The 71612-nt window shown below is 44.8% G+C and overlaps 1 protein-coding gene, 2 long non-coding RNA genes, 1 other non-coding gene and 1 pseudogene across 8 annotated transcripts; 2 read left to right on the forward strand and 3 right to left on the reverse strand.

The window, feature by feature from the left end:
• The first annotated feature begins 453 nt into the window (after positions 1–453).
• LOC119878530 lies at positions 454–9609 on the forward strand. 2 transcript variants are annotated; one of them, XR_005386973.1, is made up of 6 exons: positions 454–856; positions 945–1046; positions 1204–1369; positions 1811–2058; positions 6170–6373; positions 8704–9609. It is a non-coding gene; the product is annotated as an uncharacterized LOC119878530 (long non-coding RNA). The 2 variants fall into 2 exon arrangements; XR_005386972.1 differs by having other exon boundaries at positions 455–856; positions 8718–9609.
• Positions 9610–18230: 8621 nt separating this feature from the next.
• On the reverse strand, positions 18231–26735 carry MAGED2 (MAGE family member D2). 4 transcript variants are annotated; one of them, XM_038589147.1, is made up of 13 exons: positions 26606–26735; positions 25053–25126; positions 24176–24664; positions 23264–23572; positions 23082–23145; positions 22744–22823; positions 22071–22165; positions 21307–21386; positions 21175–21217; positions 20787–20849; positions 19560–19674; positions 18554–18972; positions 18231–18364 (listed from the first exon to the last, which is right to left on the reverse strand). In XM_038589147.1, exons 2-12 carry the CDS (start codon positions 25095–25097, stop codon positions 18562–18564), a joined length of 1794 nt encoding a protein of 597 aa, XP_038445075.1. In that variant the 5' UTR covers positions 25098–25126; positions 26606–26735; the 3' UTR covers positions 18231–18364; positions 18554–18561. The 4 variants fall into 4 exon arrangements, with proteins under 4 accessions (XP_038445075.1, XP_038445078.1, XP_038445077.1 ...); XM_038589150.1 differs by lacking the exon at positions 26606–26735 and adding an exon at positions 26446–26493; XM_038589149.1 differs by lacking the exon at positions 26606–26735 and adding an exon at positions 26000–26092.
• On the reverse strand, positions 19850–19981 carry LOC119868670. The gene has a single exon (XR_005386975.1). It is a non-coding gene; the product is annotated as a small nucleolar RNA SNORA11 (small nucleolar RNA).
• On the forward strand, positions 25321–60548 carry LOC119878531 (annotated as a pseudogene).
• On the reverse strand, positions 49316–50314 carry LOC119868450. The gene is made up of 2 exons (XR_005386974.1): positions 50006–50314; positions 49316–49564 (listed from the first exon to the last, which is right to left on the reverse strand). It is a non-coding gene; the product is annotated as an uncharacterized LOC119868450 (long non-coding RNA).
• Positions 60549–71612: the final 11064 nt, after the last annotated feature.

Raw genomic sequence — 71612 nt, forward strand, 5'->3', positions numbered from 1 at the left:
GACCTCCACAAGTGCTCCTCAGCTTTTTCCTGACTCTAGATGAGATAGGAAGGCTAGACAGTTTGAAATTGGGTATTTTCTTTCCCCTACACTTAAGACTACAAAAAGACAGCTCTCGATATTTCCCTTCCCCCAGTTTGGTTACACTCTGGTAAAATACAAGTTAGTAGCCTTAGGTCCTGTGGGCTCTATGGTTCAAAATTTCAAGGCACATAGACCATACTGCTCCAGGTCACTTGAACATTATAATTCTAGAATCCCAGAGTACTGTAGTTCAAAATACTGCTTCCAGAACTTTATAGATTCAGGCTCTAAGCTCAAAATCTCTTTGGCCTATGGCTCCAGTTTTCCGTTTTAAGGGCACTCTGGTAGAAGGGCTACAATATTTAAATCTAGATGGACCCAGGACTCTGTAGTCTCTAAGCACTACAATGCCAGTGCACTGTATTTTTCTGGCTGTGAAGTAAAATAAACAACAGAAGACAAAACCAACCTGTGGCCTGTGGAAGGTTCAGAGTCTAAATTGACTGTGGTTTTATTTTTATTTGTTGACTCAGGCTTTATGACACCAGAGTTCTCCAGCTTGAAGGTTCTATGACTCTGGGCCCCTTGGAGATCTGAAGTTTTGTGGCTAAGGCCCTTGATGTTTATTTACAGTCCCGTTGTCCCATGTTCAACGTTTCTAGTACTCTGTGATTTCAGGTCTTCATGGCTCCTGATGTGCAAGGTTCCAGGACCTTTGGGTAGGCCTTGGCCTATAAGATCCAAGAGTGATGGGAGGTAGAGTCTCTGGTCCCAGAGGACCACTGTTCCAGCACTCTCTGCTTTCTGAGCCTTCTAAAACAAGCTACAAAAGGTCTGCAGAGTCCTTGTTATCTGCTTCATCATAGTACCAAACATGGAGCCGCTCACGTCAATAACGAATACCATGTTTCTCTTGACAGGTGGGAGGCCTCTGGGGGCAAAGTAATGAATAAAATAGTCCTCGCAAATCTTGACAAAAAGAAGTGAAACCAACAGGAACCATGAGAGACGGTCTAAATCAGGTTATCAGGTTCCCTCTTATTCTCCTATGGAACACCCTGCCTTTTTTTTTTTTTCTCCTTCGTAGGCTTTAACTCTGTTTCTAGTTAAATAGGCATCTGTGTGATTGTTTGTGTCAGTGTCCATCTGCTCTGACAGAACTGTGTCTCTGCTGTTCAGGCTGTCAGCCCAGGGCCTGCCCCAGAGCTGTGGAGTGAATGAGACTGGCTTGTGGCCCAAGGCTCCAAGGATCAGGATCTCTGTAATATGTGAGTTCCTGTCCATGAGAGCTGACTTGCACAGTCTTGAGAGCCCCTGGGGACATTTTGCCTGGGCTCCAGGAACTGTAAGTATTGTTTTAACCTCCCTCTATAGAGTGAGCCAGGGGCCCAGCTCCATTGCTGCCAGGGGCTGGGAGTTTGCAGGGCCTCCCTCTCCTCCTTAAACCTCTTTCCTGCTGTTGCTGGGCAGAGTAGGCAGGGAAGGAGGGAGCAGAGGCTGAGCAAGCTGTTTGTTCAGAGGGGATTGGTTAGACCAGGTGCAGATGCCTTGGGCTGCCAAGGATGTGATTGGCTGCTGGCCCCCTCCCCCTACTCCATCTTCCCTCTGCAGAGCCTGGAGGCTGGAACAGCTGAGGGACGTGGAGGGGGGAGCTGGGAGGGCCCCCAGGACCAGTGTCAGCTCAGCCTAGGGAAGTATGGGGCTTGCTGAGGGTCTGTGCTGCTCAGTAGCCAGAAGGAAGCGCTGCCTTGGGACAACCAGCTTTGTTCTCCTCTCTGCCATTCAGGTACTCTCTGATCACAAGGCTGGACATACTACCTCCTCCTCTCTCAGGGGGGAAGAAGGCTAAGGAAGGATATCTTACTCTTTCCCTCCACTCCAGCCTTTGAGTTAATTCACAAGTGCATGTGCAGGCTCTGTCTCCACTTTCTCCTGGCACTCTACAGCAGGTCTCCAAAGCCTGAGTCGTCCACCCTGCAACTGCCCAAGCCCACGGCAGAGCCCAGCTGCCCTGCTATTCCTCCCATAACCTGGGTAGGTGAGAGTTTCCGGAAATATCACATTCCTATCTCTTCATGGTCCCAGGCTCCCTGGTGGCCTCACACCTCACATCCTATAAGCCAGAGGCATGACCCAGGTCACCAACCTCTCACGCTCCCCTCAGCTGCCATGCCACCTCACTTTCAGGAAATATTTCCTTTCCTTCCTAATGAAGAAAATTAAGGGCACCAGGCCATGCCCCTTGGACCGCCCACCACACTCTTGCACAGGGTTCACACACCCATACACCACTTCCTCTATTAAGGACAGAACAGTCCTGTCCTGGACCCCATCCATGCACTCCCAGCCTCCAGCACCTCCTCCACTGGTCAGACCCTTCTCTCTGACCTGCCCCACACATGCTACTTGGGTCTTCTTTTAGAGTATGAAAAGTTGTGTGTCTTTTCCATCCATTAGGACAATCCCCATTGGCCCCAATCCCATCAGAACTTCAAACCATCTTCTCTAATCCCTACAGCATGCCAAGGTAATTAAATCATCACCTACAGTGGTCTCCTCACCTCCAGCTTATTGCTTTCCACACCACAGACTGGCTTCAGCCCTCACCACACACTGACTCTTTTCTCACTAAAGGCAACAATAACAAGTTGGTTTCCAAACTTAGTGGGTGTATTTTGATTCTTATTGGACTGCATCTCCCTGATGTATTTTGCAATTGCTGATCGATCACTTTTGGTCCCAAGAAGAATCCTTTGTCCTGGGAATCTGAGGTGGTGAACTCTCCTTATCCTCCTACCAGCTCTCTGGCCCATTTGCTTCAGTCTCTTTCTTGAGCTCCATTTTCTCCCTCTGTCCCTTAAGCAGTGCTTCCTGATACTTTTTCAGCCATGGCATGCAAAGAAAATGATTATGCTGGTGTAGCACAATGGAGGGAAGTGGTGGGGATATAGAGCTCTGAGCAGACTGCTGGCAGCTGGTGGGGCTGCACACCCTGAGAGCTGAGGAGATCAATAGCTGCTGGACTGGGAAGCTGTGCTAACTTAGCAGTTGCCATCCTGGATCTGCTCTTCTGGCTCAATACATTCTCCCTGGGTCACTTCCCTAACTCCCGTACTTTCAGTCTCTGAATCTCCACAATGACCTAAGACCTCTTTCTCCAGTCCAATGCTCTCCACTCTTCCCCCTCCACAATTGCATAGCTGCTCACTGTTGGACCCATCCCCATGGATGTCTGAAGATGCCTCCAATGTATTCTGCCCAAACAATGAGTTCATATATTTCCGCCATCCTGCCCTTGTGTGCCTTTGTCATTTACAGACCCTATCATCCACATGGCCACTCCAGATACAAACCTGAGGGTCATCCCTAAATCTTCCTGTGCCCCTCACTCCCAGGGGCACATCCAACCAGCCACCAATTCCTGCTGGTTTAATCTGCTGGATATATCTCGGGTCCGCCCTTCCTCTCCATCCCAAACTCACAAAACCCAAATTCGGGACTTCTTTCTCTTTGGTTCCGCTGCTTCTATTGTGGCCCCTCCCATCTATACATCTTTGGAGCAGCTGCTCAGTCTGGTCTTTCTAAACTCAAACCCCATTATGTCATTCCTTCTCATGGCTCCCTTGTCACCTTCAAGACACATTCCATGTTCCATATCATGCCCCTGCTGTAGCCTTCAGTCTCACCTCTTAACCATTTCTTGTGCCTCAAATCCATGCTCCAGGAACTCCAACCTACTTGAGGCTCCCCAAACACCCCCTGGATATTTCTGGCCTTCATCCCCTGAATCATGCAGCCCCCAGTTGTCTAGAATGTCTTTCCCTTTTCACAGCCCCCCTCCCAGTTTGGTACACTTCTTTTTTTCTTTTTGTACTCTTTAACCCACGTCAGTCTTTACTTCTGCCACGGAGCCCTCCCTGACCACCTTCTTCCCCCATGATGGCATCTGTCTTACCTTGTGTTGTCATTGAAAGAACACTTCTCATCTTTTGTGTCTCTTTGTTGACGACGGATAGGATCTGTGTGTGATTCACTTCAGGGTTCCCCACATCAGCCAGCAGTAGGCATGAAGCATATCAGGTACCTAGGGAGTCCCAACTGAATGAATGAAGGGGTGAACATGCTGGGCTTTGAAAGACAGGCATACTCAAGCAGGAATGGGAGGTCAATTGAAGGGTTCTCGTTAGAGGATGCAGGAGGCAGGGCACACAGTAAACGGCAGTATCTGTCTAACTATTTAGTGCCTAATTCCATCTGTTCTAATTGTATTTCTACTCCAGGCAATGGTCAAGAAGGTAAAGAAGGGAGAAGCAGACAAATACCTCAATTAACACACCCACATGCTAGAACACCACCAGGTCGAGGCCCCTGCTGCCACCTACTGGCAGGGTACCCTCAGCTCCTATTTTGAGAGGGTGAAGTATTTTATTCCCCCTCCACAAAGGGCTGTACCATACCTCTGTGCCTCTGCACATACTGCACCCCCCACTCTCTCTGCGTGCTATTCCCTTCACCCCATCGACCCAGAGGTGGAGTCTATTCATATTTTCCCAGGCTAATTTAAAGGCCAGCTCCTTTAGGAAGGCTTTCCTGAAACACTCCTCAGTGGTATCCACACATAACCATTACAGTTTATACACAGCACTCAGAACCTTTTATGACTGCCATAGCTCTATGTATCTGGCTGCTTCAGGACTGGAACATTCCAAAGGAAGAGGAGGGGTTGTGTCCACCTCATTTCTGACTTCCTAGAGTCAATGAGGACAGGACTGAGCTAGGGTAGCTCTGCTTGGTGGCAATGTATCTACGTATGAACGAATGAGTAAATATGTGCATGGAGAGAGGTGTTACCAAAGCACTATATTAGCCTAGAGCAGAGGGAGGAATTGTCAGTGGGCTGGGGTCATCAGAGAGGTGGCATTTGAGCAAGGTTTTCAGGGACGAAGACCCACCCTGACCAGCGGAGAAAGGAGGGAGAAGACATTCCCAGGACAGCAGATAGTATGAACAAATGCTCAGACAGAAATGAGTGGCAAATTTGGGTATTGTGAAGAAAGGCGTGTGGTGTGGTGTGGTATGGTGTGGTGTGGTGTGGTGTGGTGTGTGGTGTGGTGTGGTGTGGAGTAGCTAGAGGGTGGTTTATGCACTGCAGGCGGTGAGAGGTATGGCAGGAAAGGCAGGCTGGGATCAGACATCTCAGGTTTCTATGCAGTTGTTGCTGTCAGGCCAAGGGTTTTGGTTCCATGCTCTACCCCTCTGGCAGAGCATGGGATCTCTGCATATTCCTCATGAATGTGTGAGCTCTGAATTAAGGGCTCCCCGTTTAGGCAGATGGCTCAGGTGAGGCAAAAAGAATTTTTAAAACTTAGAGACGGCAAGAAAGCCTGAGGGAACATGAGAGCATCAGAGCTGCAGAAAGTGTAATAAGAGTCCCATGAGTGTGAGAATCCAATTACACTGGCCAATGGTTCACTTTGCAAAAGGACTTGTTAAGAGTGGTCTATAACTTGATTCGATTAGGAATGGATTCATTTCGGGGCGCCTGGGTGGTTCAGTTGGTTAAGCATCTGCCTTCGGCTCAGGTCATAACCCTGTGTTGTGCCCCCACACACCCCCCCTCAGCAGGGAGTCTGCTTCTCCTTCTGCCCTTTCCTCTCCCCCTGCTCCTGCTCTTGTGTGCCCAGGCTCGCTCTCACTCTCTCTCTGTTTCTCTCAAACAAACAAATAAATAAAATCTTTTTAAAAAGGAATGGATTCGGATGTGAGGGCGATCTGGCTGCGACATCTGTCACCCCATTGATTGCCAGGGTTGATTAGGCTGATCTGGCTGGCTAGGCAGGTGTCCCCTTCCTCCCTCACCACTCCATGTGCGTCCCTCCCGAAGCTGTGAGCTCAGTGGAAGAGGACAACCATCCCCCATAGAGGAGGACCGTTCTTCGGTCAAGGGTATACGAGTAGCTGCGCTCCCCTGCTAGAACCTCCAAACAAGCTCTAAAAAGGAATGGATTCATTTGGAGTTTTATTCCATCTATAGAGTTTCAGGTCTCCAACACTTAGAGGAAGCACATGTGTCTCCCATGCTGTGAAGTCTTGTGTCCCCATACATCATTCTGTCCATGTTCACTTGTCCCCACTGATCTCTAAGGAAAAACAGATGAACAACTTGCAGAAGCTGGATTACCGGCCAGTCCTGTCTGACTCCAGAGCCCATGTTCCTTCCATTCCTCCCAGCTCCCTCACCTGCACATCTCCAATGACATCCTCCATGACTACATCGTACTGGACCACAAAGTGAGCCATGATACCTGAGCTGGAGAAGGCAGACTGGTCTTGCAGTGTTGGGCAGAAGGTGATTCAGACACAAGTCTCTCTCTCCCCTCTCTCAATCCAGGTGGATGGGGGGAGTCAGCCTCCCCTGTATGAGTGGGGAGGGTTGAGGTGGGTGGCATGGAGGGCTCTCCAGGCAGAATTCCAGGAAAGGGGACATCAAAAGGGGCAATATCTGAGCATGGGGAAAAGCAAACCCTGAACCACCCACTGCTGCTCCTTCTGCCTAAAATACCCTTCCACTGGCCCTGGTGTTATCATCCTCTCCAAATCCCACAACCAGTTCCTCCTGCTCTGCCTCTTCCAGCAGGCCCAGACTGACAGACCCAGCCCTCCCCTGCCCCACCCCCCACTCCAGGCTCTGGAAGTCTGACCCTCGCCCACAACATTGCCCTGGTTCACTTGCCATCCATCCCTAGGCCCAGTGTCTGGAAGAGTGTCATGTCCCCAGGTAGACCAGGGGCCTGGGGCTCTTCCCACAGGGGCTGTGTGGTGTGTGCTGTGGAGAGAGACAAACACAGAAACAGGGCCTAAGTCCCCTCCCATGCCCCTTACTGCTGTGGGAAGTTGCAGTCTAGCAAGGTTCTCCTCTGGGATAGAATTTCATGTGTTTTCTTCCCCCTCTGCCTCTGACTCTCAGAATCACGTGTGTAAATGGGCTTTTAGTGCCCATCACTAAATCATCATAGATGAAAAATCATCATAGATGATTTTCTGGCCCCGGATGTTTGTGGAGCAGGCCACAAGATCAACTCTCCTGGAATTTCAACCCGAGACAAATGTCCATTTAGACACGTCTCTGTGCCTCCTTTTTTCTAGAAAATGGACCTTGGGAATTCTGCTTCCCCCCTCCTTCCTGCTACAGCTGTCAGGAAGCTTAGGGGCAAACTGAGCCTCCATACTCTCTGAGGCGCCTGCTTGCATACATTCCCTTGGCTTCCTTCCTTTCGGAGGTCTTTGTTCTGTTTTATCCCCACAGGATTGGCTCTACCCTCTGTTTTAACCTTTAAGGAGAAGGGGGAGGGAGCTGCCATTTATAGCTTAGGGCTTAAGAGTGCAGGCTGCAAGGACTCAGATGCTGTCTGTGGACTCCTGGACAAGTTCCTTCACACTCTCTAAACCTCAGTCTCCTCATCCATAGCACGGGAGTGATAATAGCTCCTATTTCACAGACAGTGTTTGTGTGGGGATTACATGAGACCGTTTATGTAACGCATTTAGAACTGCACTTGGTTCTTAGTAAGTACTCAATAACGCTAACAATGGCAGTTATCGTCACATCTTCATTACTCTGTACCAGTGATTTGTAGGAAAGAATGTTTCTCAAATTCTCACAATGGTCCTGGGCTAGAGATGGCATCTCCCCAATTGTATTGGTGGGAAAACTGAAGCAGAGCAATTGAGTGATTTGCCTGTGGTCCCATCTTACAACAATATCAAAGCTGGGATTTGATCCCAGATCTGTGTCTGTCTCTCTCCTTCATATATACTACCCTGCCTCTCTGGGTCAGCAGCGTCAGGTGAGGCAAGGCCTCTAACCTAAACAGCTTGGTAAAGGTGGCCAGATGGCATGAGTGATATTTCTGTGCCTGTCCCTTCATCTTTCAGAGGATTTCAGTAGGCCAGCTCAGTGGTTCTCCAGTCTGGCTGGATATCCAATTCACCTGAAATGGGTTAAAAACACAGATTCTCAGGCCCTTCTCCAACCTACCAAGCAGACTCTAGAATGGTGGGTTCAGGAATCTTTATTTCTAGTAGCTCATATAGTGATTCTGATTCTGGCCTTCAAACATCTATAGACGAAATTTGAAGCAAGCCTTGCAGCCAAGAGAGCTCTCTGGCTGAGATGGTATCCTCAGGTGCTGCCTGCACTTCACACTGTCTTCCCATTGTCCTTGCATTCTCAGAGGTCATTTGAAGAAAGCAAGTGTGACTTCCACCACTCTTAGTGGAGTAAATATGGAAGTTTATAGGTCTACCTATTCTGTCATTCCCTCATTCACACTTGATTCATTCATGCATTTATCCACATCACATTCACCCTTTACTCATACATCCATACAGTCCATTTTTTTCACATTCTCTTCGTGTCAATCAGAATGCTGTCAAGAAATAGATGGCACACTCAATTGGTAACCAAAGATAAATTAATGAAGATATAATTTTCAGAGGTGGGCAGGGTTAAGGGAACTCACAAGGGATGGTCAGACACACAAGGACTGATTAACTGAAAGCCATTTCCACTACCAAAATTGAAAGATCAAGGGAATATGTTAGAAGAAAGTGGTGGGATTTTTTTTTTAATTCAGATGTTTTTTAATTCAAGCAACAATTTTTCCTTAAACTCCACAGTCTTAATTTTTCAGGGAAAGAGAGGATTTGCAATAATGCCATCAACTCCACACCACCTGGTTACTCCCCGACTGCCCGACTGGGACCCTTCCCGGGCGTTCTGCCCCACCAGCCAGTGAGGACAAGAATTCTTCTGCTGTCCAGCTCTGGAACACCTGGACCTGCCCTGGCAAGGGACTTGCTCACAGAGCCTGACCAAGCACGAAGCATTGACCAGGAGCCCTGGGACCCCCGGGCCTTGCAAGGGCTTCATAGTGCCCACCAGGCCTGCACTGGCGCATCCAGTCCCCTACCCAAGCATGAGTGCATCTTCCCAGACATTTTGCCACCCACTTGCCCCACCACACTCCTCAGCCTCTACTGCGGTGACCCCGTAAATGTCAAAAGATACACCTGCATGAGGTATGGCCAAAGTGGTGCTAGGGCAGCCTTTGAGAACATGATTTTTACTAGTATTGACAAAAGAAAAGCAAGGGGGTAGGGTTCCCCAGAAACAATGAAACAACACCCCCCCCCATCTGCTCCTCACATCTCCTCAGTGTTCTCACGTGAGAAGACACTAAGAAAGCTAAAACTTCCTGCCCCTTCTTGGCAAGTGAAGAGGATCTTCCAGAACTTCATGAGTGTAGCTGCAAAACTAGCAGGACTCCAGGAGTAGGACCTTTCAACCCTGTTTTCCCTCTAGAGTGGAGAAGACTCTGTGTACTTTATTTTGTAAGATAAAATATAGGTGCAAATGATGAAGGGCACCTCTTGCCATAGCCCCCTTCTCAGCCCTGTGCAGGTGTCTTGTCCAGAGCCCCGGGCCTCAGTTTCTGGCACCCTTTTGCCCCAAGCAGCCAGTGCTACACCAGCCTTGGGGACAATGGGGACAAGATTCTGCCCACAGGAGTTTACGGTCATGGTTAGGGAACTCAAACATGGCTAAAAGACAACCCAGGAGGTAGGGATACATGGAAATAAATACCCTAAACTCTCTGATCATCCTCCATCTCATGCCAATGTGTCTTATTTGCAGAACAAGAGGATGCAATCAAGAAAAGTCATTATCTTGGGGCATAGTATGGGATAGACGTGGCTCAAGAGGAGCAAATGGGGGAAAACGAAGAGAGCTCAGTGCCATCATCTCTTGAGCTACCTTGTTCCTGCTTGGGGAGGCCCAGTCATCTGTCCTACATCAAGATCTTCAATATGGGCATATATTATCTGGTGAACCCAGTGCAGGACCACATCCAGAGCCACATAGTCTACTATTTTATGAACATCCCACTCCATCTACTTATGTCAGCATGGTGAGAGTGAACTCAACTTTAGAGGCCACATCAGAGGTGACTCTGGCCTCTAAGCTCAGGGAAAGCAGGTAGAAAGGGCCCCATGCACCCTCAGGCATTGAATTAACTGGCCCAGGTGGGCTATGGGTGAGTGGTACAATCACTGCCTGGGTCCTGATGATGGGAGGACTCGGTGACAGGGTAAAAGCAGATTTGGTGCACTCGCTCTTCCACCCAATCAGCCACTCAGTCTTGACCCATCCTTGAATGGCTCCCATGCACTAACAGCATCTGCAGCTTGGTCTTGGCACTTCATGCCTGCCCAGATCTGGCTGCTCCTCCAGCTCCATTACAGTGAGCACCCTTCACCCCTGCCTGACTGGTCCCCACGTCTCTCTCACAACTCTATGCCTTTGCTTGTGCAGTTTTTTCCACCTAGGCTGCCTTCCTCTGTCAGCTAGTGAGCATCACATCCTTGAATCTATTCTACCCTTTACTGAGGGCTGATTCCACAGTCCCCTACCCCCACTTCAGGTCATCCCATTATCAACACTTGTCCCTCACCAGTACTGCTCTTTTTCTTCCCTCTCTCCCCTACCCCTTCCAAGGCCCACCTCCATGCTTTGGTCCAGGAAGCCCTCCCCTGTTCTTTCCTGCCCTCCCAGTCAGGTCATCATGCCCTGGGCTCCTTCTCTCTCAGTTCTGGCCCATCTCTGACTGTGGCATTATTCTCTTCTCTCCAGCCAAATATAGTAACCTGCACATTATAGGTATGAAATAAAGGCACACATTTTCCTTAATGTTTGGCCCTGTGCCTGGGCTTATTAATACAGGTATTGTTCTTGCTGGGAGGATGGCCTGGGCAGAACAAATGGGAAATGGGGTGCAGGAGGGAGAGAGTACTCCCTTTTATTGGGCACCTGTGCATAGTCACAGAACCATCTGCTTCCACATGTGTGGCCTCATTCAGTCTTCACAACAGTTCTGTGGGATGGGCATTACCATTGGTGGTTTATGAATCCAGAAGAAGCTGAGGCCCAGGGATGAGAAAAATCAGCCCCAGGTCATGCAGCCAGTAAAAAAGAGAGCCAGAATTGAAAACCAGGCTTTCCTGCCTGCCCCTCAAGATCCTCCTCTGCAAAGGTGGTAGTGTCTCTAGGCAAGGCATTGGGCTGGAAGACCTGGTCCTCATGGCTTCTTTTCTGTTACCTTCAGACTGGCTCCCCTTAAAGTGGACCAGAACTTTGACTCCCACCCATCTTACTCCTTAGAGCAGAGTAGAGAGTACTGGTGACATCAGTTCTGCCCCATGGCACACCTGCAGCCAGGAGTCTCTTGATTGGGGCCAGCTATGGCCCTGCCCACACAGCTCAATGCCTAATTTGGACACATGGCCACCTCCACAAGGCATACTACCCTCACACACAAACGTGTGCATGTACATGCAAATGCCTGACACCAATCTTCATTCTTATGGGCACAGTGCACCATGCAGTTTACAAAGCACTTTTCCATTGACTGTCACCCATAATCATTCACAGAGGCTGTCACCTACTGTGTGTCAGGGAGCACTCTGGATGCTTCTCACCCACTATCAAATGTGATGCTCACAGGACTAGGCTGTTTGCATCTTACAGGCAGGAGATACAAGGCTAGAGAGAAGTGGGAATGTATCCCAGGTCTCATAGGGACCATGTAAGCAAGCTAGAGCAGTTTAACCCCTGTTGCCTACCTCCCAGTCAAGGGCTCCTTCCACCAGAGCACACTGCTGACTCACAATCCATAATTTGAATGTGTGTACACAATGCCTATATTTAGACATATACATATGTGTTTGTGTCTATGCATTTGTGCTGATGTTCATCACACACCATCTGTGACTAACATGGCTTTTGCAAAAGAAAAGTGAGTCACTTGCTCATTGGGCTCTCCCAGTACTTCATGGTTCCTCTTGGTGCTGTCATCATTTCCCTCACTGTACTGGTTGTGTTTTGAAAACAGGACATTCTGGGACCCATGAATATTGTAGTCTCTAATACACATTTGTTGACTAAACAAGTAAATGTCTGAGTGAGTTAAGGTAGTGTCTGTGACAGATTGGGATGCTGTATGGAGCCTCTGACAAGCCTCAACTGGAGAATCAAAGCAGAAGCCTCTCAAAGAGTTTTGAAGCAAAAGTCATGCACTTTGTCAAATAACTACTCTTTGAGAAACAGCTCCTTGCACCTGATGATTAACTTATCAAAGTTCAATTACTGGCCCTGGTAGAGCCTGAATACCCAACCATTGTGTCCCAAATACCATGCAAACTGAGCTGCCCACCCTAGGCTTGATCCACCAAGCCAAAAACTTGGGCAAGCAATAACAATACTCCATCAGCAAAGGACAGTGGTATAAATAAAACCAGTCTGGAGAAGGTCCTGAAAGAACAAGTGAGTTGCAGGAGGTTCACACTCCCATAGCACCTATTCTTGCCACAGTTTGCCCTCTGTCAGCTCACACCTAGATCCTTGTGGGTAGTTCCCAATAACCAGCTTACTAAAGAAGAAGAAAAAAAAACTTAGGAGCATGTTTTGCAGGTGCTGCTGCTTGATAAGGAGGAACTAGGTGGAAGTTGACAGCTGTAGTGTTAACAGCCCCACTCAGGGGAAGTAGTGATCAAAATCCTCTTAGAAGGCAAAACTTGGAACCATGCATTTGGTTGATCTCTTCATCCAGAAAGTGACTTGACTAGGCACACAATCAATACCAACTAACACTCTGGCCAGATGGCCTGAGATTGGGAAGGAACAAGACTGGAAAACTGATAGCAATAATAATAATGCAACAAAATACTTGAATGCTTATTATGTGTAAAACCCAATCTAATTGCTTGCCTGAATATATATGAGGAGTAAGTGAACAGGTTTCTCAAGATGGACTAAGCATGAGAATATTTGTGTTACCAAAAAGAGCACGATGACCCAGCCTATGGAAATCTGTCAACCTCTTTTCCAAACATTCCAGTAATTTGTTTGATGAGCCAATGAGCAAAACTGGATGTTATCCAGGGGTTCAACATGGATTTACCTTCACTTAGGTTGATTTGGCTACTTAGGTCAAGGATGAGTAGCCCCTATCTTAAGAGCAAAAATCCCAATGTTACCATTCTCTGGGAAGACCAACAAGTTATTGGGCAACAGATGGATTATGCTGGACCACTTCCAGCATGGAAATCATGGAGTAGTCATAAATATATCTTTACTAAAATAACCACATATTCTGGAATGGATTTGCCTTCCCTGCCCACAGTGCTTTTACTGACACCATCATCCTTAGGTTTTCTAATTACTTTGTATACTTTATACACCATTGAAATATCCATACAATATTTTTTTCTGGCCAAGGAACACATTTCACAGTGAAAGAGGTAAGACAATGGTTTAATGACTATGGGCTTCCCTATTCTTATCACATACACAATCACCCACAAACAACTGCCCTTACAAAGGGTGGGATGGCCTATGGAAGATTTAGTTGTAGCAACAGTTAGGAAACAACACTTTATGAGATCTGAGGGCCATCATACAGAATTCAGTGTATTCTTTGAATCAACAACCAATATATCATTCTCTTTCTCCCATAAAAAGAATATATATAGGTCTAGGAACCAAAGGGTGGAAATCGAAGTGACACCTCTCATCACTTCACTTAGTGAAGCTCTTGCAAAAATTTAATTCACAGGAGTCAATTGGAGTTCCCCATGACATTGAACCAATAGGCATAAAAAGTGTGTTTACTACGTGGCTGGGATGAGTGATCATAATCAAGGGTTAATAAGGATTCTACTACACAATGGGGTGGAGAAGAGCAAATTGGGAATCCAGGAGATTCACTAGCACTGCCATGTCCATAGCAAAAGTTCAGGGAAGATTAAAGCAACCTAATAAAGATAAGACCTCCAAGAGTGCAGATTCCATGCAGTCATTGTGGAGGCAACCTCTAGGGTCCTTTAGGAGCATAATGAACAACTTGCTCCTACAAAGAATGTTCAGGATTGCTGGACCCAGTGGAGTAAGGCTTTATCTAATATACATATATATTATATGGAAATATAATATATATATGGAAATATATATATGGAAATCCCCTATGTGCTTTCATCCACCTCATGTACAGTAATAAGGTTAGCCAAAGAATACACTAGCCATATACATGTAGAACCACCAAGAGCCTCATGCTACCAAGCAAATAACCATGAGCAGCTAAGGTGCTTGTTATAGGCAAGGGGCATACATGGATTCAAAAGAGAGAAATGGAAGTCAGAAAAAATGAGCTGTGGCTGCTAGGCTAGTTTCAGTAACAAAGACTATAACCATTGTCCTTATTTCCTTCCTTGCTCTCTCTCTGTGTGTATGTGTGTATTTCCATCCTCTCTATCTTTGCCCCATTGTAAAATACACTGTGTTCATAGTGGCTCAATGTACAATTTACTTAATAGCTCATAGCATATCTAGAAAGGATTGCAAGGTAACTAGAATAGGAAGGGATATCACCCAAAATTACTGGACTTGGAGCTGGAGAGTGAGTGATAAGATTTGTGGTAATCTTTTGGAGAAAGGGTAAATGGTGGTTACACATGGATAGTAGCATTATGTTGAACCAAGGCATTTTTGAAAGTGTAAGTTTGGGGAAAAGCTTACTATCCATTTTGTTTTTACAAATGTTTGGTCTCGTAGATATTTCTTATCCTGCCTCTCTCTCTCCTCTCTCTCTCTCACTCTCCCCACCCCCTACTTCCCCCTTTCTTGGGTATCCAGCATTCATTCTACCTTCTTTTATTCAGTCCAAAGGAAATATTACTCTAGGGATTGCATTTTCAACTTTTCAATGTGGGGTTGGAGATGGATGGGGTGGTGGGTAATCACTCCAAAAGGGTGAAAATTGGTTCTTGGGGAGGCAAAAATAATCAGCTATTTTTGTTGATTGGCCCTTTAAGGCTCAAGCCTACCTTATAAAATCTTATTCCTCAGTTTGTAATTTCTCTTACTGGATTTTCTCGGCTATCACATGAGCAGCAATGATGCTGAGGTCACAGAAGATACACAAAATGTATGAAAGCTAAATCTTACAAAACCTCAGAGAAAATAGATGGCTGTGATTGGAGGACTTTCAATCCATTGCTCCATTGCAATCATATAGTGAGAACTGAGTGGTCTGTTTGTACCTGTTGGTTGCCATTGACTGCCTTTGATCCTGAGTGCCTTTGCGTTATTTGGGCTTTGAGAATTAAATTAATAGTTTCTTTTTTTAAGGTTTTATTTATTTATTCATGAGAGACACAGAGAGGCAGAGACATACGCAGAGGGAGAAGCAGGCTCCATGCAGGGAGCCCAATGCAGGACTCAATCCTGGACCTGGGGATCCTGCCCTGAGCCAAAGGCAGATGCCCAACCACTGAGCCACCCAGGCGTCCCAAAATAGTTTCTATTTAATTCTACAAAAGTTATTCACTCCATCATTATGTCAAGTACTGAAAAGAAAAACTGCTGACAATACCTGAATGAATATCTAGCAGCTACTAATTTTCTTGTATCAAGCAACACTTAAAAATTAACTTCACTAAAAGTAGTTTTAAATTAAAGTTCCAATTGTTTCTTTTGCTAGAAAAATAAGTTGTGAATTGCTTTTAAAAAATTTACTACACTATCATAACTGTTATAAAAATGGCTAATTTCCGGGGGCACCTGGCTGACTCAGGTGGTAGAACATGTGACTCTTGACCTCAGGGTCAGGAGTTCAAACCTCACATTGGGTGTGGAGCCTACTTAAAAAATGGCTAATTTTCATATGTAATTTGATATATTAAAATGTACATTACATTATAATGTAAATAAATTCATTTAAAGTTGTTCAAGTAGTTATAAAATTAAATTTTGTATATTTTTATTGGAGTTCGATTTGCCAACATTATCACCCAGTGTTCATCCTGTCAAGTGCCCCTCTCAGTGCCTGTCACCCAGTCACTCCATCCCCCACCCACCTCCCCCTCCACTACCCCTTATTCATTTTCCAGAGTTAGGAGTCTCTCCTGTTCTGTCACCCTCTCCAATTTCTCCCACTCACTTTCTCTCCTTTCCCCTATAATCCCTTTCACTATTTTTTATATTCCCCCTATTTTTTTATATTCCCCATATGTCTGTCCTTCGATTGACTTACTTCACTCAGCATAATACTCTCCAGTTCCATCCAAGTGGAAGCAAATGGTGGGTATTCATCGTTTCTAATGGCTAATATTCCATTGTATACATAGACCACATCTTCTTTATCCATTCATCTTTCGATGGACATCAAGGCTCCTTCCACAGTTTGGCTATTGTGGACATTGCTGCTATAAACATTGGGGTGCAGGTGCCTCGGTTTTTCACTGCATCTGTATCTTTGGGGTAAATCCCAAGTAGTGCAATTGCTGGGTCGTAGGGTAGCTCTATTTTTAACTCTATAAAGTTAAATGTTAATAGCTTTTCTGATTTTTAAAGTAACCTTTAACTTAAACATTTTAGTCAGCTAGTGCTGTATTTAATAACAATATTTTATGTATAAAGCAGAAATATAATTATTAGATATATATACAGTATATCTGTGGTTTTGAAATTTCATGGGAGGAGCGATAGCAATTAGGACAAAAATGTCTAAAAAGGCTTCTTAAGGAGTGATAATGAAAGATAGCAGAGAAACTGCTCTACAAGGACTCTCTCCTCTTCCATAGGAGGCCAAGGGGAAGACATACAACATAATCTAGAATTATTTTTAATTTAATAGATACTGAGAGAATGAAAATTGTGGGAGTTCATTCATTGCAGTAATGTCCTCCAAGCCAACAACTGGCAAAAACATGAACTGGAGTCTGCCCCCATTTCTTCTTCCCAGCTCTGGCCATCCCCACTTGGTGTGGGCTTCCTGGAGAAAAGTGCAGGGAAATTCTCCCTAAAATAGGGTGAAGGTGGATCTCTGATTACCTGAGGGCCCTATGCCTTAGTGGGCAATGTAGCTGAGAAGACACATTTAATCACACAAGTGTACTTTGGCACGTGGTTCCAATGTTCCTCTCTTCCCCAACTCCTGCCACCATCCCCAGTAATTTAACCGTCCACATGGATAGCCCAACCAATACCCTGGTGCTCCATGTTACTGACCCCACATCTCCAAGAAATGCCATCTTCTCTCCACTAAGCACCCAATCCTTGGACTTTACATCACCGAGTTCTCTCTGCTCAGTCTTCTTAAATACAATCATCCCACTGTCTGACCATATGACCAGTCCCTTAGATCACCTTTCCAGCTCTCCCAACACCCCTTCCCAAACACCTCTAACACTGCCAGACATAGAGCAGGCACTTGGTACATTTATTTAACATTCTGCCCTATTCAGACTTCACTGAAACTCCTGCCCACAGACTCCTATGTGGTCTCCCAGGTCATCACACAATTTCCTTACCTGCCTCTCCAAGCCTGCCTGGGTCTCATGATCCATCTCTTCCACCATTCTGCATATCTACTTTGTCAGGCACGGTGTACAAAGTAATGAAGATACAGACCCACATACTCACTGCCCTTGATCGTGTGTCCTTATTCCAGAACTAAAAACTTGGGATAAATTAACTCATCCTGATTCCAAGATTGCTGAGCACCTTGCCATGGGAGAAGGGTCTCCTAAAAATGATGGGCTCCATCCTCAATTGCAGCCTCCCCTCTGCCTGACATCTTTCCACAGTCCCCTCTCCAGGTCTTTCTGGACAGTCCCTTTTCCCAGACCTTACCCTTCTGCCTTCTCAGGGCTACATGGGTCAGTCTTTAACATCTCCCTATTGGCTCCTGCCTGCTCAAGCCTCTCTCTCCTTTCCCAAGAAAATCCTGTACTTGTTCCTTTAGCTACCTCTCTCTTCCCTCTCTCATCCAAATTCCTTAAAAAAGAGAACCTATGTTTGATGTCCAGTCTCCTCTACCTCTGCTTTCTGCTTGACTTGCCTATCTTAGGGCTCTTCTTCAAAGTGTGTCCTCAATCTTCAAAGTGTGTGCTTACGATCTTCATGACCCCCCACCCCACTGCAATCCTGTCTACACTGCAAGACTAGAGATGCAGACCAAACTATCTGAGAGATCATAATCTTGCTCCCCTGAATCCAGTAAACAAAGATTGAGGTGGAAACTCTCCCCATTTATTTTTAAATGCAATACCAAAATATGACAGCCCACCAAAAAAAAAAAGCAATAAACTCAGAAATGGCAAATAGATTTAATGTAGAGTGTCAACTTCAATTGATTGATAGTGGCTGCCTAGAGTGCTATTTGAGTAGGTTTCTGAGGATGCACCCTGGCTCGAAGAGAAAGACTGCTGGGATTAGGAGTATCTGAAAATACAAGTAAAAGAAATTCAAAAAGTCACCCAAGAACCACCAAAAGGGAAGGAACAAAATGCCAATAATGGAATTTTCCCACATGCTCCATATGGTCCTGCAACCTTGGCCTTTCTATAACCAGCCAGCTCTTCATCCCAACCCATGAAGCCCCAGCTATTCCAACCCAGTCTAAGTAGATACCTGAAATCTCACTTATAGGAGAAACCACAGGCACCAGAGCTGCCACTGGTGCTAGCACCAGCTCCACTGAGACCTGCGAAGAGCCCAAATGTGAGAGTGGCAGTCAGGCTAGCACTGGCACCAAAGCCACCATTGGCACTAGCACTGGCGCTAGCACTGGAGCTAGCACCACTGCTCTCTTGGGCTTTGGCTTTAGCTTCAGCTCCAGTTTGGATCCGGGCTTTGGCCCAGGGTCCAATATCAGCTTCGTCCCAGTTGCAGGGCCCAGCAGCATTCTCAGAGCCAAGCCCAATGCCCATTCGAGCTCTAATCTCTGCTCTCGCCTTGGCTTCAGCTGCAGCTTCAGCAGCGGCCTTCATATCTGCTTCCATTGCCTCTCGGTACTGAGCTGCCCATTCCTTGGGATCCTTCTTTTGTACCTGAAACAGAAACAACGACCGTCAGAAGAATCACATTCCAAGAACTGGGCACCTGGGTAGATCAGTGGTTGAGTGTCTCCTTTGGCTCGGGTTGTGATCCCTGGGTCCTGGGATCAAATCCCACATCGGGCTCCTCACGGGGAGCCTGCTTCTCCCTCCGCCTCTGTCTCTGCCTCTCCCTGTCTCTCATGAATAAATAAATAAAATCTTCTTAAAAATCCAAGAACTGAACCCCTAACTGTATGCTAGGCACCGTGCTGCATGCTCTACACAACAACAACAATATAATAAGACAACCTAACTACTAGTATTTATGTACTTAACATTCCATCCCTGCTCTGACACTTATTAGCTCTGAGACCTTAGACATGTCACCTAATCACCTCTCCGAGCCTGATTTTTCTAATCTGGCAGAGGGTAATGACATGTTAGTTGTACAAATTAAACAATTCAGATAAATGTTTGGCACATTAACAGAAGCTTCAGAATGTTCACATCTGAGTGGCGGGCTGCTCTTTACACAGCGTAACCTAGCCAGCAGCACCCCATGCTCTTAATATGCCAAGCTTGGGCAGCTATCCAATTACCTTGCAGGCAAACTTGAGGACTTTCATTTTGCTGGTCTCATAGTAGGAACGCAGGCCCCAGAAGAACTCATACTCAGGGGGATTGCTATTAGGGACTCTGGCATAGTCCAAGTACCTTGAAAAGAGAGGTTGAAAGCCTTTATGTCTAAGACAACCACGGCCCACCCATGTATGGACTGGAAAAATTCTAAATGGCAATCAACCCTACTAAGTACTTTAGCTTTTCTTCCATTATTGAGCCTTGTCCCGTTGGTCCTGTTCAGAAGCCATGTGGAGGTGCAAGGTGAGACACAAGTAGGCGCTATCTGTTCATAAGAAGGCCACAAGTTTTGTGCTCTTGTCACAATTAACCCAGATTCTTGTTGGCTCTGTTATGTTTAGAGGAGCCATTTCCTCAGGCCCCTCTGCCCTGAGCACACCCCACCAGTGGTCATGTCCATGACCTGGTGAGCCCTGAGACAGTCTACCATAGAAAATGACTAAATGGAAGAAACAGTCTACCAAGAGTAGTGTGCTTGTGCATATTCCCAACTGTGTGTGTGTGTGTGTGTGTGTATGTGTGTATGCTCATGAAGGTACATATTAACGTGCCTATGTGAGTACACATGTGTTCTCTAAGGATAATGGGTATGGTGGGCCCTGGCCAGAAAGTCAGGAGGGCCCCATGACCAAATGGTCCCCTTACCAGCCAGGGCCACAATCAGACTTCCACTCTCTGAGACCCAGGTCCCTCAATTGAAAATGGGGATGGGATGGCAGCACTTATTCTGCAGGGTAGTTACAAAAATGAAATGAGATGTACAAGTCAAGTCACCAGCACAGTACCTGGCTGCCTAAAGCTATCATTCTATAGCATTTCTTTATGGACGTTAATTTTTATAAAGCCCTGGTTAGCGCAGTAAAAAGAACCAAGGCATTGTGGCCAGGATCTAAATATGACTCTTCCATTTGCTACCTGTGTAACCCCCCTGAGCAAATTACTTCACTTCTCTGAACCTCAGTTTACTTACATCTACAATGCTGGTGATAATAATCCCTACCTTGAAAAATTGCTCTAAAGCATATGTGAAAGTACATGTAGGTCAGGGAATATGTCCTCCTGTTCCCTCTCACTAACTTAGGAAAAAGTGACCTACCACCTGCATGCACACTCACGAACCATAGGTTAATTACTCAGTTCTGAAACAAGCAAAACATATGGAACACACCATCATCAGACACACTTACTTCTGCTTCACAAACTCATCAGTAATAAGCTTCTTCACGTCCCCAAAAAGCGAGTGATGTATCCTGATAGCAGAGAAAGAAAAATCCATCAGTAAATCAATTAATCAATCAATCAATCAGATATGGTACTCCCCAGATGTATGCAGAGGCATTTTCAACAGGAAAAGAGGTTATGAGCATAAGAAGAAAACTCCATAGTAGCCCAAGAGATAGTGAAACAGAGGACAGAGAGTTTGGGACCATTTCCCACCCACTCAGGTCAAACCCTGGACCCTCTACCGGTACCCCCACCCATTCCACCAGACCACCAGACTGATGCAATCCTGGGACCATCCTCTCTTGCCAAATGACAATACGGACAGCAAGCACTGAGAGAGCCCAATCATACCCAGGGCGCAGCCCCAGCTTGCGCAGCACCTCCCAGATGACAGCTGCAAAGGGAGGCAAGAGGAGACAGGGACAGAAAATGAACATGTGGAATTCCAACTGTGGCCACCCATTCAGCTACATGCCCACTCACCCTCACTGGACCGATTTCCATTCATAAAGATGATGCTAAGAAGCACCATGAGGAGACCTAGCTTTGGCGAATCCTTAGTCCTAGGGAAATAACAGGGTAGAGAGAAGATTTATGTCCAGCAGCCATCTGCAAAAAACATATCAGCCAGCTCACTAGGCTACCCTCTCCCAGATTCCTCACACATGACAGAATTCTTCCCAGTTTATGCTTCAAGCTCTATGTGACGCTGAGCAAGGCACTTAGACTCTTGAGTCTCAGTCTCCTGTTAAGTAGAATGGCAAAATCCAATGCTCCTCTGTCCCAGGTTGTCAAAAGGATAGAAGAATGCCTGTCAACCTGGAACAACCCAGGCACCCAGCCAATGTGAGTCCTTTCTCTCCCAAACCGATCCCCCTGCTCCAAGAGAATTCTAGCACAGCCCCAGTGATGCTCCTGTCCTTCAAGGATCATGATTCACCCATACCAGGAAGAACCACTCTACCAAAGCCAGTAGGAAGAGACAGGCAACAACTGGTCTGCTTTTCTGGGAAGCTTCTGGAAAAACAGAAAACCTGACAGGAGGAATATACCATTCTAGGCTTCTATACTCTTCAGTCACCATTACCATGTGCAGGGCTCCAACTATGTGTGGGAATTGGAACGGGGGCTTTTTAGGTTCTGTCTTTCTGCCTCTCCAAGGGGTTGTGGGGAGAGACGACAGGGATGGAGTAGTGCCATAGACAGAAGCAGAGCCTCCCTCCCACCCCAGCCCTTTCCCAGCTTACGTTCCCAGTATGCCCGCATCAGTGGGCTCTAAGGTGCTGAGAAGAATGTACAAGTGGTCATTCTTATCAATTTCCTTCAACTGAATCCCAAATACCTATGGATGGGGAGAACAGCTTGTAAGATCACAAGTTCAGATTCCTGGGCATCCCAAAGTTCCCATGTACCTAGGTATGTGGGGGTATGTGGGGGTATGTGGGGGTATGTGGGTGTAGGTGTGAATGCGCATTCGTGTGGTGTGGGGGGAGGGGCCAGTGAGATAATGTACATAAGCCTAGGTGGATGGCACACAGCAAACAGCAAAGAAATGTACTATTGTTCTCAGCATCATCTCTGATTCTCAGGAATCTAGGGAGATAGAGAACGGGGAATGGAAGGAAGATGTAAGCATGTAAAATATATTACAGGACATCTCCAGCAGCAGACAGAAGCCAGGACTAAGTTGGGTGGCTTGGGTCCTAGCTGTGCTTTTATGAGACTTGCTATGTGACCCTGGGCTAGTTTATGCCCCTCCTTAGACCACCCCAGATATGGGAAGGCCCCTTCCTATCTATCCATCCACACAGTGATAGGGTTGAATTAGTGAGTCTGTGGTCCCTCCCCCAGAACAGACATGTATATTTGTTCAATTCAATCCTTCCCCATTGCATCCATCCCCCATGGCTGCCCCTTCACCTTCTCCAAGGAATAGCCTGCTCGTTCAATGATTTCAGGGTACACATCAGTGTATTCTTTGATGATGTCCTTCAGCATGTCTGCAAGGGGAGAGTGTTGCGAGCACCTGAGCTGAAATGAAGTCAGGTGGCCCCCAATCCAAGCTAAAGACTGTTTGCCAACTCTGTTGTGGGTGGCACAAACAGGTTCTGAAGTAATGAAAAGAGATGCTAGCACTGCCCAGTTAGAACTTTGGGAGTACAAAGGTAGGAGTGTAAGGACAAGAAATGTCCTCAGCACATGGGAAAAAGGGCCATGGAGGGCACAGCTTAGGGGATGGAGGGCTAGCAGAACTCTACCTGAGCGTTTGATGGGAATCTTCGTCTGGTCTTTAACCAAGAGGTACTTCACCAAATCGTTTGCCTGGGAAAGGGAAAAAAAGGTAGAAAGATCAAAATACGTTTGCACAAGATTTGAGAGGAAGGCAGAAAAGGTAGGCAAGGCAGTAGATAAGGCAGAGTGGAGAGGACAGGGTTCTTACCCTCCCCTGCAAAAGGGCCACATCTCGAGGTATTGGTGTTTCAGGCTCTTGGGATGACTGGAGCTTCGCAGCTCGACGGCGAGCCTTGCCCCTACGGGCCTTAGGTGACCTCAGGGAGAGCAAAGCTCTCCGGGCCCAAGCAGCCAAACGAGTCCTTGATGCCCTGCGGGCCCAAAAGGCTATGGGGCCCCTTGAAGCCCTGCGCGCCATTGAGGCCATTAGGGCCTTGGAGACCCTTCGGCCAGCTGTGGTTCCAGAAGCCTGACTCTGATCACTATTGCCATCCTCTTCGCTATTCAGATGCTTCACCTGCAGCAACAGAGAGGAAGCACAATATTGTCAAACAAAGTAGATGTTCCTTTTCCCTCATCCTCTCTCTTCTGGAAGGCCCCTCTAATCCCACCCCTGGAGTAACAGCCTGATTAGACATTGGCCATGTTGAGTCTTGGGACTGTTTTTCACTGACTTCAATGCAGAAGTTTCATCTCTCTACCAGGCTAGGAACAACCTGAGATGGGGCCTGAGAATTCTCCTCTTCCTATGTCCACCACTGGCCCTTCTTGTACCACCCTGCACAAGTCACCCCACCTTTCTAGGACTCAGCTTCCTTCTCTATAAAACTGGATTACTTTCAGGATTTAATGAAATAACCTGTATGCATGTGCCTAGCTCAAGGTCTAACACATGGTAGGTCCTATGTAAATACAAACTACATTAACATTGCAGCTAAGTATGTGTACTATCTCAGTTCTCCATGACTCTGTGAACTCTCTGCAGAGAGAAATGATATCACATTCCTCTTATTGTCCCCCTTAATCTTGATGAGCACAGGGAACTTTCTAAATGTTTGCAGAACAAATGGACTAATGAAGAGAAGTGGAAAGGGAAGACTGGTGTTTATAGACGTCTTACCTTTCTGGCTTTCTTGGCCTTGACCTTGGGCCGAGTATCCTGATTCTCCTGAGCCTGGGCAGCCGCACCATCAGGCTTAGGTTCATCTGCCAAAGCCTGAGAGGCAGGAGCCTCAGTCTCCAGGGCCTTTGTACCAGCCTTTATATCAGCCACACAGCTGACCTTTTTGGTTTCAGTGGCAGGCATTGTCACAGGCTGAGGGTCAGCACTCTGCATCTTGGTGTCAGCTGCTGGACTCTTCTTTTCAACTGTCAGAACCTGGGTATCAGTCAGCTTAGTGGTAGGGGAGGCCTGAGTGGCAGCCACCTCCTGAGCCTCTGGGGCCTTTGAGACCTCTGTGGCCTTTGAGACTCCTGCAGCATTTGAGACCTTCATGGCTTCTGAGGTCTCTAGTGCCTTTGAGGTCTTCGGTATCTCTGAGACCTCCAAATTATGGGTCACTGTCAATAGGGTCTGTATCTTCAAGCCACTGTCCTCTGAAGCTTCAGCCTGCAAGAGGAAGCAGGAAAGCTCACAGACCTTCTCCCCATTCCCAACTAGGAAAATGGCTCCAAAATTCCAGGACCTCACTTCTCTGACCTATACTAACTCCTACTTACAGTGAGCTCTGCCCACCTAGACCCAACAAGGCCTCTCCTTCCTCTGAGCAGGAAGTGATGGCAGAAGAAGGCAGGCCTGCCCTCCCTCCCTACTTCCTTCCTCCATCCTTCATTCTTCCTTCTTTCCTCCCTCCCTCACTCCCTCTACTGGTGAGGGGGGGCACCCAGGAAGGAAAGTGGGTAAAGGACAAGGATGGGAGGGGTGGTACCAAGGGAACTGAGGCAGCAACGCGCTGGAGAAGAAAAGTAGTAAGGGAGAGGACAAAATGAGGCCTTACCTGGAAGCGGGTTGGACCCGTACCTTTCTCGCTTGTGTCAGACATGTCTCAAGTTGGCCTGGCAAGAGCTGAGCCTGAGGAGAGAAGGCCTGTGTCAAAGGGCCTGAACGTCCTCTCTCCTGTTCTGCCTGGAAGCTGATCCTCACTTTCCCTAGGGCCCCAAACCCAAACCCCGCCCCCGCCCCCAATGACTCCGTTCTCGGATTCAGTAATCCAAAGCTTCTAGATCTCAATTCTCTGCAGCCGCACCCTCCCCTTCTCCAGGAAGATGTGCCAGCGCGGCAGCTCTGAGGACCCCGCCCCTTTTCCCAGTGCACCCCCCCTCCAGCCGCAGACCAACAATGCGCATGCGCGTTCGCTGCGGAGGCCCACCTCAGCCCCGCCCGCTTTCCCAGCACAAGCTCTTTCTTTGAAGTCCACCATGCACATGCGCATTCGGCAGCAGCCCGTCTCCAGGCTGGCTTTCCTCTACACGCCCCTTCCTAGCAATCCAGAGTGTGCATGCGCAATGGTCCGGACTCCGTCCACCGCCCTTTCTCAACACAAGCCCTTCTCCAGGTCCGCAGTACCATTTGGTCCCGCCCCCTCCCCAACAAGCTTTCTTCTAAAATTGTCGCAGTTTGGTGGTCCCGGCCCCTCCCCTACTCACACCCACCCCAAGTCCACACTATGGCCCTGTCCCGCCCTTTTTCACAACACGCCCCCTCCAACCAGGGGCAAAGCGCATCTTGGTTCCGCCCCTTCCTTAGTACACCCCCTCCTCAAATCTAGAATGGAGCCAGTGATTCCATTTTAGGCCCAGCCAAACCGGGTCCAGTCCCCTCCCTTCCCATCCGGATGGATCCGGTACGATCCGGTCCCTACAGCAGGTTTTCTCCAGATATGAGAGGGTGGGGCCGATCCTTATTGGGCTGTGATCCAGAGCCGGGCTGGGCCCCACAGCTCACCTCCTTCTCCTTAAGTTCCAGAGTGCGTCCACGCTCCAAGCCCCTCTAAAACTCCTAGACTGCCCTCCCTGCTCCAGGCCGGAAGTGGTCCCGCCCCTTTCCGCCTCCCTAGGGGGGCCTCTGTCGCAGCCAGTCTGCCCTTCCCCCCCGCCCCCCGCTGATCCTCATTCCTTATCACCCCCGTATTCCCTCTGCCTTGCTCCCTGCTCCCTATCACCCCTCGCATTTCCTATTTTACCCCACAGAATTCCTTATTCCTATTCCTTACATCCTATCCTGTGTTACCTTTGCACCCCCTTCCCTAGTACTCCTTAACCCTTCTCTGCATTCCCTATTTTCTTCTCTGGATTTCCACTTTCCCTCAGTATTCCCCTCTTCCTCCCAGTCGGTCACTCAACAAACCCGGTTCCCCTCCTCCCCACTAGTCTCAGATCGCCAATCCTTACCGCCTACTACCCTCAGGAGTCCTGATTGCCTACATCCTGCTCCAGGTCATCTCTCCCTCAGCTGCAGTGGTGCAGTATGGATTGCCCACCTGCCTGGCTATAGGTTCGAGGGAACTGAAATCACTGGCTGCCAGGAAACCCAAATCTCAACGCCCCTCACCTTGTCCTCCAGCAAGTCCGGGATGAGTCTGCCCTCTCTCAGTCCCTCTCGAAGTCTCAGCCTCCTGGACTAGAGCTGCAGCCAGCCCAGCCCAGCCCCTTTCCGCAGCCCCCTGCCACCCCCCTCCTTCCTTGGGGGTGGGGCAAGGGGCCCAGCTCTGGGCTGTCTGACGCCAAAGCCCATGTTTATGCCACTGTACCAGGCTCAGTCTGCAGACCTTCGAACTAAAACCACCGCCTCAAAGCGATTCATTCACTGAATGTATTTATTTTCGTATCTTTATTTTTTCTTATTACAAAGATAATCATGTGAAAATTCAAATAATGCAGAAATGTGTAACATACCAATGAAAGGCCACCCTTATCTCATTTCCCAGAAATAACCACTATTAACATTTTTATATACAGTCCTCCAGATTTTTTTCCTATTCATTACTAATTATTTGGGGTTTCTCCCCACAAATGGTATCCTACACCTACTGTTCCATGACCTGTTTTTTTTCCAGTTATATATTCTAAACAGCTTTCTATAGTGCACATTTTTCTTAACAACTTCATATTATTATCTTGTATAGATGGCCCATAATTTATTTAACCAGTCCAGGATACATGGCTATGGACATTCAGATTGTTTCTCTCTCTCTCTCTCTCTCTCTCTCTCTCTCTCCTATTACAAGCAATGCTACAAGGAATATTCTGCATCTGTATATCTGTATTGAGCTTTTTTTATTTGCAGTACTTTTTGCTGACTAAAATGCTACAAAAAGTCTTCCATTTGATAAGAAATTTGTCAACTTACTCTCAAAAGGTACATGGGAATAATGTTCCCACCAACAATGTCTCTCATATGCTTGTGTTACAAATATAACAAATATTTTTCATGTTATTCATGATAACCTTTGCTATACAAAAGGATTTAATTGTTATATGATGAAATGTATCAGGTGTTCCTTTATCACGACTGGATTCTGCTTCATGCTTAAAGATGCTTTCCACACTCCTATAACAATCCCTGTTTTTTCCCAAGCACTTTTATGGCTTTGATATTTACATTTAAGTATTTGATTATTCCAAAATCTGTTTTGTAAAAGGACTCAGCTTAATTATTTTCCAAAATCACTGTCTCTTATCCTTACACCATTTGCAAATTAATCCATCTTTTTTCCCATTGATTTGACATGACACTTTTATCACATAATAAATTTACATAAGTAATTGGGTCTATTCAAGAGAACAAAATAAGATGTATAAATAATGGAAAGTAGACAGAATTATCATTAGTTACTGAGTATATGAATGCAGACCTGGAGAACCCCAAAGCATCAACTAAAAAGTTATTAGAAACCATAATAAAATTCAGCGTAGTGGTCAGTTACAGAAATAATATTCAATACCTTTCTTACACTCAAAAGTAATTCAAATGGTCATAAGTCTAGTGCTTTATGAGGTCACCTTTTCCTTTACTATAATAAAATATCAATCCCTACATTCTATGGATAATTCTCTCTCTCTCTCTTTTACACACACACACACACACACACACACACACACACTTCCCACACAAGATGGGCCTCTGTTCTCCTGATTCCTCTCTTTCTCTCAATTGTTGCTTCCTCCAAGTTTTTATCAGTTTCCTAATTTCTTGTCTCCTAGATTCTCTCCCCCATCCACAAAGGCTTTATTTCACACTAGACACCGCTCCTCCTTGCCTTCCAGTTCTAGTACCCAAATTCCCATTGCTTCCAAATCATAGCTAGCCTTGAAGGCCAAGGTAAGGACTTTGGTCTTGATCTTGAGAGCACTGAGAGGTTTTTGAAGGGGTTTAGGCTTTGATACAATACAGATTTGAGTTTTAGATAGAACACCCTAGCTGCCTAATCAATAAGAAGTATAGATTAGATGTCTACCTGGAAAGAGATAACTTAGTTATCTAAGTAAGCAATGATTGTGTTTGGCCTAGAGTGGTAGCAATGGAGGTAGTGAGAAATGATTGACTTCAGAATATATTAAAGAAGTAAAAAGGGGCAAGACTTTATGAATAATTGGGTGCGAGGAAAGAGGTAAGGAAGAGGGAAGTATCAAAGGGAACTATTGGGGATCTGATTTGAGAGATCAAATGTGTCAGTGGTAACTTATTTCACTGAGATAGGGAACACTAATAGAGGGGAACTGGACAGTGATATTGAGATACCTGTGGGACATCCAAGAAGAAATATTCCATAGGTAGTTGAATATACACATCTGAAGCTCACGAAAAATGTCTGGACTGAGATAACAGATCTAGAAGTCATCAATATATAAATGGTTCTTTAATCTATGGAAAGGAAAATAGCACCTGAGAAGAATGTGCAGCCTTAGAAGAGATGAAGCCTAGGATAGAGCCCTGGAGACAAACAGTGACCATGGCATAGGTGGAGGACAAGGACCCCATGTCTCATGGATGGATATGTAGTGACCAAAGAAATAGGAAGAAAAGCAGGAGAAAGTAGTGTCATAAAACCAGGGGGAAAGAATGTTTCAAAAGGAAGAAGGGGTCAATAGTGTTGAATGCTATCAAGAGGTCAAGAAAAGTCGTGAAAAAATGTCTAGAGATTATAACAATCAGGTGGTGGTCTGGTCTCTTGGAGGGGTTAATTTCACTACACACATTTGTGGCATAGATTGGTAATTGCTTACCCCAATATCCATTCTTATCTTCTTCCTTAGTAATAAAACATCTTGAATTTTAGCTGGACACAGCCTCCTGGAATAAAGGCCATGAAGACAAGGGTGAAATCCTAAGGATAGTGGAGCAGTAAACTAAAAAGAACCTGAATCTCTTAACAATCTCACGGTACCACCATACCAGCTTTGGACTGCCTACCCTCTAGATTTCTTTTGGGTGAGATAGATACATGTATGTCTTATTTAAACCATTGTTACTTGGAAGTCTATGTCATGCAGTAGTTTCATGATTGTAGTGAGTTGAGATGTGAATGGTAGGTGAGGTATACATGACAATGAGTATAGACTACTCTCTCTTTTTTTTTAAAGATTTTATTTATTTGCTTGACAGAGAGAGAGAGAGGGAGCACAACAGGCAGAGAAAAAGAGAGAAGCAGACTCCCCGCTGAGCAGGGAGCCTGATGCAGGGCTCTATCCCAGGACCCTGAGATCAGGACCTGAGCAGAAGGCAGACTAAGCCACCCAGGCGTCTTTCTTTCTTTCTTTCTTTCTTTCTTTCTTTCTTTCTTTCTTTCTTTCTTTCTTTCTTTCTTTCTTTCTTTCTTTCTTTCTTTCTTTCTTTCTTTCTTTCTTTCTTTCTTTCTTTCTTTCTTTCTTTCTTCTTCTTTCTTTCTTTCTTTCTTTCTTTCTTTCTTTCTTTCTTTCTTTCTTTCAGATTTTTATTTATTTATTCATGAGAGACACAGAGAGAGGCAGAGACAAAGGCAGAGGGCCAAGCAGGCTCCCCATGGGGAGCCCTATACCTGACTCAATCCCAGGACCCCGGGATCATGACCTGAGCCAAATACATATGCTCAACCACTGAGCCACCCAGGTGCCCCTAGACTACTCTTTCAAGAAACACCTGAGCCTGATTTGAAGGTTCTCCCAAAATCTAGCTCTAACTAGTTTTTAGCCTTTTTCTTGCTGTTTTTCTGAACACTGCCTATATTCCAACCAAACACAACATTTACCATTACCAGATAAGTTCTGCTTTCTCTTGCTTAGGAGGCTTTGTACAATTTCTTCCCCATGGAATAGCTTCTGTTACATCTCTCCTCTGTTACAGTTTCCACCTTTTAAAATTCCAAAACATTTTAAGCCCAGTTACAGCCTTTGGGATGCTGAGTAACCTTAATGGAATACAGATTCAGAACCTTAGGGGATACTGGATTTAAGGGACTCAAGCAAAATCTCAGTCCAAGTCCTTCAAAGAGGCATTCCCAAAGATTTTTAAAGCCAAACTTCCCGAGTTCCCTCTCAATACCACTATCTTCCTAACATAATACCAGAGCTACCCTTATAACCTGTGGATCAGAGGACAGGAAGAAACCTTATCAGAAGAGAAAAGACAAATTCATTCATTCACAATCTTCACCCTTTGACCAGAGAGATTTTTTTTCTACCTTCTCCTTGTGAACTCTTTTGATCTTTAGCACCTACCCATAAAATCTGAAGAACCTAGATCACTGGGTCCCAGACAAGTTTCCAGCATCCATACACTGGCAGGCAAATACCTGAGATCATATAGGTTCTACATGTCAACTAAGGACAAAGATGAAAAGCTGAGTTATCACCAGGTAGCTCTGTTCAGGAGATAAGGAAAGGCAAGCTAAACATTGCTCATGTAGAATGTTAGGGAATGAAACTGCCTAAACCTGGAACATCTAAGATTTCAAACCATTGAAGCTTAAATTGGAAGCCCAGAATATCCTTAACCACAAACCCTCTCTTAACATATTTCCCTTTCCCCAAATTATATGAAATAAGTACAAAATTTTGGAAAATTCAGAGATAAGGCTAGAAGTGGGTAGCAAAGTTTTCTCCCCAAGGATGCCTATCACTTTTTTAGTCATCTGAGTTCACACAACATAGCAATTCACTTAAAAATTGGACATTAGACCTTCCTGTTCTTCACACTTTTCCATCCATTCCCATTACTGGAAAGGCCTACTAACCATCCCTTATCCTGGGCCCCATTCCTCATTGCTATTCGGCCCTTTCTGTCCTTCAACATCTGGGAAGGGCAACTCCTCTATTTCCAATTTTCAGATTCCTATGTCCTCTCTTGTGAGCTACTGGTGGAATCTCATTTTTTCTTTCTTTTACATGCAGGGCAATTTAATTTATTTTGTAATACTCCAAGCCCAGAAAGCTATCTTTCCACGATCAAAATGACTGCATTTTTTAAACCAAAGGCAAATTTTCCATAGATGAGGAAATGAGGAAACTAGCTACCCACTTTTGGACTAACACTCTTTCCCCCTGCTCTTTGCACAGTGAGTCCTTTCTCATCACATATCTGTGAGGCAGATTCAGGCCATTCAACAGTCATGGAGCACCAACAATATTTTAAGCACCTCTATAGAGGCAGTCCTTTTCTTGAGGGGCTTTCATTTGTATTGTATGAGCATCAGCCTCATTTTTACAGAGGAAAATATTAGGAGTATAGGAGTAAGGTAACTTGCCCATGGCAAAGCAACTAACAACTAGTAAATGACAGAGAGAGGCCTTGAACCCAGGTCAGCACAATGCCAAATACCAGAAACTTCACTACTATGCTGTACTGCTTCCAATGTTTTAAGTCGGAGAATATCCTTTCCAATCCTCTTCATAAACATATATGTGGTGGTGTGTTACAATATGATTATCTTCTATGGAGATGAATCTAGCTGGATATTCACATACCCATTTTGATACTATCATAAAGTATCATAGGGTATGTAATTATTTTGTTGTCATGAGATCAACATAAAGTTTTTAGAGTTTTATTTTTATTAAAGCAATGCATGCAAGGCAACAAATCAAACAGTATAGAAGAGCATATGATCAAAACCAATAGTCTCTTGCCTCAATCCTCCCCTTCTCCATCTCACTCCCTCCAGGAAACCTTAAAAGGATTTTTGTTGTTGTTCTGCTGGTATATCCCTTTACAACTCTAGATAACACATATATAGATGTTTCTTGGTTTATAAAATTTAGGCAATATCTTATTGTCTACCCAGTATGGCAATGAGGATTTTGTTCATGTATATATACTGCCTCACTTTTCCCTCTACTTCTCTATATTTTTAAATACTGATATTCCTTTTTTTTGGTTCTTGGTTAATTTTATAACTTGAAAAAAAACATATTCAAACCTTCATTCCTTATTCCATTCATTTTTGACCAGATAATGTCATCTGCCCACTTTTTAGGACAAGGCTATTAGGGCCAATACCCTCCTGCTGCCCATTCAATGACCCACATTGTCAGTTTAATCTTTCCTTTACATTGTTCAGATTATTAACATTTACATTCTGTTCTGCTGCCACAAGCAGGTCTTTCATTTTTTGTTCCCAAGTTGGCTCTAAAACCTGAAGACCAATAAATAGCATTTACATTATCATGACTATGTAAATATTTTTCAAAATCCAGCTGGGTAGTGAGCCATGAATACACTTCCCTCTCTACATATCCAAAGACACAATCTCTGGGCCTCTCAAAGAAGAATGTTTCTACTACCAAAGTCAAAGAGAGTCTCTCTTATATTCTATCAGCTGCTTATAATTATATTTTATTTTGCTTTATAATTGGACTATGATTTTCTCAAATAGTTACACACACATAGAGTTTCTAATAGCTTTTCTCTTTTTCTTGAGTCATTTGCCTTTATCATATCCATTCATTCAACAAATATTTATTGAATGTCTCCTATGTGCCATGCACTGTTCTAGAAGCTGAGGGTACAGCAGTGAAGAAGACAGACATCCTTGCTCCAGGGAGCAGATACTCTAGTGGGCAAGAGAAAATAATCAGATATAAAGTAAAATATACAACAAGTTAAAATGTGGTAAATGCTATAGAAAAAAATAAATCAGGGTAAAAGAAATTGGGAATGCCAGTGATTGTGGGAGATTATTGTACTTTAAAATAAGTTGGTCAGAGAAAGACCCCCTGAAAAGGTAAAATGTGAGCAAAGACTTCAATGACATGAGAGAGCTAACCAAGTGGATACCTGGGGAAAGAACATTTCAAATGAAAGAACAGTCAGTGTAAAGGCCCTGAAGCAGAACTGTACCTACCTTTTTTTTTCTCCTGACATTTTTAGAGAGCATAAAGGTCAGTGTTGCTAGAGAGGTGGGAAAAGGCAGAGAAGGAAGTAATAGGATGAGGCCAGATAGGTAACAGGGCTTAATCTTACAGGGACCTGTAAGCCACAGTGGGATCCACAGGAGAAGTTTGAGTAGAAGTGGAAGAGGATCTGAATTTGGTTTTATAAGGCTCCCTCACGTTATTCGGAATGGAATATATACCGGTGCGGTGGTGTGGGGTGGTGAAAGGGAAGATTGCAAAGAGAGAAGCAGGAGGACCAATGAGGAGGCTATAGTAATCCCTTGGGTTGGATTAACCATTTCCTGGGTTCATTGTTCTGGGCATCTGTTCTGGAAATCCTTCTTCAGCTTTGGAAAATTAACTTCTAATATGTTTTTAACAATTTTCCTTTCATTTTTTCTATTCTATCTAGAACTTCTATTATTCAGATGTTGAAATTGCTGATCTCTATCTCTTAAAATATTTCTCATACCTTGTGTTTCTTCGTTGTTGTCCCCCCCCCCCCTATATTCTGGGTAATTTCCTCAACTTTCTTTTGCAGTCCTTCTGTTGATTTTTTCTTATTTCAACAACTTATTTTTCATTTCTAAGGAGTCTTTCTTTTCTCAGATTGTTCCTATTTTGTGGCATCTAGCTCTTGTTTTATTCATGCTATATCTTCTCAAATTTTGCGGAAAATATTATTCTTTTCTGAAATTCTCTTTTGTTTCCAAAATTCCCAAATTGCTCTGGGATCAGTAGTTTTATTTATTTTAGTCTTTTTCTTTCATGCTGCAGTTTCTTTTAATTTACCTGAGGATCCTTGGTTTTCCATTCCTAGTTAAGAGATAGGACTGGTAGCTGGTTTCTCTGTTGTTGTACAAGCTCTAAATAGAGCTCTCCCCCATGAGGAAATTATGAAAGGAAACTTTGTGTGGACTTGGGAGAGGTGGCAACTGACAGGCTATGAGTGGTCCAAATATCAGAATGAGAAGGTTTTGTTCTGTCATACCAAATGCCATAGGACAAATCTAAGTGTTCTCTACATAGCTTGTAAAAATGTTATTAGAGGTTTTGCCTGAAGGTAAGTACTGGAGCTGCATGCTACCTATGTGTGTGGAAAGGGCAGGGAGATAGGGGTTCTGACTGTTGCTGATATCCCATATGCAGACCTTCAAGTAACCTTTTTCTCAGCTCTATTCCTCACTCCCGTCCTCCACTGTACCTGCAGACACAGTCCAGAACGTCTCCAGGTTCCCACATACTGACTAATGCCCATCAACTCAGCCTCTCCCCGACCTTCCTCCACCTAGGTCTCCAGAGGGATCAGGAGTTTCCCATACTTTTCATCTCAGTCCAGCCTCATCTCACTCTAGTCCTAGCAGCTAATATTTACTGAATGCTAACCTTGTTCCAAGGATTCCAAAATTACAATGTCACCTAATCTTTATTACAACTTTACTACAATTTTATGAAGTAGGTGATGTTATTATCCTTGTTTTACAGGAAGAAACTGAAGCTATAGAGTGATTAATATTATTAAATATTAATTATTAATATTATTAGCTCAATGTTACATTGCCAGTAAGTGGCAGAACTGAGATTCAAACCCAGATGATCTGAATCCAGTAGTTCTATATTGAACCACTATGTTCTATTCTCATTTTTGCCCTAGCCTGCCTTGGCCTCTGACTATTCTGGAGATTGTATGGTTTATGTCTGTGGGACCTCTGATTAGTTATGGAGCCCTAAGTTAAGTCTCTCTTGTCTCAAAGTTAAAGTCAATGACAAAAGGGACTAGGATTGGGGCCTTACCCCACCAACCCCTCTCTCATATCTGCTACCTTTTTATGATGATCAAGGCTAAATGAACCTTTCTCTGGCCTAAGTTTCTGGGCTTCTCTGGATGTTTATAGGAAATAAAAACTCCACCTTGAGTCAACATAGCAAACAGACAGACTCAGCACTCTAGTATGTTCAGCTTTTATTCATCTACAGCTAGATGAGGGGGAAAAGGGAGGCATGGAACTGGTCCCTCTCCAGGCAAAATGCCAACCCCAGCTCTAAGACAATCCTGGATTGTATGGGCCTCAACCCCACTCTTCAGGGCAGTTCCTCTCTCAAGAGAAGGGATACCTGGAGGTGTAAAAGAGCAAGAGTTTGGGGATGGGCTCAGACCCTATAGACATGAACAACAGACTTAGGCCAGAGGTGAGATCATGTCTGGGTGGAGATGCCTCATCTGTGTCAGCTTTTTGCTGACTATCTTCCTTGAAATGATATATATCAGGGACCCCCGGGCCCCACCTCATCAAGTACAAAAGTCAGTTTTGGGATGAGGGGAAAAAGATCTGGGATTTTTTAGAAAATTAGCTCTTTGGAGGGGAATAAGGGAAAGTTATTGGGTCTGTTTTCTCAGTCCTACAACTCAGAAGCTAGACCCAGAGAAGAGAGTTACTATTTGCTGAGCACATGTCAGGTGCTGCACCAGAGATTTTAGAGTTATTATTTCATTTAGTCCTCACAGTGTCCCTGTGAGCTAAGCTCTATTATTATCTCCATCACATAGAGGAGGAAACAGAGGCTCAGAGGTTGAGACATAGTTAGGAAACGGCAGAACCAAAATTTGAACCTAGGTCCCTCTGATCTCAAATGCCTTCATTTCCCACTGCCTGACACTGAGAATGAACTAGATGTATGTTATATGTGGGTAAATGGAGGGGTCATGGCTTCAGGAAAGGTGAGGAAGAAGATCAATATCTTACTTTTATGTGACCTCAGTCTCTGGGCCCAGTTAACACATTGGTAAAATGTGGATAAGAATAGTATCTAGCTCATAGGGTCAATTTGATAATTCAATAAGATTGTGGGTACCAGATGCTTATCGTGCTTTTAGCACACAATGGCACTTATCAGATGCAATTTTTTACACCCGAGCTCCTAAAGAGGAAAAAAAATGTATCACAGTGCCTTGCATAGGGTTCAATGAATGACAGCCACTCTGTTATACTCTAAAGCCTTGTTACTCAAAGTAAAATCCATGGACTAGCAGCATCAGCATCACCTGGGAGCTTTTCAGAGAAGGCAGAATCACAGGCCCCATCCCAGGCTTTCTGAATCAGAATCTGCATTTTAACAAGATCTCCAGGAGATTCATGTGCATGTTAAAGTTGTTGAAATACTTGTCCAGAGGTCCCTTATTTTGTGATCTTCTGTAAATATGGTTCTGAGGCTTGATAAAGGTCACAGAGAATTAAGCAGATTTACAAAATGGATGACAGAAATTGTTTTCCCTCTCTGGTCCTTAGTTTCTCCATCTGTATCTCAAGGCCTGTTCAGGAGGAGTTCTGGGTCCCCAAGTACTAGCATATGTAGGCCAAAGATAGAGACTACTTAACCCACCTTCCTATCTTCTCTCTCAGCTGTTGATGACAAGCTATTCCATACGTTCTACTGTGGTTTCCCACTGTGGTCACACCTTGTCATCTATGTCCCGTTCAATCACATGCTGAGGCCCATAAAGCCATCTTTGACCTGGATCTGCCTCACTTTGCTTTTATTTCCAATTTCACTATGTAAGTTTGCTTCCAAACTTATTGTTTTATTTATTTGTGCATACATTTGTTCATTCTTTTGTCCATTTTTTAGCAGAGTATAGTGACAAAGAGCATGCACTCTGAGATCAGACTTCTTGAGTTTGAATCCTGGCTTTGCCAGCTTTGGGACTCAGGACAAGTCACTTCACTTCTGAGGGTCTCATTTTACACATCTATAAAATGGGGATAAAATTAGGACCCACTTGCATGGATTAAATGAGTTTATATATGTGAAAATGTCTGCTAAAATCAGTGCCAGGGACATAAGTCCTTGATAATATTAGCTTGATTATTTTTTTAGCAATTATTTCCTGATGCTGACTATGTGACTTGCACTGTGTTGGGTACTATGGAAAGAGGAAGATAAATTACATACAGTCCCAGCTCCCAAAGAGTTCACAGTCTAATGGGGGACAGGAAAAAGGAAGCAGATAGTTTTAATAATATGCTGGGAGAAAAAAGAAGTGTGAATGTAGGATGATGGGAATGGTGAGGCCTACCAGGAGACAGTGGTTAGTTCTCTACCCCCAATCAGTCAGAGAAAGCCTTACAGAGATGACACATAAATTGAGGCTTGAAATACGAAATATTCACTAGATGAGCAAGGGGGAGGGCAGGGCTGGGGTATTTCAATGTCACTGGAGTGTAGGGCACAAGCAGGAGTAGAGAATGGTTGGAAATGAGATTGGAAATGTAATTAAAGACTAGGTAGTGGAGTGGACTGCCAATGCCAGACCAAGTACCTGGCTCTTACTTGGTGGTGTCCAAACCATCTTATCTATTTGCACACCCTCAGGAAAGACTTCATCGGATAACCTCCAAATATGTATATTTATTAACTTATAAATTATATAAATGTACTACTGAGCAACTATATTTATTATGAAGTATATGCAAAAATACAAAGAATGAGGGAAAAAACCCTATGAGTGTTAGTATTCTTTCCCATTCCTTTATGATTTATCTCCGGCACCCCTGAAGCATGTGCACCTCACTTTAGAAATAACTCTGGCCCAAGGTGCCTAGGTAGCACAGTGGGTTAAACATCAGCCTCTTGATTTCTGTTCATGATCTCAGGCTCCTGAGATCAAGTGCCAGCCCTCCCCACCCCCTCACCAGTCTGCTTGAGATTATCTCTCTCCCTCTTCCTCTGCCCCTCCAGCTCATCTTCTCTCTCTCCCTCTCAAATAAATAAATAAATCTTTTTTTTCTTCTTTCTTTTTAAAGAAATAACTGGCCCATAATGAGGAGACATGACAAGGTTTTAATTAAGGAGTGACAATAATGAAATGGAGGTGGACTGGAGGGGCCAGCTGGGAAACAGAGAGCTCAGCAAGGACCCTGAGGATGTTAAGGGCTGGAGCAGTGCAGTGGTGGTGGGATTAGAGACCACAAAGAGGGAGAAACAACCTGATGTATGCAAAAAGTAATACAGAGGTGCCAACCTGACTTCAGCTTGTCTGACCCGGTAGATGACAGTGCCTTCTTTGCGGTGATAAAAATGAGAGAAGGAGCAAGTCAAGGGAAGCTTAGTGGAGGCCTCATTAGCTCATATAACACCTTAGTGTGAACTAGAAAAAAGTTTTCGCATTTGGGCGAAAACTCAGATTTAGCAGTTGAGTAAGGCCAGCACAGGCAGAGTTTCAGCCTTTGCTTAGACCTCCCTCACCAGAGGGGCTCCTTGTACTGTAAACAACCTGTGAGCCTCAACAACAGCCCCAGGCTTTGTCATCCAGAACCTCCTGGCTTTGATGGGCAGATGGCACTTCCCTAGGGAGAGGAAAGGTTGAAGGAGGTGTGATTTGTGCCCCTGGCCAGGGATTTCAGGGGAGAGGTGCTGAGGTGATTAAAGAGGGTTTCCTAGAAGCATGATTTCCATATAGGTAAGATTTGAAGGGACCAGAGTCACTGCAGGTGAGAAACCGGGGAAAGGAGAGAAGACCAAAAGCAAAAATGCTGTTATGGATTTGTAGTATGAGGACTAACCAGAGAGGTTGCTGATCAAATGATGCAAAGGCCAAGTAGTGGGGCAGAATTTGGATTTTTGCTTCAAAAGGGAAAAAAGCCCCAAAAGACTTTTTAAAAATTAAGTAAAGTAGGCTAAAGTAAATGTTCTTGGGCAGTTTCTGTGGAAAGTATGCTTGCTGGAGGCAGCACATACACAGAGGCCTCAGTGTGCTGCTGCCAGACCAGCTCCACCCTATACCCCCACACCTCCCAGGAGACCTTGGGGCAGTGCCAGCCCCGCCCACCCCCACACCAGTCAAGCAATAGTCTGTTTTAGCTGCTTAGAAACACTTCCCGCCTGAGTGGTCTCTTCTGCAAGCTGCATATCTTCCTCAAGTGTTTCTGGCAGACACTGCTTTGGTCAAATAATTTCACCCCCACCTCCACCCTACCCCCATATCTGTACCTCAGTTTCTCCATATGTAAAGGGACACTCATTTCTGCCTCTTACAGAGTTGCACTAATATTCTCTAGGACACCAAACTATCTATAACTCCTTAAAGGACAGTTCTGCTCCATCCCTATCCTTTACAAGATTTATCACTGACTCCCTATTCTCCATAGCAAAAGTCTTCACTACCATATGAGCTCCTTGAGCCTGGTATTCAAAATCCTTTATTCTCTAGGCTTACCCACTGCTCCAAACTTCCCTCCATACCTTCTTTACCTGCACCTCTGCCCTAGCTAAATACTTGCTGTTCCTTGAAATACATTCTGTGTTTTCCTGCTGTCTATCCAGAATGCCAATTCTGCAAATAATTGTTGAATGTCTGCTGTGTGTCAGGCCGTATTCTATGCACTGAAGATACAGTAGCAAATGAGACAGACAAAATCCCTGTCCTAAAGGAGCTTACAGTCCATTGGAAAAGACAGACAAGGAAAAAATGAAGTATATGTCAGTTTGTGGATGAGAAGTGTTACAAAGTAAAGAAAGCAGAGCAAGGGAGATACAGAGTAAGTAGGAAGGTGTTATTTTAGAGTAACCAAGAATGTCTCTCTGAGGAAATGACATTTGAACAAAGACCTGAAGGAAGATAGGGTGTAAGACTTGCAAAGATCATGAGGAAGAGTGTTCCAGACTAAGGGAACAGTCATTGCAGAAGCTCTGAGACAGGAGTGTGCTGAACAAATTCAAGAAACAGCAAGGAGGGCAGTGTGGATGGAACAGAATAAATGAGGGAAAGAATAGCAGGATATGAGGTTAAAGAGATGACAGTGAGTGAGACTGTGAAGGGCCCAAGGGCCCCTGGTGAGAACTTTGGCTATTACTCTGAGTTAAGACAGTCACAGAGAGTTTTGAGCAAAGGGACATGGCCTGATTTAGGATTAAAAAGATTTCTCTGACTACTGTAAAGAGAACAGATAATAAGGAGGCAAGGCTTTAAAGAGGGAAGCCAGTTAATAGGTCATTTGTCCAAGCAAGAGATGTTGGTAGTTTCGACTTGGGTAGCAATTGTGGGAGTGGTGAGAAGTAGTCAGATTGTGGATGTATCTAAAGATAGAGCCAAAATTCCCTGATGTATTAGATGTGGAGTATGAGAGGAAGAGGGGAGTCAGGCATGATTCTAAAATTTTTCAGCCAAACAACTATTTCCTGACATAAGGAACACTAGGGAGGAGCAGTTTGTGGAGGTGAGGGAGATACCAGAACTAAGTTCAGGATATATTAAGCTTTAGGTGTCTATTGGAAATTCTAGTGAAAATGTCAAGTAAGCAATTAGGTATGTAAGTCTGGATTTCACAGGACAGGTCCACAAGAGAGATACAGATTTGGAGGTCATCTGCCTATAAATGATATTTAGAGCCATGGGGATAGATGACATCACCCAGAGAGTGACTGTAGAAAGAACAGAGGAGAGGGAGGGGAGGTTGAGAACAGAGTCTTGGAGTATCCCAAAGATTTAGAGGCCAGGAAGAGAAGAAGTCAACAAAAAATATACTAAAAAGTCATGGCCAATGAAGACCATCTATCCAAAGCCTCCCTGTTTTTCAGGCCTAGCACCAAGGCTATCTCTCCTAGGACCCTTTCCTAAAGTCTTGGGGGAAAAGTGCCCCCCCTCTTTGAAGTTTATATTTTATTAGTTTCCTTAGTATCTCATTAGTCTCTCAGTTCTCTGAAGTTCAGGCCCTCTCCCTAGTCAGGCCAGATGCCTTTGCAGGGATTTGCATTTTGCTTTCACAATTTTTACCACTTATACCACTCATCATATTATTTACTTAACATAGATTTTTTAAATAGATATACTTTTTAAGATTATTTAAGTTAGTCTTATCCTAAGCAACAATATCTTTGAGCTCATGGGTTCAATGTGCTAGTTATATTTTAATACATATTAGAGTAGACATATAACAATTATAATAATAATGTTCAGTTGTGTCCCATAACCTTATGTGCCAAAACATGGAGTTAACTCAACACTTCAAGAAATGTAAAAGGCCCAACGCCAGGTCCACCATATACCAACTGTATGGTTACCATTTCCCTACCTGACAAATGGAGATAATGATAACTGCTTCACCGGATTTTATCTACCTGGCCTCCCCTCTCTTCTCTCCTTCCTTCTCTCACTTCAGTTCTATAGTATTATTTTGCTTTTTCTCTCTTCCTATCCCCCAGCCTTCTCTTCCTTCATATATTTTTTAAAGATTTTATTTATTTACTCATGAGACACACAGAGAGAGAGAGAGGCAGAGGGAGAAACAGGCTCCAAGCAGGGAGCCCAATGTGGGATTCGGTCCTGGGACTCCAGGATCACGCCGTGGACTGAAGGTGGCGCTAAACCACTGAGCTGCCCCGGCTGCCCATCTTCCTTCATCTTTTTGTTTGTAACTTTCTTTCTATGTTTCTAACTACCTCTTTTTTTCCTTTCTCTGTTTCTATCTCTCTCTTTCCTCTTCTGTTAGGACCATCAACAATAAAGTCCACATTGCAGAAGTCAAAGAGAAGCACCAGGAAAAGAAAATCTATGAGAAAGCCCTTCAGCAGGGAAAGATAGTTGTTCATGTAGGCATCAGGTAAGGGTCGATCCAGTCTGAAATGTGACCAATTTCATCTTAGTTGTGTGATCAGGAACTTACACATGTCATCCCAGTGCCTCAGTTCCTTACCTCTGTAAAATGGGGATAACGATCTCTATAAGATTACATGAACATGATCTAAGTTAATTAATATCCAAACTTGTAAGAAAGTAGGTGTTCAATAAATGGGAGCTTACATCCCCATTTCTACTCTCTTCCTGCCGGCAGGATGTGGCTTTTTTAAGAATTGGCACCCTCCAGTAAGGTTATATTCAAGTGAGATTTTTCTTAATTGAATCCTGTTTCCTGAGTTCCATTCTATTGGCAGAAATGTAGTCTTCATTCAGTGTTTCCTCCCAGCTTCCAGAAGACTTTCACCAAACACAGAAACCTTAGGATTGGCTGCTGCACACTGAGGAGTCAATGGCATATAAACAAGTTTATTCTAAAGCATGAGGAGAGGATGGATATGAGAGGCTATTTGAAGGGAAAGAGGCACTGTGTGTAAATTGAAAACAATTTTTGTAAAACAAATCATTAGCCATTTATTGTTCTATGTTACATTCAGATTTTCACCCACAGAGTTTTCCTTATGTGTAAGCTGCTTGTGAATCAATTTCTCAGGCACAATATTTAGGAGTGTGAATGAGGGAGAGAGATTAAGGAGCAGATGATAAACTATGAGTGAGGGATTTAGTTGAACTGGAAGCCTGGTCAGGTCTGCTGGAGCCAGGGTGGGAGTGGCAGAACTAGGTCATCTATCCATTTTCCTCCCCTGTAAAAGATACCATCCCCTTTCAACTTCCTCCCTTTCATGCCTAAGGAGTGGAAATCAAAGAAGTTCAAATCTCCACTACCTGGCAGTAAGTACAGAAGTGACTTTTTCCCTGGTCTATGAGAGGTTACTGCAGTGGCACCAGGGCCAGTACATGGTGGTGGTGAGCATGAGGCCTGGACAATTGATGACAAGGCTGAGTGTAGAGGTCACAGTGTCAGAAAGAATGGGCATTGTCTATGTTCGCAAATAACCGCTAAGGGCCAATCAACTGTGTACCAATACCCACAGAAGTAGGCCAGCAGCACTACAGGTCAACCATAATATTTGCCTTCCTAAATGGGAAACTGCACTTGGAATTCCCTTTAGTACCACTTATGCCTTGATCACACCACCAAGATTCCTCCGCGTTCAAATGAAGAGTGTAATGTTTGGGCTTTAAGATACTTGTGTTATAAACTTGGTCTGACACTTACAAGATGTGAACAGAGCAAATCCAATAACTTTCCAAGTTCTGAATTCTCTTATGAAAAAATAAAGATTGCAATAGTGGGTGCTGCGTGGGCTCCATAAAATCACATGCTAAAAACACGGAATTTGCAAAAGACAACCTAGTCAAACATGCTTACCTCAAGTGACCATTGAGAATGCAAGAGCAAGGGGCAGACAGTGCAAAGTACAGGCTGCTCTTACAGAAGACATCTCGGGCTGTGAAATGTCATTCAGGGAAATGTCTTGGCTGCCAGCCTTTCTTCATTCATCTACAAATGTTTCAAGAACAGACTGGCTCAAACAGAAACACAGCATTGTCCTTTTTGTAAGATGGGACCACAGGCAAATCACTCAATTGCTCTGCTTCAGTTTTCCCACCAATACAATTGGGGAGATGCCATCTCTAGCCCAGGACCATTGTGAGAATTTGAGAAACATTCTTTCCTACAAATCACTGGTACAGAGTAATGAAGATGTGACGATAACTGCCATTGTTAGCGTTATTGAGTACTTACTAAGAACCAAGTGCAGTTCTAAATGCGTTACATAAACGGTCTCATGTAATCCCCACACAAACACTGTCTGTGAAATAGGAGCTATTATCACTCCCGTGCTATGGATGAGGAGACTGAGGTTTAGAGAGTGTGAAGGAACTTGTCCAGGAGTCCACAGACAGCATCTGAGTCCTTGCAGCCTGCACTCTTAAGCCCTAAGCTATAAATGGCAGCTCCCTCCCCCTTCTCCTTAAAGGTTAAAACAGAGGGTAGAGCCAATCCTGTGGGGATAAAACAGAACAAAGACCTCCGAAAGGAAGGAAGCCAAGGGAATGTATGCAAGCAGGCGCCTCAGAGAGTATGGAGGCTCAGTTTGCCCCTAAGCTTCCTGACAGCTGTAGCAGGAAGGAGGGGGGAAGCAGAATTCCCAAGGTCCATTTTCTAGAAAAAAGGAGGCACAGAGACGTGTCTAAATGGACATTTGTCTCGGGTTGAAATTCCAGGAGAGTTGATCTTGTGGCCTGCTCCACAAACATCCGGGGCCAGAAAATCATCTATGATGATTTTTCATCTATGATGATTTAGTGATGGGCACTAAAAGCCCATTTACACACGTGATTCTGAGAGTCAGAGGCAGAGGGGGAAGAAAACACATGAAATTCTATCCCAGAGGAGAACCTTGCTAGACTGCAACTTCCCACAGCAGTAAGGGGCATGGGAGGGGACTTAGGCCCTGTTTCTGTGTTTGTCTCTCTCCACAGCACACACCACACAGCCCCTGTGGGAAGAGCCCCAGGCCCCTGGTCTACCTGGGGACATGACACTCTTCCAGACACTGGGCCTAGGGATGGATGGCAAGTGAACCAGGGCAATGTTGTGGGCGAGGGTCAGACTTCCAGAGCCTGGAGTGGGGGGTGGGGCAGGGGAGGGCTGGGTCTGTCAGTCTGGGCCTGCTGGAAGAGGCAGAGCAGGAGGAACTGGTTGTGGGATTTGGAGAGGATGATAACACCAGGGCCAGTGGAAGGGTATTTTAGGCAGAAGGAGCAGCAGTGGGTGGTTCAGGGTTTGCTTTTCCCCATGCTCAGATATTGCCCCTTTTGATGTCCCCTTTCCTGGAATTCTGCCTGGAGAGCCCTCCATGCCACCCACCTCAACCCTCCCCACTCATACAGGGGAGGCTGACTCCCCCCATCCACCTGGATTGAGAGAGGGGAGAGAGAGACTTGTGTCTGAATCACCTTCTGCCCAACACTGCAAGACCAGTCTGCCTTCTCCAGCTCAGGTATCATGGCTCACTTTGTGGTCCAGTACGATGTAGTCATGGAGGATGTCATTGGAGATGTGCAGGTGAGGGAGCTGGGAGGAATGGAAGGAACATGGGCTCTGGAGTCAGACAGGACTGGCCGGTAATCCAGCTTCTGCAAGTTGTTCATCTGTTTTTCCTTAGAGATCAGTGGGGACAAGTGAACATGGACAGAATGATGTATGGGGACACAAGACTTCACAGCATGGGAGACACATGTGCTTCCTCTAAGTGTTGGAGACCTGAAACTCTATAGATGGAATAAAACTCCAAATGAATCCATTCCTTTTTAGAGCTTGTTTGGAGGTTCTAGCAGGGGAGCGCAGCTACTCGTATACCCTTGACCGAAGAACGGTCCTCCTCTATGGGGGATGGTTGTCCTCTTCCACTGAGCTCACAGCTTCGGGAGGGACGCATATGGAGTGGTGAGGGAGGAAGGGGACACCTGCCTAGCCAGCCAGATCAGCCTAATCAACCCTGGCAATCAATGGGGTGACAGATGTCGCAGCCAGATCGCCCTCACATCCGAATCCATTCCTTTTTAAAAAGATTTTATTTATTTGTTTGTTTGAGAGAAACAGAGAGAGAGTGAGAGCGAGCCTGGGCACACAAGAGCAGGAGCAGGGGGAGAGGAAAGGGCAGAAGGAGAAGCAGACTCCCTGCTGAGGGGGGGTGTGTGGGGGCACAACACAGGGTTATGACCTGAGCCGAAGGCAGATGCTTAACCAACTGAACCACCCAGGCGCCCCGAAATGAATCCATTCCTAATCGAATCAAGTTATAGACCACTCTTAACAAGTCCTTTTGCAAAGTGAACCATTGGCCAGTGTAATTGGATTCTCACACTCATGGGACTCTTATTACACTTTCTGCAGCTCTGATGCTCTCATGTTCCCTCAGGCTTTCTTGCCGTCTCTAAGTTTTAAAAATTCTTTTTGCCTCACCTGAGCCATCTGCCTAAACGGGGAGCCCTTAATTCAGAGCTCACACATTCATGAGGAATATGCAGAGATCCCATGCTCTGCCAGAGGGGTAGAGCATGGAACCAAAACCCTTGGCCTGACAGCAACAACTGCATAGAAACCTGAGATGTCTGATCCCAGCCTGCCTTTCCTGCCATACCTCTCACCGCCTGCAGTGCATAAACCACCCTCTAGCTACTCCACACCACACCACACCACACACCACACCACACCACACCACACCATACCACACCACACCACACGCCTTTCTTCACAATACCCAAATTTGCCACTCATTTCTGTCTGAGCATTTGTTCATACTATCTGCTGTCCTGGGAATGTCTTCTCCCTCCTTTCTCCGCTGGTCAGGGTGGGTCTTCGTCCCTGAAAACCTTGCTCAAATGCCACCTCTCTGATGACCCCAGCCCACTGACAATTCCTCCCTCTGCTCTAGGCTAATATAGTGCTTTGGTAACACCTCTCTCCATGCACATATTTACTCATTCGTTCATACGTAGATACATTGCCACCAAGCAGAGCTACCCTAGCTCAGTCCTGTCCTCATTGACTCTAGGAAGTCAGAAATGAGGTGGACACAACCCCTCCTCTTCCTTTGGAATGTTCCAGTCCTGAAGCAGCCAGATACATAGAGCTATGGCAGTCATAAAAGGTTCTGAGTGCTGTGTATAAACTGTAATGGTTATGTGTGGATACCACTGAGGAGTGTTTCAGGAAAGCCTTCCTAAAGGAGCTGGCCTTTAAATTAGCCTGGGAAAATATGAATAGACTCCACCTCTGGGTCGATGGGGTGAAGGGAATAGCACGCAGAGAGAGTGGGGGGTGCAGTATGTGCAGAGGCACAGAGGTATGGTACAGCCCTTTGTGGAGGGGGAATAAAATACTTCACCCTCTCAAAATAGGAGCTGAGGGTACCCTGCCAGTAGGTGGCAGCAGGGGCCTCGACCTGGTGGTGTTCTAGCATGTGGGTGTGTTAATTGAGGTATTTGTCTGCTTCTCCCTTCTTTACCTTCTTGACCATTGCCTGGAGTAGAAATACAATTAGAACAGATGGAATTAGGCACTAAATAGTTAGACAGATACTGCCGTTTACTGTGTGCCCTGCCTCCTGCATCCTCTAACGAGAACCCTTCAATTGACCTCCCATTCCTGCTTGAGTATGCCTGTCTTTCAAAGCCCAGCATGTTCACCCCTTCATTCATTCAGTTGGGACTCCCTAGGTACCTGATATGCTTCATGCCTACTGCTGGCTGATGTGGGGAACCCTGAAGTGAATCACACACAGATCCTATCCGTCGTCAACAAAGAGACACAAAAGATGAGAAGTGTTCTTTCAATGACAACACAAGGTAAGACAGATGCCATCATGGGGGAAGAAGGTGGTCAGGGAGGGCTCCGTGGCAGAAGTAAAGACTGACGTGGGTTAAAGAGTACAAAAAGAAAAAAAGAAGTGTACCAAACTGGGAGGGGGGCTGTGAAAAGGGAAAGACATTCTAGACAACTGGGGGCTGCATGATTCAGGGGATGAAGGCCAGAAATATCCAGGGGGTGTTTGGGGAGCCTCAAGTAGGTTGGAGTTCCTGGAGCATGGATTTGAGGCACAAGAAATGGTTAAGAGGTGAGACTGAAGGCTACAGCAGGGGCATGATATGGAACATGGAATGTGTCTTGAAGGTGACAAGGGAGCCATGAGAAGGAATGACATAATGGGGTTTGAGTTTAGAAAGACCAGACTGAGCAGCTGCTCCAAAGATGTATAGATGGGAGGGGCCACAATAGAAGCAGCGGAACCAAAGAGAAAGAAGTCCCGAATTTGGGTTTTGTGAGTTTGGGATGGAGAGGAAGGGCGGACCCGAGATATATCCAGCAGATTAAACCAGCAGGAATTGGTGGCTGGTTGGATGTGCCCCTGGGAGTGAGGGGCACAGGAAGATTTAGGGATGACCCTCAGGTTTGTATCTGGAGTGGCCATGTGGATGATAGGGTCTGTAAATGACAAAGGCACACAAGGGCAGGATGGCGGAAATATATGAACTCATTGTTTGGGCAGAATACATTGGAGGCATCTTCAGACATCCATGGGGATGGGTCCAACAGTGAGCAGCTATGCAATTGTGGAGGGGGAAGAGTGGAGAGCATTGGACTGGAGAAAGAGGTCTTAGGTCATTGTGGAGATTCAGAGACTGAAAGTACGGGAGTTAGGGAAGTGACCCAGGGAGAATGTATTGAGCCAGAAGAGCAGATCCAGGATGGCAACTGCTAAGTTAGCACAGCTTCCCAGTCCAGCAGCTATTGATCTCCTCAGCTCTCAGGGTGTGCAGCCCCACCAGCTGCCAGCAGTCTGCTCAGAGCTCTATATCCCCACCACTTCCCTCCATTGTGCTACACCAGCATAATCATTTTCTTTGCATGCCATGGCTGAAAAAGTATCAGGAAGCACTGCTTAAGGGACAGAGGGAGAAAATGGAGCTCAAGAAAGAGACTGAAGCAAATGGGCCAGAGAGCTGGTAGGAGGATAAGGAGAGTTCACCACCTCAGATTCCCAGGACAAAGGATTCTTCTTGGGACCAAAAGTGATCGATCAGCAATTGCAAAATACATCAGGGAGATGCAGTCCAATAAGAATCAAAATACACCCACTAAGTTTGGAAACCAACTTGTTATTGTTGCCTTTAGTGAGAAAAGAGTCAGTGTGTGGTGAGGGCTGAAGCCAGTCTGTGGTGTGGAAAGCAATAAGCTGGAGGTGAGGAGACCACTGTAGGTGATGATTTAATTACCTTGGCATGCTGTAGGGATTAGAGAAGATGGTTTGAAGTTCTGATGGGATTGGGGCCAATGGGGATTGTCCTAATGGATGGAAAAGACACACAACTTTTCATACTCTAAAAGAAGACCCAAGTAGCATGTGTGGGGCAGGTCAGAGAGAAGGGTCTGACCAGTGGAGGAGGTGCTGGAGGCTGGGAGTGCATGGATGGGGTCCAGGACAGGACTGTTCTGTCCTTAATAGAGGAAGTGGTGTATGGGTGTGTGAACCCTGTGCAAGAGTGTGGTGGGCGGTCCAAGGGGCATGGCCTGGTGCCCTTAATTTTCTTCATTAGGAAGGAAAGGAAATATTTCCTGAAAGTGAGGTGGCATGGCAGCTGAGGGGAGCGTGAGAGGTTGGTGACCTGGGTCATGCCTCTGGCTTATAGGATGTGAGGTGTGAGGCCACCAGGGAGCCTGGGACCATGAAGAGATAGGAATGTGATATTTCCGGAAACTCTCACCTACCCAGGTTATGGGAGGAATAGCAGGGCAGCTGGGCTCTGCCGTGGGCTTGGGCAGTTGCAGGGTGGACGACTCAGGCTTTGGAGACCTGCTGTAGAGTGCCAGGAGAAAGTGGAGACAGAGCCTGCACATGCACTTGTGAATTAACTCAAAGGCTGGAGTGGAGGGAAAGAGTAAGATATCCTTCCTTAGCCTTCTTCCCCCCTGAGAGAGGAGGAGGTAGTATGTCCAGCCTTGTGATCAGAGAGTACCTGAATGGCAGAGAGGAGAACAAAGCTGGTTGTCCCAAGGCAGCGCTTCCTTCTGGCTACTGAGCAGCACAGACCCTCAGCAAGCCCCATACTTCCCTAGGCTGAGCTGACACTGGTCCTGGGGGCCCTCCCAGCTCCCCCCTCCACGTCCCTCAGCTGTTCCAGCCTCCAGGCTCTGCAGAGGGAAGATGGAGTAGGGGGAGGGGGCCAGCAGCCAATCACATCCTTGGCAGCCCAAGGCATCTGCACCTGGTCTAACCAATCCCCTCTGAACAAACAGCTTGCTCAGCCTCTGCTCCCTCCTTCCCTGCCTACTCTGCCCAGCAACAGCAGGAAAGAGGTTTAAGGAGGAGAGGGAGGCCCTGCAAACTCCCAGCCCCTGGCAGCAATGGAGCTGGGCCCCTGGCTCACTCTATAGAGGGAGGTTAAAACAATACTTACAGTTCCTGGAGCCCAGGCAAAATGTCCCCAGGGGCTCTCAAGACTGTGCAAGTCAGCTCTCATGGACAGGAACTCACATATTACAGAGATCCTGATCCTTGGAGCCTTGGGCCACAAGCCAGTCTCATTCACTCCACAGCTCTGGGGCAGGCCCTGGGCTGACAGCCTGAACAGCAGAGACACAGTTCTGTCAGAGCAGATGGACACTGACACAAACAATCACACAGATGCCTATTTAACTAGAAACAGAGTTAAAGCCTACGAAGGAGAAAAAAAAAAAAAAGGCAGGGTGTTCCATAGGAGAATAAGAGGGAACCTGATAACCTGATTTAGACCGTCTCTCATGGTTCCTGTTGGTTTCACTTCTTTTTGTCAAGATTTGCGAGGACTATTTTATTCATTACTTTGCCCCCAGAGGCCTCCCACCTGTCAAGAGAAACATGGTATTCGTTATTGACGTGAGCGGCTCCATGTTTGGTACTATGATGAAGCAGATAACAAGGACTCTGCAGACCTTTTGTAGCTTGTTTTAGAAGGCTCAGAAAGCAGAGAGTGCTGGAACAGTGGTCCTCTGGGACCAGAGACTCTACCTCCCATCACTCTTGGATCTTATAGGCCAAGGCCTACCCAAAGGTCCTGGAACCTTGCACATCAGGAGCCATGAAGACCTGAAATCACAGAGTACTAGAAACGTTGAACATGGGACAACGGGACTGTAAATAAACATCAAGGGCCTTAGCCACAAAACTTCAGATCTCCAAGGGGCCCAGAGTCATAGAACCTTCAAGCTGGAGAACTCTGGTGTCATAAAGCCTGAGTCAACAAATAAAAATAAAACCACAGTCAATTTAGACTCTGAACCTTCCACAGGCCACAGGTTGGTTTTGTCTTCTGTTGTTTATTTTACTTCACAGCCAGAAAAATACAGTGCACTGGCATTGTAGTGCTTAGAGACTACAGAGTCCTGGGTCCATCTAGATTTAAATATTGTAGCCCTTCTACCAGAGTGCCCTTAAAACGGAAAACTGGAGCCATAGGCCAAAGAGATTTTGAGCTTAGAGCCTGAATCTATAAAGTTCTGGAAGCAGTATTTTGAACTACAGTACTCTGGGATTCTAGAATTATAATGTTCAAGTGACCTGGAGCAGTATGGTCTATGTGCCTTGAAATTTTGAACCATAGAGCCCACAGGACCTAAGGCTACTAACTTGTATTTTACCAGAGTGTAACCAAACTGGGGGAAGGGAAATATCGAGAGCTGTCTTTTTGTAGTCTTAAGTGTAGGGGAAAGAAAATACCCAATTTCAAACTGTCTAGCCTTCCTATCTCATCTAGAGTCAGGAAAAAGCTGAGGAGCACTTGTGGAGGTCATGTTTCAGGGGCATACGTGCCCTAAAAGACCGAGACCGAAGCATAGAACTATGAAATGCTTCTCCTTCCCTCACAGTATCACCACATGCACTGCATTCCTGTATAACAACAGGAGATTACAGCTGAGGGTACTGGAAGCCTAGGCTCTTCAGGAAAGAATATCCTGAGAAACCCAAGACAACAGAGGAGTCGAAAACAAGGACCCTAGAAGAAATTTTAGCCTCTGACACATGCAACTGTAGCAACTAGCAAGCACGATTGAATTACTCACCAGGTAATCTCAAATCACACAAAATCTCACACTTAAAGTTCTTTTTATGTGATACATCATGTCTGCTTTCACCAAATACTTACAAGCCATGCCCAAATGAAAAAGCATGGTCTGAAAAGATAAATCAACCATCAGAACCAGACTGATATGGTAGAGAAATGATTAGACCTGGAATTTATAACAGCTATGACTAATATGCTAAGGGCCCTAAGTGTGAAAAGTGGGCAACATGCAAGAACAGATGGGACATGCAAGCAGAGATGGATACCCTAAGAAAACCAAAAGTAAGTGCTAGAAATAGAAAATGCTGTAACAGGAATAAAAAACGCCTTTGATGCGGGCTCATTAGGAGACTGATCATGGACAAAAAGCAAGTCAATAAGCTTGAGGATATGTTAATAGAAACTTCCCAAACTGAAAAGCCAAGAGAAAAAAAGAACGCAAAACAAAGTAAAACAGAAGAGAGTATCCAAGAACTGTGTACAATTACAAAAGTATAGCATATGTGTAATGGGAATACCGGAAGGAGAAGAAAGAAAGTAACAGAAGAAATAATCGAAGGAATACTGGATACAAATTTTCCAAAATAAATGACAGCCACTGAACCACAGCTCTAGGAAGTTCAGAGAACACTATAACAGGATTAGTACCAAAAAAATCTACACATAGGCCTATCCTATTCAAACTGCAGAAAATCAAAGACAAAGTTCTTTAAAAAGCCCATAGAAAATATCACCTTACTTATACAGGAACAAGAATAAGAATTATATTGGATTTCTCTTGAAAAACCATGCAACAAAAAGAAAGTGAACTATGTAACGCGCTGAAGGAAAAAAAAAAAGAGTGTTAGAAAAAGGAATAAATTAAGGTTAAACAATAGTCTTTTCTTTTTAAATTAATTGATCTAACAAAAACAGTTTGCTCAAAATAATTATAGAAATAATGTGTTCAGTGAATACAGCTTATTGATAAGTGAAATTAGTGACAGCAATGTTATAGAAGAGACAGGAGGGATGAACTGGGAATATTCTATCACAGGATACTTGCACCACACACGAAGCTGTATAGTGTTTTTTTTTTTTTTTGAAAGTGGACTTGGATTAGTTGCAAAAGCATATTCCACATTCTAGGGCAAACATTAAGAAAAAAATTAAAAACATAATGGATATGCTAAGAGACAAGAGAAAATGAGATCATATCAAATACTCAGTTAAAACCACAGAAGACAGAGAAAGAGTAGTAGACTGAAAAAAAGGAAGGAAGAAAGGAGGAAGGGAGGAGGATGGATGGAAGGAAGGAAGAAGAAACACAAGGGCAGCAAATAGAAAACAGTTAAAAATATGGCAAATATTAATCTAACTCTAACAGTAATCATGTTAACCGTGAATGGTCTAAATACACCAATCAAGAGACAGAGACTATTAGTGTTGATTCAAACAAAACAGAACATAACAAAAACAAACAAACCATAATCAGACCAATTATGTGTTGTCTACCAAAAACCCATTTTAAACATAAACACACAGATGGATTAAAAGTAATGGTATGGAAACAAAAGACATACCATGCTAACACGAATCCTAAAAATCCTGGAGGAGCTATATTAATTTCAGACAAAGTAGACTTTACAGCAAGCAAATTATCAGGGATAAAGAGACCATTGTATAAAGGAACAAAAAGCAAATTTCCCTGACAGATAACATGCTGCTCGATCTCTTGGTATATATGGCATCACCTGCATGGAAGATCTATCTGATTCACAAGATCTATACTACTGTAAAGTGTTTCAAAGAAGCAAAAACCTTCCTGTGGCCCTTCAAATGATCTTCTCCATGAAGTGGAATGAAGGTGTGGATGCCAGCAATAGGGAAAACCAGATCAACAGGCCTATTAGAAGGATAAACTAAGGTATCTACCATCATTATTTCTGCAATTTGGCCAGTTAACAAACAATGACTACTTTCAAACTGAAAAAAAAATCTTATATAACTATAATTACATAATGACTCCCCAAGAAGACGCGACAATCCTTAATGTGTAATGCACCTAGCAATAGGATGTCAAAATACATGAGGCAAAAAGTGATAGGACTGCACGGAGAAATAGACAAAACCACTGTTATAGTTAGAGACTTCAGCTCCTTCTGTCATAAATGGACAGATCCAGCAGGCAGAAAATCAGAAAGGACATAGTTTAAGTGAACAGCACCATCAATCATTTGGATCTAATTGACATCTACACAATACTTCATCCAACAACAGCACAGTACACATCCATCTCAAGCTCACGTGGAATATTTGCCAGGATAGACTGCATTGTGGGCCATAAAACACGACTTAACAAATTTGAAAGAATAGAAATCATACAATAAATATAGGCTCTCAGACCAAGTGGAATTAAACTAGAAACCAAAAACAGAAAGGTAGCTGGAAAATCTCAACAGACTAAGCAACACACTTCTAAACATGTAATCTGCCTCTGGTTAACAGGAGATTCTCAAGAAGGGTCATCATGTTCTATGTTGCAGTCCTCTGAATGAAAACGAATGAATGGTTAAATCCTTAAAACTATACAACCCTTAGGCCTTAGTACCTTGTATAGAAATAACCTTTCAATCTTGAGCAAGACCTGAGCTCCCTATTCGAGAATGTGTGACCTAATCTATACCCTGAGCTCGTCCTGTGGCATGAAAGACTCTGATCCACTTAAAAGCATTCAAGGCATCTTCTATCCATTTAAGACGTAGAGAATGGTGGGCCACAAAGTGGTATTTCCTGTTGTCTCTGAAATCTATAGCAACGTAAAAATTGGAAAGCATAAGGTTTAACACCTCCAAAATATGGATTTGAGCCCCTGGCTCATCAGTGACACACATCATGTGTGACGTTGAGCAAGTCACTCCACCTTTCTGAGCCTCAGTGTTGTCACTTATAAAATGGGTATGATATTAGTACCTTTGTCATTGTGTTGCTATGACAATTAAATGAGCTGATGCATCTAAATATTTAGCACAGTGCCTGGAACATAACAAGTGCCCTATAAGTGGTACCTAATATGAGAACCTACATCCCCCATTCCCTGAACCTGCTGTGTGCCTAGCCCTATGCTAGGTATTGTCATCAGGAAGGGAGCTAATAGGAAGAAGCATCCTAAGCCCTGTTCTCAGAGGGCTCAATATTTGTGTGGGAAACGAAAATATTCCACATACAACAGCCAGCGAACCATCTGGGACAGGGAATATCTGGGTGCCAGGGGCATGGGTCAGAGTAAGCAATCAAAGAAGTGCTGCCCAGAGAAGGAGCAACTGAAGGAACAGTGAAGATATGAATATGTAAAGGAGAAGGGGGTGGGGGAAGGTCTGTTATCTAAAGGGCACAACAAGAGCAAAGATGTGGAGAAAAAAACCACACAGAATCTGGGGTTTTCTGGGGGCTGATGAGAAGGTCAGCCTGGAAGAAATGGAAGGTGAGGTGGAAGAACAGATTACTTAGGACAGAACCAAAGTATGCCAATTCACAGGAAGGAAGTTATAAAGACCTAGAATCATAAAACTCTTAAGCTTTAGGGTCCCGGAATCACTGTATCCTGGGTCATGGGGTCCAGGAACCATGGAACACACAGGATCCTAGCACCCTGAAAGCACAGAGTTTGAACCTTCTAGTCCACCACTGTCTAACAGAACTACCTTGACGATGGAAATGTTCTAAAGTTCTGAGGTGTCCAATTTGGTAGCCACTGCTCTGCAATAACCGTCACATGGTTATGGGACACTTGAAATGCGGCTACTGCCAAGTAAAGAAACAGACTTTAACGTTTTCCTTTAACTTACATTGAAATAGCTACGTGTGGCTAAGCAGTTACCATTGGACAGTGCAATTCTAGGCTTAGAGCCATAGGGCCTCTAGCATGTCGACCTGAGAATTCTAGATTTACAGAGTGTTGGAGTCAGAGTCTTAGAGCCGTACGACACTTAGGCCTTAGTACCTCACATAGAGATAACCTTTCAGTCTTTTTTTTAAGAAAGATTTTATTTATTTATTCATGAGAAACCCAGAGAGAGAGAGAGAGAGAGAGGCAGGGCAGAGACACAGGCAGAGGGAGAAGCAGGCTCCATGCAAGGAGCCCGACGTGGGACTTGATCCCGGGACTCCAGGATCCTGCCCTGGGCCTAAGGCGGGCGCTAAACCGCTGAGCCACCTAGGGATCCCCCAACCTTCCAGTCTTGAGCAAAACTTCAGGCCTTGGTCCACCCCCTTCACTTCATCCACATCCCACAAACTAACAAGGCCATGAATGTGATCCTTGGTGACCTGCAGGCCGACTACTTCAACATCATCACCTTTTCTGATTCGGTTAGTGTCTAGAAAGCTGGAGGCTCCATCCAGACTACTATCCAGAATTATCCACAGCACCAAGGACTACCAGGCCACATGGAAGCTGATGGTTGTAAGTGTTAGACCTGGCCACTCAAATGGATGGGCTGTGGTAATGTGAGGAGTTCCTTTTTATTTTTTATTTAGTTTTTAACTTTATTTTTTCTATTTTAAGGAGGCCCCACACCCAATGTGGGGCTCAAACTCATGACCCTGAAATTAAGAGTCACATGCTCTGAGCCAGCCAGGCACCCCAGATGTGGGGAATTCTCAAAATGCTCCCTTCATTCCCCATCCACCTCACCTCTCACAATACCTGAAATATCACTATTATGTTTTCTACAAATATGTCCCTTCATCTTCTGTGTTCTTTTTCCTAGTAGAAAGAACATAGTTCTATGTATTTTAGGGTACATTCTTCCTTGGCTCTGAGTTTCTCTTTAAAGCACATACTCAGGAGAATTTGCCAAAAGTGTTTAAAATCAATAATCTACATACTTATTTCCAAGCATTTGGTCAAGCTTTTGAGCAAAATCATCTCTCAGAAAAGTACCGAAGTCTCCCCAATCAAACACCTCCCGTCAACTCATCCATTTTTTTCCCCTGTAGCATGGAGGTGAGGTTGCTATCCTTGGGGAGCTGCCTGTCTGACTAGAGGATTAGATATCCCCCCAGGAAACAGGCAAATCGTAGTCTGAGACAGGGCGTGATAAAAGCCAAGAACATGTGGGCCCCACTGTCAGATCTCAGGGAGCCTGTGTCGGGGTGGGGGAGCTGGGAAGGATAAGCAGCAGAAAAAGTCTGAACAAGGATAATGAGAAATTCCTGAGCCAGAGAGGTTGGTGAGGTGCCCAGTGTGTCTGCAATGGGAAAAATAACCAGAAATAACCAGAAAAGATGGTCTCACAGTCTGCTTCCCACTTAGGGACCAACATCAAAGCAGCTCTGCTAAACCACAGCAACCAGGAGACTGCACGGGGACCCAATGTGGGGAGGACCCCTCTCATCACCTTCCTGACAGATGTGGAGCCCACAGCCAGTGTGATGACGCCCAGTGTGATCCTCTCCAACATCTGACAGGCGCTGGGCAACAGGGTGTCCGTTTTCAGTTTGGCCTTTGGGGATGAGGCTGACTTCCCACTGAAATGTCACCTATCCCTGGAGACACGGAGAGCAGCCCGGTGCATGCACGAGGACACTTGACACAGCCCTACAGCCGGTGGAGGACCTCTCCGAGGAGATCTCCATGCCTCTGCTGGCAGACATGCATCTGGACTACCTGGGCGGCTTGGTAGGGGCCTCCCCTTGGGCCTTTTCCCCCAATTACTTTGGCGGCTCAGAGCTGGTGGTGGCAGGACAGGTGCAGGCAAGCAAGCAGGAACTGGGCATCCAGGGTCAGCTTCTTGTGGCCTGCTACAGCAAGGCAGCCGCCAACAGCAGCCAGAAGAACTTTGGTGTCCCAGGGGAGCCAGCCTACAACGTAGCCCACTCACCTGCTGCCTACCTCTGGGCCTACCTCACCATTGGAGAGTTGCTGGAGGCATGCTTCCAGGCCCGTGACACCACCGCTTGCCACCTGCTGGCAGCCAAAGTCCCCAGCCTGTCCCTTGAATATGTGAACTTTGTCACATCTCTGACTTTACTGGTCGTGCAGCCCAAGGATGCAAGTGGGAAGGCCAGGATACAGACTTCCACTGCAGCTGGACCAGGCACCATCATGCCCTCATCCACCAGCAGGCATGGCCTAAGGACAGGCACAACCCAGTCAGCCCTGGTATCCAGGGTCTCTCCCAAATCAAGGCTTGTGAAACCAAGGTTCTAGTTATCCTCAACTACTCCTGCCTCCACAAACATTATACCCAGTTCCAAGGAGTTGGAGCCACTGGGCCAGAGCCCTAGTACCCTATCCACCCCAGCACACCCAAAGCCCAAACATCCAGCACAACACGATCCTGGCACTTTGGTTCAACCAAGTCTCAGAACAACAACTGCTACCTTTGTGCCCTCAAATGCTGGCCCCTTCTTGCTTCTGAAGCCCAGTGTACCATCACACCAGTATCCTGGTGCCCTATCCCCATGAATTCCAAGACACAAGTCCCACCTCTGAATCCTGGCACCTTATCCCAGGCCAAAGCTGGCACTATCAAACCTGTTATTCCACTGCACTCCGAACCTGGTGCTCCATCACAACCCAAACTGGATGGTCTATCACACCCCCAACCTGGGGTACTCATATCACAGTCACCCAAAAGGCTGCCACAGCCCAAGCCTGGAGTCTCCACACTTCAGATCCCCAAGTGCCTATAACACACTAGACCAAAGGTTCCTGCTCACCAGACCCCAAACAATCGGCCACACCCTAAACCCAGGGTTCTCTCATGTAAGACCTCCAAAATCCCATCACCTCTTAAACCTAGTAGCCCACCTCCCCCCAAATTACCCAAGCTTATCATTTCCCAATCCTAGGACCCCACTACCCAATAAACCCAAAACCCCATAACCCCCCAAACCTGCCAGACCTGCGTCCCCACCTCTTCAGGATCCAAGCACATCCACGAGCACAACCTCAAGTCCCGCAAGTCCCAGCAGTACCATGATCACTTCTGTCCCTGGAGAACACCTCTCTATTCCCTTTGACCTCACCCTGCCCTCTCTGCTGCCCCAAGGAACCTCTGGCATCAGCATGACCTGCTTCTGGGGCCCCAAAGCACCACACAAATTCTGGGACCATCTGTGTCAGAAGACCCAACAGTGATCCTACCCAGCAGCTCTGGTCTTCTGCTGGAAGGCAGCTGCCCAAACCTGCCAGTCTTGCTGCCTTCTAGCACCCTCCCTGATGTAGAGAGCCTGCTCCATCTCCCTGAGGAGCTAGAGCTGCCGCATGAGTCAGTGGTGGAGTCCGTGTTCATGGAGTCCTTGAACCCACCAGCTTTCCATACCTTTCTCCCTCTTGACGAAGATGGTGAGTGCCATGGGCAAGAGGTCAAGCCATGGCGGCGGGGGGCGGGGGAGGTATGAATGGGAAGCTCCAGGAACTGGTAGCATACAAGGCATTCTGCAGATTCTAGTGATAACCCAGTTGCCTGCTTGCTTGCTTTGAGGCTTCAAATCAGCTATTTAACCTCTCTGGGCCTCAGTACATAACACAGAATTAGAGGCTTTGAGGGAGGAGGGATGTTAAGACTAGGAAGGCTAAACAGAAACAAACTGGTCAAGCTGTGGTTTTGACATTTGCTTTGTTGGACAAGAGAATTGCTCATGCGTCTCAAGCAGGGTAGGGATACAGGGTTATAAATGGAAGCATCACTGGGCAAGGCAAGTCTGCTTAGTTCTTTTGTGCTCTGTAAACAGCCCTGTTTAAGGAGAGGGGTATAAACACTGGAAAAGATAATTATCTTTAAATTTCCCAAAGACTGTGACGCACTAACTGTTAACATTTTCTAGTCCTTCCGATGTGAAAGTACTGCTCTACATATTGTACTTGTAAGTCCCTCATTTACTACACACACACACACAAACCCTGTTAATAACTGCATTTTACTCATTGGTAAGCTGAAGCACAGTGAAGTGAAGTAACTTATTCCATGTCACACAACTAGTAAGAGATTTGGACCTACATGATTTGGTCCCAGACTGAATGTACTCCACCCCTCCATTGTTCTGTCTTCCTAAGAAGAGCAATATTTCCTGGGTGACCTCATAGGGCAGGATTAGAGCCAGTCGATGGTGGCAGTAAATCACAGGGATATAAATTTGGGCATGAGATCCTTCACATGCCCCTCTCCCTCACCACCCACCAATATCCCATCCATCTTCAATTCTTGGCAATGTTACCTCTGACATATTTCCCAAATGCACCCACTTCTCATCACCCCAACTATTACTATCTTAGGGCAGACTGCCATTGTGTTTACTCTAGAAAACTGGTCTCCCTGCTTCCTCTCTTGGGAGATTTTCTTTGCCATTTTCCTCCAGCAGCAAAGGGGTCATTTAGAAACAAAGATTACTTCGTGTCCCTTTCATACTTAACTCCCCTCAAGGGTTTCCTGTCACACCTAGAATGAGATCCAAAGTTCTCTTGATAGCCCACAAGGCCCTGCATGATCTACCCTCTACCCCATACCTCTCTGACTTCACTTTCTCCCACTCACTCTCTGAACTCTAGCCCCACTGGCCTCCTCTCTGTTCATCCAATGGGCCCTGTCTCACCCTCATCTCCACTCAAGGACCTCTCTCAAGCTGTTCCTTCTGTTTGATGATCACTCTGCCCTGCCCTGTCACTTGTCTAGCATCCTCATCTCTTCCATTGCCATCAAATTCCAGACCACACATTAGATCTCAGCTCAGATGGCCTTCCCACCCTCCCCACAACTGCCCCAGACTTCATTATATGTCTATAATTCCCTTGGTCACTTTATTATTTTTTCTGGGGCTCCTGGCTGCTTCAGTCTGTAGAGCATGTGGCTCTTGATCTCGGGGTAGTGAGTTCAAGCCTCACGCTGGGGTATAGAGATTACTTAAAAAACTACTGGACGTTGTGTGTAAGTGATGAATCACTGAATTCTACTCTTGAAACCAATATTGCTCTGCTTGTTAACTAAAATTTAAATAAAAATTCAAAAGGGAAAAAAATAAAATTTTGATTAAACTACTGAAAAAAATCTGAGAGAGAGAGAGAGAGCAAGATGCCTGAAGACCCAGACATAGAAGCAGAGGAGTCAAGATACACAGTGACACATATAGAGACATGACACAGGGACACAGAGGTAACCAGGAAGACATAGGTAAACACCTTAGTCCAAGACACCAAGGACTAAGAAGTAGAGGCACAGAGACACGCTGACATGATGACTTACAGATATGGGATAGGGGATGAGAGGAGAAAATAGAGACACAGGACAACAGATCTATAAAAGCATAGAAACAGAGATGTTGCACAGACCAAGACTTGGAAACAGAGACGCAAGGACATGAGCACATGCAGAGGAGCACACGAGGAGCAAAACTGGAGCACAACCTTATATATTCAGAGATCCAGTGGCAAAAACGTGGGGATGCAGACACCCAAGCTGTGACAAACACCAGCTAAGACGTAGGAGTTAGGCTAGGTAACAGAGAGACATAAAGAAAGGCAAGCTGGAGACCCAAGTATAATGGAGACCCTATGACACAGGGACACAGGAAGAGAGAGAGAGAGACAGAGACAGAGAGACAAAGAGACAGAGAGATCCTAGAATAGGATCCCTAGACACAGGGATGAGAAGCCACAAAGACAACCATATGGATACAGGCTAGAAATGGGAACAGAAACACAGGAGCATGTCTGGGAGGACCAAGATAGGAACAAAGAAACCTAGACAAATTGAAACAGACACAAAGAACATCAACAAACGGGCAGAGACACGGTGACAAGGAAATCTACCCAGAGAGGCAGGGATGCAAAGACACAGAATAAAGATAAACCTGGGGATAGAAACAGAAACATACAAATAGGCAACCAAGGACACAAATGAAGAGATAGGGAGAGTGAATCAGGCACAGGAACACAGAGAGTGGTTCAAAAATAAAAAGTTATGCACAGGAGAATACAAAGATGGCAATGGAGTAGGGGGATGCTATGCTCACCTTGTCACATGAACACAACTAGATAATTATCAAATCATCCTAAATAGCCCAGAAATAGACCTGAAGACTGACAGAACAACCCCCACAACTAGAGGGAGAAAAGAGGTCACATTGAAAAAGATAGGATGTGGGGAGACATGGATTAGGAGAGAAATGGATCCTGGGGGCTGCAAAGGGGAAGAAGCTGTGGTTGCAGAGAAGGGAGGGGGGCACACAGGGGAATGCACACAGAGGATGCTCCCCCAAAGCCATTGGCTTGGAAAACGAGAGGGGCTGAATTTCATGAGTTCTTGCAACCAAGGGGGCTTAAAGGCTGGAGTTTTAAAGGTCAGTGGGCTTGGCTGGAATAGACTTGGAGGGCACTAGGCTGCTCCTGGAGAGAAGGTAAGCAAATGACCTGAAGGCAGACAGCGTGGAAACAGTGATCTAAAAAACCCCTACAATGGAATATTACTCAGCCGTTAGAAACAACAAATACCCACCATTTGCTTCGATGTGGATGGAACTGGAGGGTATTATGCTGAGTGAAATAATAAGCCAATCGGAGAAGGGCAAACATTATATGGTCTCATTCATTTGGGGAATATAAAAAATAGTGAAAGGGAATAAAGGGGAAAGGAGAAAAAAATAAGTGGGAAATATCAGAAAGGGAGACAGAACATGAAAGACTCCTAACTCTGGGAAATGAACTAGGGGTGGGTGGAAGGGGAGGTGGGTGGGGGGTGGGGGTGACTGGGTGGCGGGCACTGAGGTGAGCACTTGATGAGATGAGCACTGGATGTTATTCTGTATGTTGACAAATTGAACACCAATAAAAAATAAATTTATTAAAAAAATGAAAAACCCCTGGCACACACAGTGGAAGAGTTTATGTGTTCTTCTCGTAGTGTGTCCCTGAGAGCCAATATTCGTGGAGATGCTGCTCTGGGAACAAAGAAGCTGGCTGGTGCTATATCCCTCCCCTGACCTGCAGCATAAACACAGAGCCACCTGTAGAAAGCAACACAGCATGCTCACACTAGCTGCCTAACCTTCTTACACCAAGCCCCACATCCCCTGCACTCTGGAGGGCCTGCCCTTCTCTCTCTCTCTCTCTCTCTCTCTCTCTCTCTCTCTCTTTTTAAAGATTTTATTTATTTATTCATGAGAGACACAGAGAGAGGCAGCGACGCAGGCAGAGGGAGAAGCAGGCTCCATGCAGGGAGCCTGATGTGGGACTTGATCCTGGGACTCCAGGATCACGCCCTGGGCCGAAGGGAAGCGCTCAACCACTGAGCCACTCAGGCGTCCCAAGGGCCTGGCCTTCTCAGTCAATCTTGTTCCAGTCCCAGTGCAGAGGGCCCCTTCCCAGGAGACCAGGAGAAACTCCTGCCCACACCACATCTCCACCAGAGAGTTCTTCAGTGCTCTGGTTCCAGTGCAGGAAGTATCAGGTCTCATTTAACAAGCAGACTAAAGCACACCTACCTAAAACGCACCACATTCTAGCAAAGGACTAAACACTGCCCACTGCAGGTTAAGAGTGCCTCTGCAGACAACCACTCTGAAGGACAGAGCAGCCAAAGCACTCCAGCAGAGTGCAGGCGACACACACCAGAGACGATGCCTGAAGTAGTGCCAGGCCATGGACACTACATGACCTCTTCTTCATAAAGCCATTGCTCTCAGGAGCAGGAAACATACCTGGCTATTCTAACACAGAGACGAAGGCAGAGACTTAGACAAAATGCCAGATGGAGGAATTCATCCTCAATGAAAGAACAAGATAAGGTCATGGCCAGAGATCTAAGCAGAAGAGATAATAAGTAACATGGGTGATGGAGGATTTAAAGCAACAATCATAAGAATACTCGCTGGGCTTGAGAAAGAGTGGAAGACTTCAGGGAGACCCTTACCACAGAGATAAGAGAGTTAAGAGGCAATCAGACAGAAATGAATATGGCAATAACTGAGATCCAAAACTGCCTGCAAGTAATGACCATAAGGACGGAAGAAGAAGAAGAATGAATAAATTATATAGTAGATAGGATAATGGAAAATAATGAAGCTGAAGAAAAGACAGAAGGACAAATTATGGATCATGAGAAAAGGCTTTGGGAACTCAGTGACTCCATCCAACATAATAAAATTTGTACCATAGGAGTCCCAGAAGAGGAAGTGAGAGAAAAGGGGGCAGAAGGTTTATTTGAGAAAATAATAGCTAAAAACTTCCCTAATCTGGGGATGGAAACAGACATCCAGGACCAGGAGGCACAGAGAACTCCCACCAAAATCAATAAAAGCAGGCCAACACCAAGACATATTGTGATTACATTTGCTAAATATAGTGATAAAGAAAAATCTTAAAAGCAGCAAGACAAAAGAATTTACAAGGGAAGACACATAAGGCTAGCTGCAGATTTTTCAACAGAAACTTGGCAAACCAGAAGACAGTGGCATAATATGTTCAAAGTGCTGGATGGAAAAATCTGCAGCCAAGAATTCTCTATCTTGCAAGGGTATCCTTCAGAATAGAAGGAAAGATATAGAGGTACCCAGACAAACAAAAACTGAAGGAGTTTGTGGCAACTAAAACAGCCCTGGATGAGATATTAAAGGGGACTCTTTGCAAAGGAGAGACCAACAGTGATAATGAGAAGAAGGGATCAGAGAAAACCTCCAGAGATGACAAAAGACATGATAAAATGGCAATAAGTCCATACCTATCAATAATTATTCTGAATGTAAGTGGCTTAAATGCTCCAGTTAAAAGACATAAGATGACAGAATGGATGAAAACAACAACAAGTTTTCGTCTATATGCTTCCCACAAGAGTCTCATCTCAGACCTAAAGACACCTGAAGATTGAATGTGAGGGGATGGAGAAATATTTATCACGCGAAAGGATGTCAAAAGAAAGCCAGAATAGCAATTCTTATATCAGGCAAACTAGACTTTACATCAAAGACTGTAACAATAGATGAAGAATGACATGATTCATTATAAAGGGAACAATGCAGCAAGAAAGATCTAACAATTGTAAATACTTATGGACACAACATAAGAGCCCCAAATATATAAAACAATTAATAACAAACATAAAGGAACTCATTGATAATAGTACAGTAAGAGTAGGTAGGGACTTTAACACCCCACTTATAGCAATGGACGGATCGCCTAAGCAGAGAATCAATGAGGAAACAATGGCTTTGAATGACACAGTGGACCAGATGGACTTTACAGATGTATTCAGAACATTCCATCCTAAAAACGACAGAATACAACATTCTTTTCAAGTGCGCATGCAACATTCTCTGGAATAGATCACATTCTAGGTCACAAATCATGCCTCAACAAATACAAAGGAGAATGAGATCATGCATGCATCTTTTCTGACCAGGACACTACGAAACTTGAAGTCAACCAGAAGAAAAAAAAACTGGAGAGACCACAAATACCTAGAGGTTAAACAAATGCTACTAATGAGCAAATGGGGTCAACCAGGAAATCAAAGAAGAAAATTTAAAATACATGGAAACAAATGAAAATGAAAACATAAACGATGCAAAACCATTGGATGCAGCAAAAGTGGGCCTAAGAGGGAAGTATATAGCAATATAGTTCTACCTTAAGAGGCACAAAGAATCGCAAATAAACAACCTGATCTTACACAACCTCAAGGAGCTAGAAAAAGAACCGCAAACAAAACCTAAAATCAGCAGGAAGGAAAGAATAAAGGTTAGAGCAGAAATAAATGATATGGAAACTAAAAAAAAACCCAAAAACAATAGAACAGAAACAGGTCAATGAAACCAGAAGCTGGTTCTTTGAAAAAAAAAAAAAAGAATAAAATTGATAAACCACTATCTAGACTTATAAAACAGAAATGAGAAAGGACCCAAATAATAAGATCACAATGAGGAGAGGAAGCGATAACAACAACACCATAGAAATATGGACAATTACAAGAGAATATTATGGAAAACAATATGCCAACGACCTGGAAAAAATGGATAAATTCCTAGAAACATATAATCTGGCCAAAAATGAAACATGAAGGAACAGAAAACTTGAACATACTGATTACCAGCAAAGAAACTGAAGCAGTAATAAAAAAAAATCTCCCAACAAACAACAGTCCAGGGCCACACAGCTTCACAGGGAATTCTACCAAAACATTTAGAGAAGACTTAATACCTAGTTTTCTCAAATGATTCCAAAAAAATATAAAAGGAAGGAAAAACTTCCAACTTAATTGTATGAACCAGCACTACCCTGATATCAAAAACCAGACAAAGACTCCAGCAAAAGAGACAGAGAGAGAGAGAGAAAACTACAGGCCAATATCCCTGATGAACACGGATGCAACAAATTCTTAAGAAAATACTAGCAAACCTAATCCAACAATACATTAAAAAGAATCTTTCTCCACGATCAACTGGGACTTATTCCTAGGCCATCAGTATACTTTGATATTTGCAAATCAATCAATGTGATACACCACATTAATAAAAGAAAAGAGCCATATGATCCTCTCAACAGAGGCAGAAAAAGCATTTGACAAAGTAGGGCATCCATTCATTATAAAAACCCTCAACAAACTAGGGTAGAGGGAACATAACATAATGAAGGCCAAAACATGAAAAACCCGCAGCCACTGTCATCCTCAATGGGCAAAAACTGAGAGCTCTTCCTTATGTCAGGAACAAGACAGGGATGTCCACTCTCACCACTGCTTCTTAACAGAGTTTTGGAAGCCCTAGCCACAGCAATCAGACAACAAAAAGAAATAAAAAGTAACCAAATCAGCAGGGAGGAAGTAAAACTTTCACTATCTGCAGATGACATGATACTCAATATAAAACCTGAAAGACACCATCAAAAAATTGCTAGAACTGATGCACGAATTCCCCAAAGTCACAGGCTACAGAATCAACATACAGAACTCTGTTGCACTTCTATATGCCAATAATGAAGCAGCAGAAAGAGAAACGAAGGTATGGATCCCATTCACACTTACAGAAAAAAAAAACATAAGATATCTAGGAATAAACCTAACCAAAGAGCTAAAAAACCTGTTCCCTGTAAACTATAAGACATTGATGGGAGTGCTAAGATGGCAGCATCCTTGGAGCACAGGTAACTATCAAATCATTCTGAATACCCAAGAAATCAACCTGAGGACTAATAGAACAAACTGCACCACTAGAGGGAGAGAAGAGGCCACAATGAGGAAGGTAGGAAGTACAGAGATGTGGTTTGGGGGAGAAAGGGATCATGGGAGCTGCAGAGGGGTGGAGGGTGCCCTGGTTGTAGGGAAAGGCAAGAGGGAGTGGAATGCATAGGGATACATGTGAGGAGAAGACTGCTCCAAAGCCATTGGCTTAGAAAACCAGCGAGGCTGATTTTTGTGAGTAATTGCAACCAGCAGGACGCAAACACTGGAGTTTTAGAGGTCCCTGGGCTTTGCTGGGATAGAGGCCTGAAGACATTGCCCTTACTCCTAGAGACAAAACAGGCCAGCAACGCGGGAAAGACTGCGGGACTGCGGGATCTGAGGACCATCCCAGGTGCATGGGGAGAGAGACCGTTCATACTTTATGGAGTGCGTCTGTGAGAGGTGGCATTGTCTCTCTGGGGACAAAAGAACTGGCAGGCGCCACTTCCCTCCCTTGCCCCTCAGCATAGGTGCAGACATATCTGCTGAGGGTGGCAAACCCGGACACTGGCTGTTTAGCCTGCTTTGCTCCAAACCCATGCCCCTGTGTTCTGGCATGGCTGCCCTTCTGAGTCACACCTGCATCGTTCCCAGCACTGTGATACCCTGTCCCAAGGACCAGCACAGGCCCCCGCCACACCAGGTCCCTGACGTTTGGAATTTTAAAAATTGGCAGGGGTGGCTGAGATAGAGCCCAAGGTGCACTGCACTGCTCCAGGCAAACAAGCAACCCAACGGACCTACGGTACTAACTTGTATTACCAGAGTGTAACCAAACTGGGGGAAGGGAAATTCGAGAGCTGGTCTTTTTGTAGTCTTAGAGTGTAGGGGAAGAGAAATACCCAATTCATCAAATTACCATGTCCAAGGTCTAGCCCTTCCTAATCTCATTCAGAGTCAGGAAAAAAAAGCTGAAGACGACTTGTGGGAGGGTCCATGTTTCATAGGCAGGGGCATAGTGCCCTAAAAAAGACCGAGACCGAAGCATAGAACTAACTATGAAATGCTTTCTCCTCCCTCACAGTATCCCACATGCACTGCAATTCCTGTATAACAACAGGAGATACAAGCTGAGGGTACTGAGAAGCCTAGCTCTGCAGGAAAGAATATCCTGAAGAAGGAAACCCAAGACAAACAGAGGCGGTCGAAAACAAGGACCCTAGAGAAATAAATTTAGCCCTACTGACACATGCACTGTAGCAACTACTAGCAACGCCCGATTGAATTACTCATACCAGGTATCTAAATCACACAAAATCTTCACACTTAAATTCTTTTATGTGATACATCATGTCTGCTTTCCATCACAAATACTTACAACCTGCGCCAAATGAACAAAGCATAGCTGCGTCTGAGATAAATCCAACCATCAGAACCAGACTGATATGGTAGAGAAATGATTAGAGCACTTGGATTTATAACAGAGGATGACTATATGCGTAAGGGCCCTAAGTGTGAAAAGTGGGGCAACATGGCAGAAGAACAGATTGGAGATGCACGATGCATCATAGCAGATCGTACCCTAAGAACAACCCCCACTCCCCCAAATAATGTTCTAGAACAAAAATCCCTTGTTCTTAACGGACCATACCCCCCCAACGCCTTTGATGCGGGCTCATTAGGAGACTGATCATGGACAAAAAAGCAAGTCATAAGCTTGAGAGTATATGGTTAATAGAAACTCCCCAACTGAAAGCCAAGAGAAAAACGAAAAATAAGAAAGAACAAAGCAGAAGTTAAGACAGAAGAGAGTTACCAAGAACTGTGTACAATTATACAAAAGTATAGTCTAGTGTAATGGGAAATACGCGGAAGGATAAAAAGAAAGTAACCGAGATAATCATATCGTAAGGAATACTGGATCCAAAATTTTCTTCCAAAATAAAATGACAGCCACTGAACCCCAGATCTGAGAGAAGTTCAGGAGAACACTAATAACGAGATTAGTACAACCGAAAAATCTACACTTGGCCTATCACTACTTCACTATCCACCTCTCAGAAACCTCAGACAACCAATCCCTCTTTACCCCGCTTTAAAATTCCGCCCATCGCCAAACCCCCCCCCATAACCGCTACCCCTCTACCTTTACCGGACAGAAGATCATCTCCCCTGCTCCTTCTCTTACTGCAAAAAAGTGAACTATGCTATACCGCCGCCCTTCCCGAGAAAAAAGAAGGCCTTCCGCTCCCTGTCCCTAAAGAATATACTCTAAGGCTTAAACTTCACTATCCCCGCGCCCCGCTGTGCCGCTCCTTCCGGGTTCCCTGTTTTAAATCTATTTCTGATCTAAAATCTAGCTCACCCTTTGTCTCACCTAACTTCTACGAACCTACTGTGTTCTGAATAGCACTCCGCTTTTGCATAGTAATATACAGTCATTACCTGAGAATTATTCCTCCAGGGGATGAACTGGGGAATATTCATCAACAGGATACTTGGCACAAATCGACGCACCCACGAAGCTTTAGTGTTTTTTTTTTTTTTGTTTTATTAGTGACTTGGTATAGTAGTTTTGCAAAAAAAGCAGATCCAATTTTCCACATTCTAGGGCAAACATTAAGTAAAAAAAAATTAAACACATAATGGATATGCTAAGAGCACAAGAGAAAATGAATCATTATCAATCTCAGTTAACACCAAAAAACAGAGACAGAGAAAGGTAGTAGCGACTGAAAAAAGGAAGGAAGAAGACGGGAAGAAGGGAGGGTAATATGGGAAGGGAAGAAGAAGAAACACAACGGGCAGCAAATGGAAAACAGTTAAAAGATATTGGCAAATATATCAACTCTAACAGTATCAGGTAAACCCCGTTGAATGGTCTAATAATACACCAATCAAGAGACCAAGGACTATTGTGTTGATGTCAAGACAAAACACGAACAATAACAAAAACAACAAAACACAACCTAATCAGACCAATATAATTTGCTGTCTAGTCTCCAACCAAACTAACAAAAACCCATTTAAATATAACCAAACCCATACATAAACACACCACAGATGGATTAAAAGTAATGTATGGAAAACAACAAGACATCACCAATGCTAACACGAATCCTACCTAAACCTACATCCTGGAGGAGCATTATTAATTTCAGACAAGATAGACTTTAATTCAACCAACCAGCAAAGAATATATCGGGATAAAGAGACCATTGTTAAAAGGAACAAAAAGCAAATTTCCCTTGACGATAACATGCTGCTCGAGGGAAAAAAAAAGGGGAAAAGGGGTCTCTTTGTATATATGGCATCAACCCTTCCATGGAAGACTTCGATCTGATTCACAAGATTATATACTACTGAAGATGTTTTCAAAAGAAGCAAAACAACCTTTCCTGTGGCGCCTTCAAAATAAGATCTTCTCCATGAGTGGAATGGAAGGTGTGGATGCACAGCAATAGGAGGAAAACAGATATCAACAGGCCTATTAGAAGGATAAACTAAGGTATCTACCTCATACTTTCTATTTCCTTCTATTTTTCTGCAATTGGGCCAGTAACAAACAATGACTTACTTATTCAATCAAAAATGAAAAAAAAAAACTTATATAACTATAATTTACACTAATGAAACTCCCCAGAAACGCGAACCTTCTAGGTACTCTACCTAGTCTTTTAATTACTGGCTGTCACTCTGCAAAGTTTCAGCTCCATTCCTGCCGCAAAGTTTCTATATATACTGCACCTCACCACTGTTTAGTTAGAGAACTTCATCCTCCTCTGTATAAGGACAGATACCAGCAGGCAGAAAAAATCAGAAAGGACAAGTTTTTAAGTAAAACAGGTGAACCACCATCAATCATTTGGATCTAATTGACATCTACACAAATCGTATAATCCAACAACAGCAAGTACACATCATCTCCCCAAGCTCACTGTAATATTTGTCCAGATGGAACTGCATTGTGTGTAAGCCCACTACCACCACCCAACAAACAACATCCCTTGAAGCACTGTTAATCCTACTCAGTCATCAATAAAATAGGCTCTCAGACCAAGGTGGAATTAAACTAGAAACCAAAAACAGAAAGGTGGTAAGCTGGAGAAAATCTCAACGACTAGCAACAAACTTCTAAACAATGTAATCTGCTCGCCTCTGGTTACCAGGAATTCTCAAGAAGGGGTCAATCATGTATACTTTGCAGTCCTCTAAATGGAAAACGAATGATTGGTTAAAAAAATCCTTAAAACTATAACAAACCCTTAGCCTTAGTACCTTTCATAGAAATAACCTCATTCAATCTTGAGCAGACCTGAGCTACCTATTCGGAGGAATGTCGTGTGACTAATCTATACCTGAGTCGTCCTGTGGCATGAAAGACTCTGATCACACTTAAAAGATTCAAGGCCATACTCTAATCTATCATTAACCCGTCCCATCCCGTATTCCGGATTGGTGGGCCCCCCACGTTCTTTTCTCTCCTTCCCAAGTGGTATTTCCTGTTGTCTCCTGAAATCTTATAGCAAACGTAAAAAATTGGAAAGCCATTAAAGGTTTTATTAACACCAATCCAAACTGCCACGAACTAACTATGGATTGAGATTGGCCTCCCTGGCTCATCAGGAAGCCACACAAATCAGTGTGTGACAGTGAGAGACCCACACCAAAACGTCACCCCCAACACTCCACCTTCTTTTCTGAGCCCCAATCAGTTTGTTTGTCACTTATAAATGGGTATATGATATTAGTACCCATTTTGCATTGTGTTGCTAGACAATTAATGAGATGATGCATCTAAATATTTAGCAACAGTGCCTGAAACATAA

Source organism: Canis lupus, unplaced genomic scaffold (assembly GCF_011100685.1).
Source record: "Canis lupus familiaris isolate Mischka breed German Shepherd unplaced genomic scaffold, alternate assembly UU_Cfam_GSD_1.0 chrUn_S1696H1890, whole genome shotgun sequence".
In the NCBI taxonomy this organism is placed as follows: domain Eukaryota; kingdom Metazoa; phylum Chordata; class Mammalia; order Carnivora; family Canidae; genus Canis; species Canis lupus.

What these genes read in the sequence shown, in the direction of transcription:
- MAGED2 (XM_038589147.1), bottom strand. Translation starts at nt 25,097, where the DNA reads ATGTCTGACACAAGCGAGAAAGGTACGGGTCCAACCCGCTTCCAG. An exon ending in AGGCCAAGAAAGCCAGAAAG is followed by an intron (nt 23,573 to 24,175) that starts GTAAGACGTCTA and finishes CTGTTGCTGCAG; the next exon opens with GTGAAGCATCTGAATAGCGA. An exon ending in AAGCTGGGGCTGCGCCCTGG is followed by an intron (nt 20,850 to 21,174) that starts GTATGATTGGGC and finishes CTCTGCTATCAG; the next exon opens with GATACATCACTCGCTTTTTG.